Source organism: Ctenocephalides felis, unplaced genomic scaffold (assembly GCF_003426905.1).
Source record: "Ctenocephalides felis isolate EL2017-DRISC unplaced genomic scaffold, ASM342690v1 CF-g0.4_SCAFFOLD_03571, whole genome shotgun sequence".
Classification (NCBI taxonomy): domain Eukaryota; kingdom Metazoa; phylum Arthropoda; class Insecta; order Siphonaptera; family Pulicidae; genus Ctenocephalides; species Ctenocephalides felis.
This window is the reverse complement of record NW_020539725.1, coordinates 13,897,901-13,969,989: the sequence shown is the minus strand read 5'-3', so window position 1 is coordinate 13,969,989 and position 72,089 is coordinate 13,897,901. Positions and strand designations below refer to the sequence as shown.

Here is a 72,089-nt window from a genome sequence, read left to right as displayed (position 1 = left end):
ATATTACTACACGATTTTCAAAAATAGCCAATTTGAATATTCTGCTCAACGATTTATGGTTTAGGTGTCATATGGAATATTATAACATCAAATGGAAGTTTTTTAAGATTCATTTTTAGTAAACATTTTAACATACTGACAAATAATTTAAATATTTTTCATATAATTAAACTCTAGTTCTTCTAATCTAATTACATCGAGTGGCGTCAAAAATTTTCAAATCGGTCGAGCCGTTTTCTTTCTTTATCAATCATTCACGGAAAGAAATTGACTGACACACACATACGATCAAGCAAGTCGGATCTTTCGCAAAAACAAGCTTCTTTAGAAAATTAAAAAAAAACTTAATTTGTTTTGTTTTCTTAATAATAAATTATTGAGCTGTTTGATAATTTTTGGTTGCTTTTTTTAAAATTGGCCATCTAATAATCCAAAGTAAATGGCTGGAATTCGTATTGTGTCCATTATTACTCTGCATATTTTCGGCAGAATATTTTAAATACACATGACAATTATTATTTGTATGATTTGCTAATATTTTTACAGTTAATATGTAACTATAACAATCCAAATTAAATTAAAAGATTCAAATAATCTCGCTCATTAAACTTGTGTGAATAAAAAACATACAACATTCTGAATGTAAAATACATCGAACTGATTGTAAGTGAAATGCGTTGACAAATTTTGTGTTTAGGTTTTCATTTTTTAACTCGTTTTTCTAGTATGAAATTAAAAAGAATTTTACTATTTTGCAATGCATGAACTTTTAATGAAACTTTAGTAAGTACATTTTCTCAAAGAACGACTTTTTAAAGCCGATTGATTTTGAAAATTTTAAATTCATAGCTTAAGAAATAGTCCTAATTCTAAAAAAACAGAAGAAATTTTTTCATTATTTTTGAGTGTAGTTCTAGAAATATTATTAAAGGTCACGGTTCCATAGTTTAAATAAATAAAAATGATGAAAATGTCACAACTCATAACTTTCAAATCGCATCGAAAAAAATGTTTTCTAATTTTTTTCATGATGATTACAATCGATACAATCACCCCGTTTCGGCTTGACGTTGAGCTCTGGGACACTCTGTTTAAGAAAACATTGTCAAACTTGTGGTGAATGGCAATCTGCTAGAACTTTTCGTACCATAAAACTCAACTTTTTTTGAAATTCTTTGAAAATTTTGATTTTTTTCAAAGCAATTGTACTGCATGATTATTTTAGAGAGAAAATATCTAACGGATAAACATTGCTACGGATTCTATATAAATGTAAACAAAATTTATACTTATTATTAAAATTTCTATACAATATCTAATAATGTGATGTGCAGATGTCTGTTAATCATTTTCGACCGCCAAATAGCATTTTTTTACTTTTTCACTCGATCTCCGAAGCCATTAGACCTGCCTTCTTAAAGATTTAAACAGTTTTTTATTTTGTCAATACAAGTAAACTGCTGACACTTTTTGGTCCGTATATTCGAAACGGCTGGAATTACCTTTGTAAAAACTAATTAGCACGTCTTCTTATCAATAGGAATCAAATGTTTTTTAAATCATTCAAATCGGTTGATCCGTGAAATCGTCGACGAAAATTTGTATCCGAACATACACACACACATATACATCCATTTTGTCTAAGGTATGCTAAAATGCTCAGAAACGTTTCATTTTTTCGCGATTACTGTAACTTACCCTGCGGGAAGTTATTTAGAGTAATTTTTTCCATATCTAATGCACCCCTGTTTCCGCACACAAACTAACGCAATTCTAGTGCATTTTCTGAGGTATCTTAAAAATATTAGTCGTATTATCAAAAACTTTCACGAATTTCATAACGGTTTAACAATTCTTTTAGGGAAAATCGTTTCCTTCATGATCACAAATTTAAATTAAAAAACACTATTCTTAGTAAAATAATAAATATTAAATTACATTCGACAAGAATGGTAACTTTTTATAATAATGAATTCCGAGCTTTAAGAATAATTAACGGTACATTAGTCGAATTACCGGCGTACGCTATGAAGAAATACTTTTTTAGTGGAAAAGTTGGTGGGCGATCGGATTATAAAAATTTGACGGTTTGGGTAAATATAAAAAATAATTAAAGTCATATTAAAATAAATTACCTATATAGTTAATAGTTTATTCCGTGTAGAAAGACAGCCAAACAGATGATCCCATCAATGTATTTTTAATTGACCTGTGGATGGTTTTGTCAGAAATACTTGTTGTGAAGTAAGTATTTTATAAAATAATATCAATATTAGGCGTAGGTATAAAAGCTCCATCGTAATCTTTAAAAATAAATTCAACAATTAATTACGAAGAAACGGTGTGTCTGATCTTTACCAAAAACTGATCAGCACTAATCTTAAGTGATGTCTTTCGAACAGTTTTTGATTATTTTAATCGTTTTCAAAATGGATTTTCTGGTGAAAATATAAAATTATGCGAAAATTATAAAAACAAAAAAGAGTTTAAATATTAAATTAGTTTTTTAGCTTTGAAATAGTATTAAAATACTTCTGTTTTCAGTGTTTTCATCTTATTGTTAGTACCGAAATAAAACAAAACTCAAAATAATATATTCTTAACTTTATTTTTTAATTAAATTTTTTTTGTTTGAATAAAAAAACTAGTGTTGCGTGGCATCGTTCCTTAAGACAATATACTCGAACTTCTTGTACCAAAAATATTTTTTTAAAAAAGCTTTTTTAAAAATTTTTTCGAACACTAAGATTTTTAAGAATTCTGAAATTTTTGAACATTTTTGAGACTCCGTTCTCTTAAAATTGCTTTTGCCAAAAACTAATCAGCACGTCTCCCCATCAATACGAATCGAATGTTTTTTGAACCATTCAAATCGGATGATACGTGCTTTCGAAATAGTGGACAAAAAATTGTATCCAAAAATACACACATACATACTACATATACATACACATACCCACAAACAAACACACACATACATGTATTTTTTCTAAGGTTCAGAAACCTTTGAGACGCTAAGATATATTAAATTAAATTAGATTAAATTAATTAAATTAAATTTTCATTTTTGATTTTTTGCTATTACTATACGGATATAATTTACTATACGGAAAGTTAATAATTGGCTACATTTACATCATCATTTTTTACACAATTTAGTTATTAATGATAAATATTTCTATAAAGATTCAATATGAAAATTAATTTTGTAAAAACTTTAATAATGTAGATGATAAAGTCAATCCATATTGCAATGAGAATTTAGTAACTTTTAATTATTTTAGTGAAACTAATATTTTCATTGCATATATGTATATAAAATATGAAATATGATTATAAATATATGTCCCAAAAACTTGTTGATAACGTCGAAATTTTTATTGAAAATGTTTGAATAGTTTTTACTTGTTCAGAATAAATGCGCCTAAAAGTATCAAAAGAACGAAAGTTTGAATGCGAAAGTACTGGACAAGATTTTATTAATTTGTCGTGCTTTAACAATTAGAATAAAAAAATTATAATAATAGAAACCGAATGATGTAAATTTCAGAAATCAATCAACCCAGAATACATTTTTAATTTTGATGGTTAAGACTAAAAACCACAAAAAATAGCTGAAAAACTGTGGCACACATGCATATTTCCACATTATATTTTTTATTTATTTATAATATTTTTAATCAAATGAAAAAATCAAATGATGAATAAAATATAAAGTTTTTTATTGAAGTTTTTTTTAATATGCTGTGCTTTAACTAGTTGAATAATATTATGTATTTACTAAATACTAAAAATTTGAAAATTCAAGACAATAAGTCTAGATCAAAGAAACCATCTTATCGAATAAACAGTTTAAATTATTAACTTTTTAATAGAATTTGATGGAAAGTACTAACACCCCCTGTACAGAAATATTGATTTCATACTATTTTAAGCTTGCAATATCATATTTAATTCTTACTATATTTTATGAAATTGTGAAATTTTAGTTACACATACATGACGTATAATTCCGACTTATTGGATCAATGGAAATATACGGAACGAAAAATGATTTTTAGTGGAGATGTCTTTATGATCCCTTGGAGAGGCATTACTTATCCTGGTGCTAAAGTTCTAGTACCGGCCGTTCAAACATGGTATAATTTATTTTGTTCATACAAATTTCTTATCATGCATGAACTGAGAGAAAAATTAAAACAAAAATTGTATTTAAAATAAATTTGCTTTCCGGCTCATCTCTACGGAGCAGATTAATTTGAGCGATTTTATAAAGAGCAGACGTTGAAGCATAGAAGATATAAAAATTTAAAATCATCATTAATATAAATATGCACTTTAAATAGTAAAAACAGTAAAAATATTGTAATCAATATTTCAATAATTTGAAATTAATTTCACATCCGTAAAAGCATATATTTTTATCAAGATTTTTTTTTTATTTATTTATATAAATATACATTATTTTCATATCTCAGACAGGCAGAAGTGCCTGGTATGAGAGATTATGAAAACAGTTTTCATATTTTATATATACATTTAAGTAAGTTTATATTTTATATATACAAGTTAATTATTTTATATATATACATTTAAGTAAGTTTATAACGCCAAAGATTTCATGGAGCATCAAATACTAAATTTAAAATGATATTTTTGTCACAAAGACTTATGTTTCGTTCTTTCTTAAAAATATTTATTTCAGCTTGACTTAAATATGAAAAATATATCTACAGTCTTGAAAAAATATTGCTATCATTTTTTACAAATATGTCAACAATCATGAATTTGCATTCAGTAAATAATTAACAAATTCAAAATAAAATTTATTATACTGGTTTTACTTTAAATTAACTATGTGATAAGTCAATCCATTACATAAATTTTGAAGTATCTAATTTTCACAGGTATTCTCTGTACATCAAAAGACCGGTTCGTTTGGAAAATTCAAAATTTTATTTGGAAATAATGCCTGCTTTTGCATGGGTATATAATTTAACTATTATTGTATCAATAATGATAGCAGTTTGTATTTTTTATGCATTAAGGAAAAAAGTGTTATTGGACAAAAGATTTAAGCATATGTCTGATAGTTTGTTCCATATGGCAGTTGCTTTCACAAATCAAGGTAATTAGAAGAAAAATAATTTTATCAATTCTTGAAGTGCTCCTAATGGCCATAATTCTCCAATATCTTTAGTAAAAATTAGATATTTACTAATAGAGCAAGTTTTGGAACTATTTGAACAGAGTGTAGACTGAAAATTTTAGAGCTTGTAATACCATAAGTTATGGATTTTTTAGCACAAGTATGGTTACAATCTGAAAAAAACAGTCAGGTCGTAAAAAAGATCTTACGCCATAAATGTTGACAATTATCTTAAATTAGTTTATCAGTTCTTTGAGTTCAAGCCAAATCAACTTGTTCTCTTAAATTTGACTATAGACTTTCATGAACAAAGTTCTCAATGTTGCACCATCATTTAATATTACTTTTTCCTTTCCAGGTGTTACAAAAATTCCAACTGCTAGTTCTTTCCGAATCCTTACGTTATGTATATTAATTTTTGGCTTTTTAATTTGGGTATTTTATTCATCTGTACTAGTGGCCTATTTATCTGTAAGTTTAACACCAATGCCTTTCAAAAATTTGGAAGATGTACCAACCAAAAATACACATCAGATTTGCGTACCAGCATATACATTGGCTACAAAATTTATGGTCGTTTTTAATGAAAGCAGGGTAAGTGAAAATAACTCATTTTACCATATATATTTTGCATGAAGTAATGAGATGCAATAGAACTGATTAATTAGGTTAGATATATAAACAGTAACAGACAATTCATTGAGATTTACAGCTTAGATGTAAAATTCTAAAAGGATTTTGAAAAATTCAAACATCAGTGAAATTAGCACTGATTGTTCGTCCAAATTACTAGTAATAAACACTCTTTTCTATTGATCAACGAAATTATTTTCAATATCTGAAAGATAATGCAACTTAGCTTATAAACAGAAAGTTACTTACAGACTCAATGGCACAAACTGCATCCAAAGTGGCAAGGTCACGTTAATGGCACTGGTTGTCCTGATGTAGAGTCAGAATTTATGGAAGCTGCTTGCCACCACAAAGTTGTAGTTTTGGTCACTGAAAAGCATAAGGATCAAAGGTCAGATTTTTTTTTATTAAATTTATTGACGTAAATAGCATGGCATATGGATAGAAGAACAAAAAAATAATATGTGTGAGTAGAATAAATATATTGTGAAAGACAAATAGTGACATATAGAGATGGATATTGTAGAGAGTGTAATTAGAGACAATAAACGAGTAATGACAGATGAGGCGTGTTAATAAAGACAAACGAAGTTAGCACAATTATAAAATTAAAATTAAAAGTAGAAATTATATTATTAATACATATATTTGCAATATAATATTATTTTTTAACACGTTGAAGATTGCATGACATCGGTGAGTCAACAATATCTAGACCGATTATACATGAATGGAAATGGTTTATATTAAAATTACGTACAGCAATTTATTCGCTACTCATAAGCTTATTTTAAATTAAATTATTCTATTTTTTAAAATTATACAAAATTGATTTTAAAAAGTTGACGATTAGACTGATTAGAGCATATCGAAAATACTAAATAATATGTAAAAGATTACACAATTGTCATCACTATCATCATATTAAATACCATCAGCATCATATATAATTTTAATTTTAATTTTAATTTTAATAAGTGAGGGCATAACCGTATTCTATGTTAAATTACAATTCGAATTGAGTGTATTGTGTGAGAATTTTCGTTGCCATTTCACACCGCAGTGCGCTAATGGGTTGATTTCAATTGAAAACAAAGTTTTGAAATATAATTCTGATAAATAATTTTATTAATCACTACATTCACTAATTAATGCAATTTATAATTTTGTATAAAATAACTCATTATTCATTTTACTTTAGAAATTTTAGAAATAAAATAAGAAAACTAGTGTAGTGAATGGCATCGTGCTTTAAGACAAATTGCTGGAACTTGCCGTACCGTAATTAAATATCTTGGTACAAAATCCAAAAAAATTCAGACAAAATGTGCACACATTATTAAAATCTCTATAAAATATCCAATAATTTGATGTACATATGTCCAATAAACATTTTGACCGACAAATGGCATTTTTTTAACTTATTTTAATTGAGTGTCTATAACCGGTGGACCTGCCTTCACAGAAATTTAATCAGAGATTCATCTTGTCAATACAAGTAAAATGTTTTTTGAATTATTAAAATCGGACGCTCCGTTCTCTTAAAAACTGAGTTACCGTTTTCGGCACTTTTTGCCCCGTATCTTCGGAACGGCTAGACCGGTTTTAGCCAAAAACTAATCAGCACGTCTCCTTATCAATACGAATCGAATGTTTTTTGAATTATTTAAATCGGTTGATCGGTGTTCCCGAAATCGTCGACGAAAATTTGCATCCGCACACACACACACAAACACACATACACACACACACACAAACATCCATCTTTTCTAAGGTATACCAAAATATTCAGAAACCTTTGAAACGTAACGATATATAAAAATTTTCATTTTCGATTTTTTTGCGATTACTAACTTACCCTACGGGAAGTTAATAAAAAATTTTTTTCATAGATTTGGAAATTGTGAAGTAATTCCACTTCAAAGAAACATTCTTAAGGGCAATATAATTATGACGGTGGGAGTTAATTTTAAATATTTCAAAGAAATAAATAGCGCGTAAGTAAAACTGGTTTGTAAAATAAATCATTGATATTTTTATCTTAAACTAATTTATTTTTTATGGTAGGTTGATAAAGCTGTGGAATTTTGGAATAATTCGCTATTTACATTTGCAAACTTTCAAACCGTTAAGCCGATCAGAACCTGATTTAGTTCCACCAGTTTCACTGAACCACATTTCTGGATTGCTGACATTTTATGGCATTTGCATCCTTATATCTTGTTTGATAGTTTGCATAGAAATATGGATTAATCAGCATGATGTGAAAAAGATGGAAACATTGCCTTATATAAATTAAGACCGCTTGGAAAAACAATTTTTTAGATAGTTTGTGAAAACGATCACTAAGCATTCAAAAATTCTTTAAATTTTCAACAATATTTTGAACTAACATTTCAGGGAAGATATATAAAATGAATCATAAGAAATCATTAATCGTCAATTTCTATAAATTATTTATACATATCTTAATGTTTTTTCAAAATTGCTTATTCTTAAATTATGATAGTTTTGAGAAGTTTTCATATAATTCCATAATATGATTTTTTGAGCAAATTTGAAAATTTGATTCAAAATAATAAATATCAATTAATATTTTTTTGGTAATAATGAATAATATGTTAAACTTGAAAAACGTTATTTTATGGAACAGAATCCTAAATTGTATAAGAAATCAAAATTATAGAAATAATCAATCAATCGAGATCGTTAGTAAATAATATTTATACTAATTGTTATCATTCTAGGTGAAGATCTTCACAACTATAGTATTAGTTGTATGTTATTAAAATAGTCTTGTTGTATTTTATATAAAAATATACTCTATGGTATTGATCTCTAGAATATAGATTACTACTAGATTAGACAAAAAGAAAGTATTTACATTTTTAAACATGTATAAAATTTTATACTTGTTTAAAAATTTAAATTTTTTTCAAGCTTGAGCTTTATTTGAAAAAGTTGTTGGAGGTATAGATGTAAAATATCTTTTATTTCAATAAAAATTTGAATGTTGTCCTTATCAATGAATTTGATTTTCAATATTTTTAACTTGTTCGATTTCATTATAATCAATGTGATATCATCCATTTTCACTTGAAAATGAAGATCATAGCTAGAAATGGCATCTAATGAATTACATTCTAAAACAATGACGTAGTTGAAAAGAAGTATAATCACAGCAGCTTATAGAACTCTTCTTTTAGATTCTGCTTTTGATCTACCTGCCTATGTATCTACTTTTCTATCTGTTTACTTATTTACCTGTATGCTTATGTACCAGTTCACCTGCCTACCTCTTCATCCGTCTACTTGTTCATTTATCTATCTGTTCACCTTCCTACTTGTCTACGTGTTTACCGTTCTGTCTGTTTACCTGTCCACCTGTTTACCTGTATTTGTGTACCTTACCTGTCTACATATACCCGTATTTGTAAGATGACCATACGTCCTGATTTGGTCGGGACATTCCCGAATTTCCACCTAGTGTCCCGGATTTTTCTAAAAGCAATATTTGTCCCGGATTTAGATTTTTTGTCTCGGAATGCCCCGGTTTTTTGGAATACTAATAGGTAAATTTGAAAAGTTATGAAAATAAACAAACAAAAGCTATTTTTTTTCAAAATAATTCTTGAAGAAACAAGGCTCAAAAGCAAGTAAAACATGAATATAAGATTATTATATATAATTGAATAATAAAGTTCTTACTAAATGAAAAAAAAATGATTCATATTTATATTTAGTGTATCCTTAAATAGCATTTGTTATTTTAAAGCCAAATCTTCCCTGCCCCCAATTCCCCCAAGAATTCAATATCTTTTGAATCAATGTAATAAAATGCTTCGTTCTCACAAAAACTTGATTTCTATTTCTTGTACTCTATACCCCGTATATCCAAAAAATCTGGGCCTGTCTTTGCCAAAAACTATTCAGCACATCTCCCCTTTCACTTGTAATTATAATGCACCGTAAAAAGTCTTGAATTATGTATAATCATTCAGAATATGATCGATTTATTTACTATATAATGGAAATGCTGCCAGTAGGCAGCTCATTTTAGCACTTGCTATCAGAAAAGTTTTAAAGAACTTTGGAAAAGCATCCATAAACTCTTGTTATGAGCAAGTGACATTATATCAGAGTCCAATTAGGAAAATAATATCTAGGTACTAAGAAGGTGATCTAGCAGATAATAATTGATATTGCATCTCGTTCTGTGCCGTCGATTCACATTGAACGGATTTATCTTTGTCTAGCGTCGCGTGACTGTTTAGCCCCGGGCTGGTCGCTAGTCGCTATTACGGCAGAGACTAATCGCTACGACCAGGCCGAAGTTATGACGCTACTTAGGGCTTAAGGTGTGCACATTATGAGGCATATTATAGATCAAAAATATGTTATCAAGTGAAAATAGATGTTTTCGGCATCGCTTATAATGTGATCAGTATTAAATAAATTTTAACAATAAAAATCTATCTAATATAGACTTTGCTAAATTTATCTTGGGCAACCGTTGGGTTGCATTACAAAAGGCAAAGGAAGGTTTAGCTCAAAAGCTCATAGTACTGTTAAGTTCTGTTTACTGTTGAAAAAAAAATAGAAGATATACGAATTGGTATTGAACATTGAACAAAAAAATGTTAATTAGAACATCAGAAAAAGTGTAATATTATCGATCCAAATTGTAATATTTTTTAGTATGTACAACTAAAGTCAACCTATTGCAGAGATCTCAAAACAAACTCCTATTAACTAGTAGGTCCTATTAGGTAAAACTTACATCCAGAAAATATGTAATATTATTGGGACATTTCTCTTAAATGTAAAATTGGGTTTATAATGAAACTCTTGTTGACTTATTTGTTTCACTAATTTATTCACTTAAGCTTTAAATGGACATAACTTATTTTGTTCTAAATTTAACTGGTTTCGCGAGTTACGCGAGTACTTTCTTATTACCTTTCTTATTGACGCTCAAACTTGTACTGGAAATAATACCTAATATTTTTGGGTAAATGTGTTTTATTGCACTGTATGAAGCGAACAGCTTTGTGCTTGTGCGTTGTTGCATTTTTTGTAGATTGAAGCAGCAATTCGCTTCAATTATCGATCCAAATTGTTTATACTTTTAGTACAACCAATATATCCTTTCTGCGAAGGTCTCAAAAGAAACTCAATTTAACTATTATTATGGTTGGTCCTATTAATTAGAACTTACATCCAGAAAAGGTGTAATATTCGGCAAAAATCTTAAAAGACACTCCTTATAAGGTCTCTAAAGGCTCCCCTAAAAAATGTTCTATTAGATAGAACTTGCACCCAGAATGTAATAATTTTCTATTGCAACCAAAGTTCATCTTCTGCAGATATATCAAAAGAAACATCAATTAGCTAGTGCGTCCTATTAAAAAAAATCCTAAACCTATTAAATAAGTTCATACCTTAAGTATTCGAAAAACGAATGATAATTAGCAAATCTTCTTCTTATAACTGGTGATTCTTAGTATGCTAAGGACAAAAACTATCACCTGGCAGGTTTCAGTCCTGCACTTCATTATTCACCAGAAATTTTAAGATGCAAACAACGTCAAATTAATCTTGTTTCTGTAAGCTTCATATTTTTAAATGATTTTATTTATTAATTAAGATTAGATTTATTAATTAGATTCAAAAATTAAATTGCTAGGCGGTTTCAACCTGCACAAGTACCTGCCAGGCGATCCAAAAAGTTCACTTTAATGAGCAAGATGTATATGCATTAAATTACACTTTGTCTTTTAAGATTTTTTTCTAAAACAAAAGAGATGCGTTCAGGCATTCCAGTCTAGGCCTTTTGTCTGAATATGTCGCGTTCAGTATCGCCTCGGTACAATGCCGGCTTATCTCTTGCTTCTTATCCCCACGGAAACTGCCATTTCGCATTACTTTGCGGTGGGAAGATCTAGAATGCTACGATACTTTCTCTTAGTTATACTTGCTTTCAGCAATGTGAATATATCGTATTCTAATATTGTCTAGGCTTGTCTCCTAATCAGTGTCATTCGGTGTCCGAAGATCGTAAGTCTATTAAAAATTAGGTAAAAAATGAGTCTATGGTGCACTTTTGGATATCCCATAAAATTAGAATTTATATATGTGTTTGTCTGAGCGATTTTATAAGAAAACACCGGTATTCAAAAGGTTTAGTAGCTCTTGGTCTAAAGAAATTGTTTGCTTTATTTTGCTAATCTTAAAGAAGTTCTAGAACGCCAGACTATTGATATAAAGAATTTAATTATACAAATTGTTTGAACTTATCGATATAGTTTTCCAAAAATTTGAACTTCTCAAAGGTAAAGTAATTTGAAGTAGAAAAGAAGACACGCAGATTATTGGTAGACGATGGCAAATTTGTCTTTGTCTACTCTCTCTCTCTCTCTAGAAAACTAATTATAAGTAAGTTTAAACAATACTTATCTCTTATATCTTTTTCTACAGAAATCTATTTCTTTCATTTGCAAATCTTAAAAAAGTTATAGAATACCATACAATTGATATAAAGTATATACTTATAAATATTGTATGTACTTATCGATAGAGTTTTTCGAAATCTTAACTTTCACAGAAGATACGTAGATTATTGGCAAACTATTGCAAATTAAATTGTCTAGTCTTTCTCTAAAACATTATGTAAAGTTATTAACAATACTTATCTTCTATTATATATATAAAAATAAGTCGGGTTTTCCTTCCTGACGAAATAACTCGAGAACGCACGAACCGATTTCGACAATTTTGCATTCGTTGGAAAGGTCTCGGGCTCCGCAAGGTTTGTAGCTAAGAAAATTAGTTGTGCATGGCATCGTGCCTTAATGCAAGCTGCAGGAACTGCACGCACCGTAATTAAAAACTCGAGTAATGACATTAGTGAAAATTATCAAAATTATGCTTGGTTAACACTAATCATACCAAGACTTAATATATACCTAATTCTACCATAGCGGGTCAAATGACCCGACTCTATGTTTCATGCTTGAATGTATGAAATATGGATGTTAGGAAGAAAATAAAAATAAAAATTAAATTTATTATAATTAAACAAAAAAGTATGTTGAGCATTTCTATTACAAAAGCAAAAATAAAAAATTTTAATTCATAGTTAATCGTATCATTGTACATTTTCCGCAAACATATTTTTTACATTTAGAGCAAATTTTGTTGGTTTTATTTTCTTTACAGTATTCTATTTGACATCTTATACGTTTAACGATATTTTCGTATTTTTTTCTTGTTTTGGTTGTTCACGGACTTCTCGAAAATCGGCGTCAAGTTCTTCTGCTTGCTTGAGTAAAAAATCTTGTCGCGAGATATTTTCTCCTGTCGTTTGCTTGTACAAAATCCAGGCATTTATGCTAGCTAAATCAAGGATATTGAAAAAAACTAGGAGAGGCCATCTGCAAGACTTGGTTTTTGTAGTAAATTTTCTCGCCATTTGATCGGTCATGTCTACACCAAATTTGGTTTTATTGTAATATGAAACAGTTTCAGGTAAACGTTTATCATTGTTTTCTTCATCGTGGGTATCTGTTGAATCAAACTCATTTTCATTTTCAACCAGTATATCTTCATTTTCAGAAAATTCATCTTCACTAATTTCTGAAAACTCTTCGCCAATATTATTTATATCTTCTAAGAACTTGTAATGTCTTGTTTGCTTCGACATTTTTCCGGGTAAAAAATAACCTGTATTACTATAGCTATCAAAATAAAATATAAGCTAGGTACTTACCAAGACTTTCAATTTCTGTCACTTTTTCTAACAATAAAAAGCTATTTTCAATCTAAAATTTTTGATATTTTCTTGAAATTATTCTGAGCTATTTTCGTTGAACTACTTTACGCAACAGTGTTTAGAAGAATGTGCAACTTACTGACTACAAATATGACTCGACAATCTCATAAACCAAAAAATTCTCTCCGGGTCAAATGACCCATTGTGGTAGATATCGGTATACAAGAAGGATAACTCAGAATAAACAAAACAAAACAAGAAAAAAAAATTGTTTATAACTGTACTTTAATTACTTAAAAAAAGTCATGAAGTCAAATGTGCAAACGCAATGAAATTATACGTGCATTTAAATGCAAAAGTTCAAAATGGGTCATTTGACCCGTCATGGTATGTTTAGTGTTAAGTCAACGAGCAATTCTTACCGCAAAGAATAATAATGTACACGCACTGAATTTCACCATTCAATCAAAAATTGCTGGCGATTTGGTGACATACCAATGATTCCGACTGGTCTTCCGTTTGACTTCAAACGATTGCAATTTCCAGTTCGCCTTGCGTTTGCAATAACAAGTCGCAAGGCAAATCGCTTAGTTTTTGCGGGATAAATTTCAAATAGATTATTTAGAAAATCATTGTTTTCACCGGGGAGTTATACGTTGTCTGTTCGCGAGTTGGAAAACCATCCGCTTTGTTTGTGGTTTACCAAAGAGTGGTTTACCAAAGAGCACTTCAATGAAACGGATAATTTGCAGATTCACTTTCATTTACTTAGAGAAGTTCAACTAAAAAACACTTCATTTTTGTAATCGAAATAAATTCATTACTGTTGTGTAATAAAATCAATTTTTTTCTTTTCAAATGTAAAACAAACAAAAATTTTCTTCAACTTTCTCACGAAACCATCTGGTGGCAAAACGAAGTTCGTCGGGTTTGCTAGTATTTTATATAAAAATATTATCCGCAGCAAGGTTTATTTACCAAAACATAGTAAATAGAAAAAAATGTCCAACAAATTAGGAATTTTTGTTTTTGAAAATATAACAAATGGTAGCTAGAATTTCTAGCCTAGAAAAATAGTTTTTTGCCAGTGAAAAATGCAAAATGCCAAACCCAGAAAATATGTATCTATACAATAAATTTTCATAAGTTCTTCTAATTATCGTTCGCCAACGAGCCAACCTGTCATCAAGTCTTAGAAAACGATCTTGGGATGTTCTCCGGACTCCGGAGTCGATTGCAGTGCGTGTGAATGTAAACCTGTCCCATAAGATAAGCCGTCGAGAATCGAGATGGTTCTAGTCATCTAGTCGTACACTGAATACTACGTGTACATACTACACGTCGATCGGAAATAATAAATAAATAAAGCGAGTAGTGGTCCGGCCTCCGGTCTGGGAAAAGAGAACTACAACATCTCCGACGGAAGTCGAACGGACACAGGATATAGGTTTGCCCGTTTACCTTATACCACTACCGGGTTACTTCTCGCAGTTTACTGTAAAACGTTCGCACTTCTGCATCCGCACATGGACATGTGCATGTATGCAGGACGATTTGATACAAGATACAAGCACTAATTGGAGGAAGAAAAATACTCAAACTAGTGGTGCATGGCGTCGTGCCTTAGGAAAATTACTGAAACTTTCCCTACCAAAAATTAAAATTTTTAATAAAACTTTAAAATATTTTGAAAACTTTGAAGAATAATATGATTTTTGAGAAATTTGAAATTTTTGAAAAACTAGCTGTAAGTGGAATTCTGTCTTAAAGCAATTAAGGCATCGTGCCATAAGGCAAATTGCTGGAACTTCCCGTACCGCAATTCAAAATTCGAGTAATTAAAAATAACCAATAATAATCAATAAAAGTTGATCAATCGATTCGAAACTTTTAATAAAATTTCGAACCATATTAAATCATTCTATCTTAAATCATTTATTTTGAAATATTTTGGAAATTCTGAACTTTTTTTCAAAGCGATCGTACTGCTTTAACTGTACAGAGATGAAATATCGAAGCGTGTAAGCGCCGCGTCGCCGTCTAACGCGTAAACATTGGTACGGAACCCATAAAAATGTAAACAAAATTCATACTTATTGTTAAAATCTCTAATAAATATCTGATTATTTGATGTGCATATGTCTAATGATCATTTTTGATCGCAAAATGGCATTTTTTTACTTTTTTTACTAGACCTGCCTTCATAAAAATTTGATCAGTTCTTCATCTTGTCAATACAAGTAAAATGTTTTTTGAATTATTCAAATCGGACGCTCCGTTTTCTTAAAAACTGAGTTATTGTTTTTGGCACTTTTTGCCCCATATCTTCGGAACGGCTAGACCTGCCTTCACCAAAAAACAAATCGAAATGTTTTTTGAATTATTCAAATAGCTTCATCCGTGTTCCCGAAATCGTCGACGAAAATTTGTATCCGCACATACACGCACATACACACACACATACACACACACATACACACACACATACACACACACATACACACTATGCCAAAATGTTCAGAAACCTCTGAAACGTGAAGATATATAAAAAATTTCTTTTTCGATTTTTTTGCGATTACTATAACTTGCCCTACGGGAAGTTAAAAAAGATTTATTTAAGAAAATTTGGAGTTTTTTTTAGATTCTGAACTTTCACAAGATAATTGCGCTGTGTAGCTGTTTTTTTTTATTAACTTCCCGTAGGGTAAGTTATAGTAGTCGCAAAAAAAACAAAAATGGAAATTTTATATATCTTTACGTTTTAAGTTTCTGAACATTTTGGCATACCTTAGAAAAAATTGATGTATGTGTGTGTGTGCGGATACAAATTTTCGTCGACGATTTCGGGAACACCGATCAACCGATTTGAATAACTCAAACAACATTCGATTCGTATTAATAAAGAGACGTGCTGATTAGTTTTGGCGAAAGCAGGTTTAGCCGTTCCGAAGACACAAAAAAGTGCCAAAAACAGTAACTCAGTTTTTAAGAGAACAGAGTGTCCGATTTTAATTATTCAAAAAAGATTTTACTTGTATTAACAAGATGAAGAACTGATTAAATTTTTGGGAAGGCAGATCCAGCGGTTATGGACTCTAAATAAAAATAAGTTAAAAAAATGTCATTTTGCGGTCAAAAATGTTTATTGGACATGTGTTTATCAAATTATCAGATGTTTTATAGAGATTTTAATAATGTCTACAAATTTTGTGTAATTTTTATTTGGGTTCCGTACCAAGATTTATAATTACGGTACGGAAAGTTTCAGCAATTTGCCTTAAGGCACGATGCCATGCACCCCAATATAGTTTAGCATTATATTCATTACCATGTGTCAGTCAGACAGGGCTGCCTGGTATAAGAGTTAATGGATAAGTTTTAGAGACAAAATATCAAAGCGCGTAAGCGCCGCGACGTAGCTGACCAACGGATGAACATTAGTACGGAACATATAAAATATAAACAAAATTTTTATTGATTATTAAAATCTTTATAAAATACCTGACGTTTTATTGTGAATATATTATACTTAATTATCTATGAATATGTCTAATGATCATTTTTGACCACCGCCGAATGACATTTTTTTTACTTTTTTATGGGATCTCCAAAACCGCCAGAATTAGTTCTTCGTTTCGTCAATATAAATATAATGTTTTTTGAATCATTCAATACGGTTGCTCCATTGTCTCAATAGCTGAATTACCATTTTTGGCACTTTTTGCCCGTATCTTCGAAACGGCTGGACCTGGAGATTTTGTAGTTTTTTTTTATTATCCTGGATTTTAGCAGTTTGACGTCCATTTTGGGTTTATATTCTTTATAGCAGTAAGAAGTACATATATATAGTAAATAAATCAAATAATAAATAAATAATTAATAAAATAGCTAACAGTTAATTAAATTATATTAAATCTGCAAAATATTGACTTGGGCCTTATTATAATATTATTATACCGATGGCTTGTAAAATAAATAAATGAATAAATAAATAAATATGTTTCCTCGACATTATAATTGGAAACTTGTCGTGTATGGCATCGTGCCTTAAGGCAAATTGCTGGAACTTCCCGGACCGTAACGAAATGCTAAAGGAATATTAAATGTTTTCAAATAGATTATTATTAATATTGTAGCATTGTCTAATATTTATAAGAATTATATAAACTAAATTGCAAAGTTGAAATTATTTCTTTAAAGTATATTAAAATTAATGCATAGTTCTTATGCTAAGGCGTTGATTAAAAATCAGCTATAAACATCGAGAATACTGGAAGGTTCGTGCGAAATATGCCTGATTGATCTGAATGATATGTGATTTATTTGAGAGGTGCGATACCATTTATAAAATATAATACATAAAATATTTTTTAATTTCCCGTAGTTTAGTTCTATAAAATTTCGCCAGTAAATTCGTCTTGCTAATTATACGTTTTCTCGAATTTTCAAGTCACTATGAATCGTCTAACACCAAATTGGAAAAAAGTTGTGTATGTGTATATAAGATTTTTTTATTTTTCTTATTTGACTTAAATCTGTAATCTGATATTTCACAAACAAATAAGCCAAGAGTGCTTACAAATATATATATATATATATATATATATATATATATATATATATATATATATATTAGGTTGTCAAATATCTCCCTTCCGCTTTTTGCTCTTGGTTTATAATACAAAAAGGCGGAAGGGAGATATTTGACAACCTTAAAAAAAAAAAAGATTTTTATTTCATTTTATTATTCCAACTTTTCTTTGAAACGACTGCACCGTTTTGATTATTTGCTCATCAGGCAATCAATGACTGCACCTGAGGTGATTAGAATTTTTGTTCATGCTTTCCAAATCAAATGTTTCTTCACAATTAAATGTTAGAATTTCTTTTTTAATTTTTTTACGTTTTTAATAAAACTTAACACGTAACTATAAAGTTCGTGGTATAAAAGAACATACCAAAATATTATAATATTATAAAAAATTGTTGAAAAAAAATTAAAATAATGAAATGAATGTTCAGAATAATGAAGCATATGTTGGCGCACTTTATTCAAAACAATTGATAATATTATATTAATTAATTATTATAAATAATAATTAATATTACATGTTTGTTTCAAAGATTTCAGTTGAAAATCTTATTGACTAGTTTTTAATAAAAGCAAAAGTAATTCCTTTTCCTCCTACTATTTTATTAATTTGTCCTCCTACTGAGTAGCACGAACTCTATGCTACTTTTTTGGTAACAGTTGAAAACTTTATCGAACTAAATCTCAATACTTAATAAGTCGATTATTTACTCCGAGAAGTCCATGCATCTTGGTATTTTAAAAAAATTTCATTCAACTTCTGACTTTTTAATCCAGAATTTAGATGAAAAAATGAAAATTCGCAATGATAGAGCTTATGATCAAAGTGAACATCCTTAAAATAAAAAGACTCACAGAAAGTGATGATAAAAATTATTTATAATATGGAAAACACTATTTTTAATAGTACTTGGATAAATTTTATTAAAATCATTAATTATAAATTATCAGTAAACATTATATTTATAACAGATGTTTTTAGTTCTTATGAACTTATTAATTTTAATTATCACAATTCATTTTTTTACAGCAAATTTAAATACTTATGTAAAAATATAATAAAAAGATTTAATATTAAAATGTTTACATCAGATTTTTAAAAAATCTAAATATAAATATGAGCAGTAGTTTATAAAAAATTATAAATAAGTATAAATTAATTTCTGATATCTCAACAGAAATTTTATATAATAATCTCAATATGCAATGCAGTAGTATCAAATATTCACAAAATTGATACAACAATAAAATATATATTTTTTGAAGAATATAATGTACAATTTACTCACGAACTATTTTGATCTTCACTAAATTTTTTCCAAAACGAAATAAGTTTATTATTCATGCCTGAAATTGCTTCATGCAGTGCTGTTATTGCATCCATATTTCTTTGCCTCTCCTTTTTGACGAAGTCGAGTTTTTCTTTCCTTATTTTCATACAATTTTCTTTTAATTCTATCAATTGCATTTTAGATTCATTCATTTTTACTGTAAGCTCATTTAGCAATATTTTCTGAGCATTTAATTTATAATATCTATTTTCAACTTCTTTACTAGTACTTTCCAGTTCTTTTTGCTTTAATTCCAACCGTTGATATATTTCGGAAATATTTTCTTCTAAGGCATTTATGTTTTGCATCACTGACTGATCTTCCAGCAAAAGTGTTCTGGTTTCTTGTTTCATATTTTCAATAAAGTCTTTTCTTTGCTGCTTTTTGTTCAAATGATCTTTGTATGAGTCATCACTTTTTGATAATTCTTCTTGTAGTGCTTCAGAACATGTTTGCAAAATACTAATTTTTTCTAATAACGTTTGTTTAAGTTTTGTCAGATCATCAGTAACTTCAAGTGTTATTTGGAGAGATTCCTTATTAAAATCTAGATTAAGAAGTGTTAGATGCTCATATAACTTGCACATAAAAGATTTGTACGTAACCAAAACTTTATTCAACTCTGAATCCAATTGTAATAATTTTAAATCATATTCATAATTGTGTTCAGTATGTTTTTGCCGAAGTTCTTTATTATTATTTAGTTTTTCTATGTTTGCTACTACTTGAGATTTAATTATAGATTTTTGATGCTTGTTCATTGGTTGATCTCGTACTTGTGCTTGTAATGTTTTTTTCTCTTCAAGCAAGGTGTTATTTTTTTCAAGAATCTTATCTTTCTGTAATTTTAATTTTGCTAATTTATCAGACAATATCTGCCTTTTCTCTTCTAATTCAATAAGATGTTGATGTTGCTGCATAAAGGATTCTCTTCCTTTTCTTAAATCTTCATACTGTTGCCGCTTTTCATCCAGTATTGCTCTGAAGTTGTGAATTTGAGCTCTTTTTTGAACCAATTGTGCCTCCATATCATTTAAATTCTCGAGTAACGATGGACAACTAAGTTCAGTAACACATTTATCAACTAAAATCTCAACTTCGGAATCATTACCCTCATTAAAGAGCTCATACATTTTGTAAATATAATCCATTTTGCAGAGCATTTGCTGATTTTGCTGATCATTTGGTAAATAGCATGTGTTCGCTTCGAATAATTCTTCACATATTAATCTAAACCATGTTAGCAGTGCTAAAGCATGAGGCCACGAATGTCTGGTCATAGGTGCTAGTAAAATAGATTTCGATAATTGACCATTGTATTTGAATAATTTCATCATTTTCATCATTTCATCAATATAATTGGTCGGTGTGATTTTAATTCTATTTGCTGTCAGTAATGATGTGAAATGCTGAAGATAATTAACGAAATGAGAGATAGTCATTTGTCTTAATCCACCATTTGGCATAGGTAATTCATTGTCAACCAAGTATTTTTGCAAAGCAGTTGTTTGTTCACTAATTTTCAATGCCTTTTCCTGATTTGGACGAATTGTACTTGGTGGCCTAGATTGTGATGGATGACGTACTGGTGTACGACAGGGTGTAGAGCAAAGGCTCAGAGCACTACGACTCCTACGTAATGGAAATGCTGATTGCTGTGGAACTGGAAGCACAGGTACTGCTTTGATTTTTGTGCACGATTTTGGTTCAGTGGACATAGATCGTTTTCTATTTCCATCATTGACAGGTATTTTACTTCTCCTAGTTCACAAAAAATAAAATCAGGGCAATGTAGATACAGAAATTTACATTTATAAATACCTTGAATTCCGGGAGGAAGAGCCTTCATCGGTTCTCAGTTCAGACAGGCGTACAGGTATATTTGCCATGGCAGGACTTTCGACTAAATACAGTGCACATAATACAACTAATCACATATTCGAATGTGGACATTCGGCACAAAACATTCAAATAAATTACTTTAATGACAATATTAAGAGCACACGAAAAGATCGTTGAAAAGCGTTGAGCTTCTTGACAGTTGCATAGAGATAACTTCCTAACCTAAATAGACAGACACTACGAACGTTTTCTGCGCTCATACCACACTATTCATACAAATTAGCTAGATGGCGCACAGAATAACGTTACGAATGATGAATGAAATCATAGATAAGTAAACATAAAAGTATGAAATATCATATTAACGTTGTAAAAAATTCAAAATCCAAAATGAATTAAAATTCAAACTAGTTGGTTTGGTATTTAGCCTTGAGGCAAGTTACATGAACTTACCAATATGTGTAAATAATCGACTTAATTAAAAAAAATGTGTAAATAATATACTTCATCAATCCTACTTAAAAAAAAAACGATAATAATTTTAGCAAAGTTTGACGAATTTTTGAAATTAAACTACTTGTCGTAAGGCCGTAATATTACAGTAAGTTCTATAAGACCATGATGTATATCGCCAAAAAAAGTTCCATGAAAATCGGCTTAAATTTTTTTTTCAACAGTTAATTACAAGAAAACGGCTCGGTAGATTTTCACCTAAAATTAATCAGTACCATTCCCAACTAATATCTTTCGAACAGTTTTTGATTTTTTAAAATCGGTTCGGTAGGATGAGCTTAAATGTGGACGAAAATTTAACACTTTTTTTCAACAATTAATTACAAGAAAATGGCTCGGTAGATTTTCACCTAAAACTAATCAGTATTATTCCCAACTAATATCTTTCGAACAGTTTTTGATTTTTTAAAATCGGTTCGGTAGGATGAGCTTAAATGTGGACGAAAAGTTTAACACTTTTTTTCAAATTGCAAAGAAACGGCTTGGCAGTTATCGTAGGGCCGTAATATTTTAGTATGATATAGAAGACTATGGTATCTACCGTCAAAAAAATAATCATAAAAATCGTCGAAATTTTTTTTTAAAAAACTTTATTACAAGAAAACGGCCCGGCCGATCTCTACCAAAAACTAATCAGCACGATTCCCAACCAATATCTTTCGAACGATTTTTGAATTTTCAAAATCGATTCATAACTGCGGGCTAAAACATGGACGAAAGACTTTTCACTTCTCTGCTATTTACGAAGAAACGGTTTGGTCTGTCGTCGCACAAAACTGACAAACAATAGTCCTCATCGAGATACATCGAATGGCTTTTAAATTTTTGAAATCGGTCCAGCCGTTTTTGAGAAAACGGCGATTTACGGCAAAAAATCTGTTGGTGCACACGCACACACACACACATACTTTTTCCAAATTTGGTCTCATTCGATTCAGAATGGCTTGAAACGTCGAGAAAACATAAAATTAGCGAATCGGATTTTTTGATGAAAACATAAACTTCTCCTTCGGGAAGTTAATACTTTATATTGACGACATAAAATTATTAAAAAATATATAAATCTTTTATATTTTATACGTTGTTTAATATAATTGTTTTTATACAATTATTGTTTTTATTCGTCGTATCGAATTTTTAATTATGACTAATGTATATACTTATATACAAAATATAGATAAATTTTGATTTAATTTCATTTCATTTAATAAATATTTCCATATACAGTGCCGCCTTAAGCTTGCTCGTCGCTCTTGCAAAGCGAACTTATATGGGTTATCTTCAAAACATGTCGCACACCCAATACAGGCAACTTTTTTTATTTCGTTGACCTGTGTAATTTGTAATGATCTTTCAGACCACCTTATTTTATAAATGTAATCAATATCTCACGCCTTCGATACAAGTAAAAAGTTGGTTGAATCATTTGAATCGGATAAGAAAATTGGATTTAAAAAATTATCACCTGAGGATAGCTTAATTTAAAGCACCTTGTATTACAAATATATGAACTAGTTGTCCAAAAAATTTTATCTAAAAATAATCGAGTTGATCACAAAAGTGGAATTTTTTTAACTCGTCGTTATGACTGCTTGACCAACAGTTTTCATTCAATTATTCAAATCGATTTCCAAAAAAAAACATGTTAAATTTAGTTTCAATTTTCAGTGAAACGTGAATGAATAATTATGTTTGAAACTATTACGATTGCTCGCCAATTTTTTTAAAAGAGTAATATATTTTGGTTTCCAACTTCAAACAGATCTAGACGTTGAAATTAAAGATGACTTGGAAAAGATGGAATTATAAATTTACTATGAAAACATTATTAGTCACACTTTTCTCTAGATATAAACGAATTTTTATGTTGAATATTTTAAGAAAACCATTTTTTATATAATTCTTCAAAACTTTACTATTGCGAATTGTAATTGTAATTGTACAAAACATTCTTTACTCTAATTAAATAAACTAACTATTTTGAAAGATATAGTGTGTAATATTAAGTCTCACCTTCTTCAATATTATTTCCAATATTAGAATTTATTATTAACTATATATTTGTTACTTATCACTTTTTATATAAATTTGCTGTATATATGTATATACATATTTTTACATATAATATTTAGCATTAATATAACATAAATATAGTATAAAAAGAGTTATAGGATATAAAAGTTTCTGAATAAAATATATATATTAACATTATGGACGGAATTTCATCTTATTTTAGCTTATATATATACATGATACTACATTTAATAGACGAATACGTTGATTGTGGCATTTTTTATCATAAATAAGTTATTTATGACAAAAAATGCCACAATCAACGTATTCAATACTTTATTATAATGGTTATTTAAAATAACCATTATAAAAAAGTATTGAATATCAGAGGCAAATTAAAAAATAAAAATAAAATAATATTCTCTTATTCTTGTAGTTACAATGAGCTGCCTGATTGATAAACTTTTTCTTAAACTGATTGCAATATTATTTTTAAAGTTAAAAGCTAATATTGAATTAATGATATCATTGTCATATGATTCTGCATTACTGTTGATAAATAAATTCCACAATTAGAATAGCATTTTTCGAAAGTAATGTTATTGTTACCTCTGAAAAATATTTTTTTTGTGCGAAATTAAATAATTAAAACGTTAAAATTTCATAATTAAACGTAATTAAATAATCAAAACTAATTAAGAAACTTGTTTACAAGGAACATCACAAATAATAGAAGAATAGAGACCGTAAGTGTAGATGATTTATTACATCGATGATCCAGGAAACAAAAGCACCACGTTGTAGAATCATAATAGTTTCTGAGAAGAAAAATTAGTACATTAACGCATTAAAAATAAATTTATCATAGAAACTACATGAAGGTAAAATTAAAGAATTTTAAACAACCTATAGATGAAGTATAAAGAAATATTATCAAAATATTTAATTTATAATAAAAAAGCATGCAAAAAATATTCATAAAAAAAATTTAGATCATGGCACAAATTTCTAGTTGAAACCATGTAAAACAACCAGTCTGTGATATAGTAGAAATAAAAAATAATAAATATTTATGAATATAAAATATGACACACTTTGTTTTTTAGAAATCTACTAACCTTTTTATATCTAGTTCCTTAATAGAATTGTTGACATAATTTGCTAATTTTTCATCAATAACTGAAGGACGACAACCTTCATAATTATCTGCTGGAATATCTGTTCGGAATGCTTTTAAGGCACTGAGACAATCTCGGGTAATAGTCTCAGTAGCTAAAATAGAATAATCATTTATATATTAGTATTAATTATACACTTCAAATATTTATACATTATTTACCGATATATGTATATATGCATACATATATATATATATATATATATATATATATGTATATATAAGTAATATTTAATATTAAGGTATTATATAATATGTAATACTTTCATATATTAATTTACAGCTCTATTTAATTGCATTCATAAAAATGATTGATTCATGATAGTTTATTTATTTAATATTAATTTATTGACCATTTATAAATGTGAAATGTCTAGTCAGTTTTACTATCTCTTGCAAATTCAAATTTTGCATTGATTTATATATCCTACACATCAGTCGTGTTTTTGAGAAACTATATACATACAGTAAAACCACGCTAAGCCAGTTTCTTATGAATCCCACAAAAATCATGACTTAAGTGAGATATATATATATATATATAAATATATATATATATATATATAAACTATAAAAAACATATTCTACAGTCGACTTTATAAAAAAACTTGTCTCAATATATCTTGCTTACAGTGGTTTGATATTTTTGAATTTTGAAGCATTTTCTTGCAGAATATAAATAACAAAGAACCACGTAAGCACTAAAGTCATTTCTCAATAACGAAAACAGGTTGATAATTATTTTTCACAAAAAGATAATCAGTATCATACCTCCTTTTCTTTCAGTAAGTTTAACGCAAATATCATTATCCTCAGGACATTGTTGACCCAAGTAACCAATTCCTCGCCAATTAAATGGCGATCCACATCCTGGCGTAGCACTTGTGCAACGATAACAGTAAATAGCTAAGCCTTAATAGAAATTGTATATGTTAACGCCCAAATATTTTGAGGTTAGATATAGCAAACATAGTCAATATAAAATTTAATTCAATTTACCTTCTGAAAGTAAATTCAAAACAAGAAAACATAAAATCAATAATTTAATCATTGCAGAATTTATATACTTAATATTGTATGTATAAGTTTATTAAAATTAGTTTAATTATTTTTCAGATGTCACGAAGACGCACGAATTTAAAAACAATTATGAAGTTAGTTACTGAATCAGCAGGGTTACCCAAAATCAAAATTTTAATGAGAGGGGTCAAAGAGGTCATTGAAACATTGTGGCACACTGGGCAACACCATATTGGAATAAAGTTATTTAAATATGGCCTTAACATTCAAATAAAATTAATTAATCCATGCATGTCCTAGACAATATTAGAATATTATATATTCATGGCTATATTGTTCTATATTTTCAATAAGAAATGTTATTCCAAACATTTCCGACTAATTAAGAATTCCTAAATATAAAAATTATAATATGCATACAGGGCCGGACCTAGGATCCACAGCACCTGCATGCCATTTTTTTCTAGCGCTCCTCGCCTATTGTTTTAACTATTTTAACAGTTTATCATTAAAATTTATAAACATTTATGTTAATTTTTTCATATACTTTTTATAAGTGTGGATTTAGTATTCAAAAAATTAGATACATTAATGTATCTACATTTTACTTATTTATTTTGGAGATTTTATATAAAACCCATCGCATATGCAATTTATTCTATTGTGCAAATCATGCCAAAAGAGCAAAAAAATTTCTAGCAACCCGCGAATCGCCTCGATCTTCTAAATAAATACAAACTCAATGCATTTTATGCGATTTTAGATTATAATTATAAAATCTTTTCTTTAAAATTTACAGAAGTCTGCAAAACTTTTCGTCCAAGTTTTAGCCAAAAATCCTGAATCAATTTCAAACATTCAAAAACTGTTTGAAAGATATCAATTTGGAATCGATCTCGTTTTTGCTACATGTGTATACGGATGTGTTTACCTTTGCTTCAAGATTTATCACTCTGAGCTAAAATATTTAGAATTCTTATCTTTTATTGTAATTTCTAATTCATAGTAAGCGAAATTTTTATTTTTTTAACACATTTTTATTGACTATGATAGAAATATCTTAAAATATATCGTTGAGCAAACTATTTAGTAGTACAAATGAGCATAAAGCACTCCCGTAGCAAAAAGTTTACTTGTTAAAATTTTTATTTGACGATGTTGATGAAACTTTCTACGATAACAGTTTGCGGTCTTAAGACACGTCTCAAAATATTGTGAACCTAGGACAAGTAGTTTTATTGCAAAGATCCATCATAGTTTGATATATAGGGCTCGACAAAGTTTCAAAATTGTATTGTCAAAATTTTAAAAGTTGCTAAATCTCAACTCGTGTTATTTACGTCGATTATTTATGCATATCGAAAAGTTTTTGTAACTTAAGTTAAAACAATTGTTTTAAGGCAAAACGCTTTAGTAGTTTTAACAATTGGACTGAAGCTTGTATAAACTAACAAAACAAAACTAAACTGAAGTAAAACAACTATTAAACATAGCAGATTTATATTATATTTATTCACTTCATAATAATTTGAAAATATTTCACTAAATGCTTAATTGTAGTATAATTCATAGTGAAACAAACTATATTAGATATAGCTGTAAATATATTGTTCACACATTGTTTCAAATAAATAATATATTTATTTTAATAGATTTGTTATTACAAATTAACTAAACGACTGTACCGCTCTGCGTAGTCGTCGGACTGGGGTGCATTTGTGTTTGCAAATTCTGAAACATATAAATATAAATATTATATTAAATTATGGAAATATATAATACAGCAAAATTAAAAGACAGTTTTAAAATACAAATCAAAATTTCTTCTTTGATAAATCTATACTATAAAAACAAATTTCAAACAATTTAAATAGCACAGCATCACATTCAAAATACCCCAACTTACGAGTGACCTGATATACGAGTGTTTCGAAATACGAGCCGCTAAGAAGCGATTCGTTGCTACGACATACAAACAAAATTCGAGATACGAGTTTTGACCGAGTAACAAAAATGTTAATGAGCAAATGAAAATATGAAAAATTTAGTCACTTTTAAATGATTTTTCTCGCACATAAATATTTTGGCTGTTTTATTAAGATTAGTTTAACGTTTAAAATTTCAATTATACATTAATAGTGATGATACATTTATATACGTTGAGTTCACGATTTTTGCTTTTTGTACACTTACAAAATATAATGTACTTTTATAAATATGGATCTAAAGAAAAGACTCATGTCTCTTGAATTTAAGCGTAAAATTTTTGAAAAATATGAGGATTGTGAGGATGTACGAGCATAGCAAATTATAAATAAGTACATTTAATAAAGAATACAACTACAATGAAAGGCCTTATAATAATTTATAAGAAGCTTTTTTCTTAATTTAATGTAGGCACTTTCTGAGCTCCAAAAGTTTGTGGATAAAAATTCAAGCATGGGAGTTATTCAACAATCATGAATGAATAGCAAAACAATAATCAAATTAATAAATAGTAAATTTATTTTTAATATTCAAAAACCTATAAAATCCAGTGCTGAAACGGATTAATGAGATACGAGCGATTCGACTTACGAGCGATGTTACGGAAATAATTGAAATCGTATGTCGGGTTGCCACAAAAAGTAACTAAAAAATATGGCAAAAATACAACAATCATAAAATGTTTTGAACAATGATTGTTATGTGAAATATATATTTTTAATATTTACACAGTTCACAAAGATATGCTTGTTATTTGATTTGAAAAATATGATAATGATTTATAACTTATGTGAATTATTATACTAGAGCCTATTGCAACAATACTACTTTGACTTATAAATATATCAAAATGTTAGATTCTACAAATGTTAATTTATGTTATACTAACCGTGTAACCAGGTCGTGCCCAAGTATATACATAACCATCTTGGCAAGCAGTAAGAAAACAATCTTCTCTGAAGATTAGTGCGGTCAATCTTTCATGAGAAATTTTTTTACAAATTAGAGGCTCCAAAACAGGGCATTCATCAAACCTAGGACATGCGGCTGTACCTATCAAACGCATGGGATCATTAGGTCCTAAACTTGATTTGTTATATCGTGTCGAACTTAAAGCACTAGCACTATTATTGCCTAAAACATTATAATATCTATGAGGTTCTGAAGAATTTGAACCAACATTATTTTGTATGATCTTAGAAGATAAACTAAAATTTCTTTTATGCACTCCAGAATTATTTTCATTGTTACTTTTCCTATCACCAAAACTAAAGTTTGTCAATCGCTGAGTTAACGAGTTCATAGTCATTGACGCCCCTGATGAATTACCACTAGTTTCAGTTTTCTGAGTGGAGTTAGATTTACTCACATCATTACTTAACGGTAAACTAAAGTTTCCCACTGTTATGTTTAAAACATTATTCACATTTTTAGTATTTTTGTTATTAACTACATTACTACTAGATTTACTATTGCTAGACACTTCAAATGTTTTTAGACTAGTGTTTGTTGTTTGTTTTGATATATGTGAATTACCAACTGCATTTAAACTGTCTTTATTAGAAGAAGGTCCAGGAGTCACTTTTTTATTATCACCATCACAATTCATATCACCATTCCCTGTATGCATCATTTCATTACTACTTAAACGATTTCTTATTCCTACGGGTTGTCGTAAGACATCTTCTGTAATGTCCCACAAACATAACTGGGTATCTTGACTAACAGATCCTAATCTATAACAAGTAGCTTGTTTTGCATCATTGCTCAAGCTATTTGCACATGAATTTCTCCCACTGCTTCCAGAGTTTCTCCGATTTGAATTACATCCCTCCGGCCCAGTGGCGTCTTGGTAATGGTTACTATTTTCATTCTGTGCTTCATCATCAGAAAAATCAGGCCCATCCCATTGTGAATATGATGTGGTGTAAGGGTCAAAAGCTACCACTGAAACCCACGACCTGTGGCCTTGGCCTCTTGCTACAACCCTTTGTTCTTGTACTGACCAAATTGTTACTAAATCATCTTCGCCACCTACAACTATATATTTTCCATCAGGTGACCAACAAACACAAAGAAAACCGCCAAAATAAGATCTTGCTATCCCGATAAGTTCCATAGTATCATAATGGAACACACGTAGAAAACCATCTTGAGACACTACAGCTAAATTTGTACCACAGGGAGAGAAGCAAAATTCATTCACACAACATGGCTCAGTTCCTATCGTCCATCGATAGATTGGATTTCTTGTGGATTTTGTTTTGCACGTATGTATAGTATAGCCTTCTCCGCTTTTAAATGTTTGATAATGGGGGGCAGATGGGGAACATGATAATTCTTCATTATAAAGGTACAAATAACCAGACGCATGAGCTGCTAGAAAAAGACTCGGAGATCCTGGTACCCAGCGTAAACAAGTAACTTTTGTTTTATCAATTAACCTCTGCAATAAAAAAAAATCTGTTAATATAAAAAGTATTATTTATTATCAAATAATTTTTTATTTTCTGGCTATATCATATAAATAATCCTTCATTTATAATTAAATTCAATATTTTAAATTGATTCAAATATAACACATTTTATAGAATACAATTAGACCAAAAATGAAGAAAAAAAAACACTCATAGTTACAAAAATTATCAAATGTGTGTAGTAAACACGCTCATCGATTATTACTGAATATTGTATTTTACTGACCTCTTCATTATATAATCTGCCTGGTTCTCTTCGTCCAGGTTGAACAAGTTGAATTTGCCCAGTACTAAAACCTACTAAAAGTGGAGCACCTTCAGGTGCAGCGACAGCAGTATTGAAATCATGACAGCTTGGACTTGTTCCTTTATATAATTTTTTATCTACAGGTTTGTGTAAATCTGATGCCTGAAATTAAAATTAAAATTATATTTTAATTTTAATACACTAATTAATTTCAAGAAATTAAAATTAAAAATAATTAAATATTCTAAAGGTCCATTTATGCATTAATGTATAATATTTTTAACACTTATTTTTATATAAAAGTAAATAAAGCAAATAGTAAACAAACAACAATTCAAACAAACATTCAATATTTTTCTACATTACTTTCTCATTTTAATTAGCCTTTTATCAGCCTAAACATGTACTCTACTTATACTAGATATTTTATTTATCAAATATATTATATAAAATTATTAATAAATTAATATATTACCCAAATTTCTGTACTAAAAATAACACTTTAGAAGTTATGACTTCAATACAAATATATTAGAAACAATATATCTTAATTTATTTTGTGAACTAAAATGTTTGCATCATAAAAATCGAATTTGAAACGAATTCTGTCTTGAATATTAAATTAATTTATGACAAATGTTATTTAGTTGTTAATGTTTTGACGTACCTTTTTGACACCTTTGTAGGGGTAGACATACAATTCTTTACCAAAATTAAAACAAATTCTGTCACCGCCATTTATCGTATCACTGCCAGTGGGCTCCTGTGGTAATGACACTAAAGAAACTTTAACTTGAGATGATCCTTGATTATTACTATAACCGACACGATTTGGCCTGGAATATTCTGCAGAAGTCATAACACGATATGTTCCTTCGCGTGTTGCAAATTGTGTTTTTAAATCATCTTTCCCATTAGAGTCTAATTGCACAGCCATTTCTAGAGGTTTATTATTATTATTAAATTTCCACACTCAAGGAGGGACTAGTTACATGAATTATAACTTTAAATTAGTTCCCAGTGTTGCCCCCATTGTCAATGTTAACCTAAAACTTTAATCTCCATGTCTAACATCTCACTAATCAATTACTGAATGATAATTATGATTAATTACACTAATATGATTATAATTGGTCAACATTTTACCGCGCTTTTAAAAAAATCAGATTAAATCAAATATTCGAAGTTAGCACTACTTTATAGTTCACGAAACCATTTCGCAACTTTTTGTGATTGACGTACATGGTTGCCACCATAAGCGAAGGTAATCAGATTTACGATAAATAAATGTTAATGGCGCCAAAGTTAAACTTTTTGAGTGTGATATGCGAACAGAATAACTAACCAAAATATAATTAATTTTGATCAAAATACATAATTTTATTTGCTTTACTTTGGTGTATGAATCATCACATATTTTAATAGTAAAACCATGTATATATTTTTTTAATCAAACTAATTCGGCATTCTAATAGAACTTATCATTGGAAGTTAGCTAAACATATATAAACTTTAAAAAAGAACCATATATATATATATATATATATATATATATATATATATATATATATAAGATTTAGACTTTTTTGTTTGACTTTGAGACATATATACAGTAGTACCTCATTTATCCCGCCCGCGATTTTAAGGAAGTTTTAACTTCTTGAAAAACATTTTTGTTGATATCTTTGTATGTATTTGCAATATTTAATGAATACACAGCATTATTTTTCATACATTTGATTATCCAGATTTTTGATTATCCAAATGCCTATTGACAACAATTAGTCCGGTTAATCGAGGCTCTACAGTATATATATATATATATATATATATATATATATATATATATATATATATATATATATATATATATATGAGTGAGTTCTTGAGGGCGATACATCAAACAAAGAAACTAGAAATATATATATATATATATATATATATATAAAATAAGAGGCTTTAATTTCAATTTAATTAAGTGTTAATTTCAATACTTAAGTAATACTACCATTTCTACTTTCTACTTTCAATACTAACATTTCTGAAAAGAACACATCTCATGTTTACACTTTGCTTAGATTGTAAAAATGAGTAATTAAATAATTTTTCGAAAATCGAATAAATTTCTTCTTTTTACCAAACTTATTATTACTTACATCTATTAAATCACATGCAATGGTACAATAGAAATGGTATTACTAGAGAAAACCAAGGATACACCAGAAATTTCATAGAAAGCTTTGGAAAACCAATGTGAAAAATATAAATATTCATAAATAAAGCTAAAAAAAATAATTAGATGTTTAATGTGTGTATGTGTATGTATTTCAAAAGTAAAATAAACAATAACTCTAAATGTGATATTTTGAATCATCGTAGGGTAAATTTATAATATCCGGCATATGTATATATTTATAAACTTATTATATTTAATAATTAAAATTCTGATGTATTGATTATAATAATATTTATTTAAAAAGTAATAATTTTATTTCTAAACATATTTTCTTATCTCATAATATGTTTTTACATTAGTAATGCATATTATCAATCACAGTTTTTTAATTACCTTCTTAATAGAATATACTGCAACTAAAGGCAAAAATGTATAAATCGTATATTTGAACCAATTTCGTTTTGGTTTATGTACTTTTGTATCGCTACTTATAAACAAAACAGGTTCTTCTGTTGCTGCTGTTACCTGAAAGAAAAAAAATACACAGAGGCTTACAAATATTTTAATTGTAAAATTCTCATGCTTTAACAGGGATTCATATTCTATTATTTGTAAATGATGAATATTCACGGTATTAAAAGTTTCATTGAAACAAGTGTATTTAATATAAGTTTTATAGCATCTTGAAATGAAACAAGTTTCACAGGCTGGATTTTCGGTTACTATCCGGTGTTCGGCATATTCGGCACCTTTTTTGATATTTGGCCGTATATCAAATAGTTAAAACGAAAGGCGCCGCTCAGCGAAAGTACTGCTTAGATTTTAGAACAATATAACACACTTTATTTAATAATTACAGAAGTTTCGAGACCATGGTATGCCTTATCTTCAGTGTAATTTCAAAACAGTAAAAATTATATACCAATACATTATTTAATATTATATTTCTTCATTTAATTACACCAAAATATACAATGGAAGTATTCAGTATTTGGTCGAATAGTGTAAATGGTGCCTAATATCCCAAACAGCAAAAAGTAACAAAGATTTGCAAGCCAAGACATAAAACTTTAATAAGCATGTAGTGCGTTAGTAATAGAACAACCGCGGATAGTGATCAAAATAAACCTGTCGAATATTTAGTATTTGGTATTTTGCCGATTATAGTATTCGTTGCAAGCCTATTATTCAACTATTCAAAAACACCATTCATAAATGAAAAAAAAACTTATATTTGATAACAATATAATTATTTTATATTGTTAACAAAATTCAAAAAAAAAAAGTTCACTATAAATATTATAATGAATGACTTAATATATTACCTTACTTAATACATCCTGAACAATTTTTAATTGTCTCTTCAAATCCATTAGACTTGCTTGACATTTTTCAATTGCTTTAGCCACTTGCAATTTATTACTTTCATATGTTCCTTTCTCAAATTTACTATTTTCATTTAATGCTTTAAGTGATACATTAATGAGTGCAATATGTTTATAGTGAGCTGTTATTTGGATCAAGAAATTGAAAATACTGCAACAGAAATCACATTGTTATTTAATAATTCAATACATTTATTACTTGAAATAGACTTACTCAAAATCCTCGCCTGGAATAGGTCTCATTATGGAATTTTTGAGCCAAGGTTTTATATGAAATAATTTCAAATTCTGCATTATAATCTAAATTAAATATTGAAAACTTTTATTTATTACAAAATTCATTTCCCATAATAATAATATAGACCATACCCTTCTTTCATAAGGTAGTAAGAATTTTAATTCTTTTAACTTTTGCTCATTAAGTAGAAGAAATTCTGATAAAGAAATTCTTTTGTGAATTATGTCTGGCACATGATGTTCCAACTCCATGCCAGTAAGGATTGCATCCAAATCAGCATAATAAGGTGGCCTACAAAATCAAATAGACTATATTCTTCTGTAATTTTTCAATATTGCATTATATACAAGAAGTATCAAATTCTAATTGTTCAATGAGATTAGAAGTTGTCTAACATATTAAAGTAAAACGTCTCATATAATTGCATTTTATATTATTAATACAAATAAATGATTACTAACTCTTCTGCTCCACACCATTTAACGCCTGGTACCAAATTCTTCCATCCTACATTTTCAATCAAATTTCTAGCTTCTACCCAGTATGGATTTGGTTTTCTACCTCCAGCACAACTATCTAGTAGATCCATGATCTCTACAAGACCTTTCGAAGATGCTAGTTGATAACATGTAGTACCTCTAATGTCCTCAGCATTGACATCACAATTTTTTTCAATAAGCAAAGAACAAACTTGGTAGTGGTTTTCGTTAATAGCCCAGAATAAAGCCTGTGTAGCAAGCAGATCTTTTTTAGCTGGTGAATTGTTTTTACGTATACGAATGTCCAACCAAAACAGATTTTGAAACAAATTTTGTAAAACATAAAATAAGTTTTTGTGAATATCTTTTATCATTCATAAAATAAAGGGCTCATATATCAAAATAAAACAAAGGGGTAAATAAATAAAAACAAGGAACTTACATGATTAAAAAAAATATGATATTGTCTTTAAATATAATATAAAATTCTGAAATTAGCAACATAATATTACTGTAACAAATTAATCTCAAGATATAAAATTAATTTTAATTATCACAGACTATAACTTTACTTTTAATTAAATTTATAAAAACTTCAATTCAAAATGTAGTTTTTTGCAGGATCTTTTATTTGAAAACAAGAAAAAATAAGTGAATCTAAAAAAACGCAAAGGATAATTTTTTTATCAACAAACCGCAATCAAGAAATAATATACAGTATAATTTAACAAGTTTTTCTAAAATATGAAAATATAAGAAAAATCATCTTACATTATGTCCTTGATTATCTGCTTGATTAACTTTTATTTTATGTGTAAGTAATTCCTCAACCACAGAAACATAACCCACTTGGCTTGCTAACATTAAGGCCGTAACTCCATGTGCATCAGTAAAATTAATATTAGCTCCATTTTCTATTAATAATTTAACCAAAGCTAAAACATTCTCTTCAGTATTATTTGTTGTTGAGCAGGCTGCCATTAATGGAGTGAATAATGCTGAAAGATAATTATATTTAGAGCATTACTGTAACAAACAATAATATATAAAAAACTATATATAAAATTTATGTAGAAAAACAATAATTATTGAGAAAAAAATTCTGTATGTTCTGATTATTTCTATTCCCAATTTATATGTTTGAAATAATTTATAATTTTGTAAGAAAGCTAAAAATTTAAAACTTTACGAGGTTAAATTTTAAATGTGAAGAAATTAAATTTTCATCCATTGAAATTTTACAATTAAAATCACATATTTTGGCAATATTAGTCTCAAAGCTGGTAAAATAAGTAATGAGGATAATAAATCAGTCTCAAAACTAATAAAATTTTCTAGAATGGAAGTCCCGTATTAAATTGAAATTTCATTTTTAAAATATACACTCATCTTCAAGACAAAACCAGGACACACACATATACATACTTCTTTCAATTCTTGAGTTAAATGTTTCGGAATTACATAAAAAGTTAAAAAAAAAAACAATATCAAGAAATTTTTTTTTCCGCTAAAATAAACTTTTCTTCACAAAATTTTCATTGCTAGTTTTTGATACATATGCTCAAGCTGGACGACATTGTACAGAACACAATTGGTTTCAAAAGCTAAGAACAAAACATGAATAACAAGAGAAACAAAAGTACCAACAACTTACATTCTAAGACTTATCTATATTCTAAAATGATTTTTGAAAGCATTATAGTATACCAATATGAGAATTAACAGAAACTCCTTTCTGAATCAGAAATTTGACAACGGGAATATTAACATCACTACAGGCATGCATCATTGCTGTCCAGTTTCCCTGTAGGGGAGTCTCCAATGTGACACCTAAATCTGGAATAAAAAATATGATCAATATCTCAGTAATTTGTTTTTAAATGTTGATGAAAAATTTACCATTATTTAAAGACTTCTGAATAGCACACAAATCACCATCTTTAACAGCAGCATATAATTCATTAATTAGCGTCGTGTGAGGATCCACCGGAGGTGGTTCATAATATGAATGTTGCCTTGGCTACCATAAAAATAAAAGTATTGAAGCATTGGCAACTTTTAGTAGAAATCGAAGCTATTTAATATATATGTATATATATATATATATATATATATATATATTAAATTAATAATATTAAATAACCTTCAGCATAACAATGCTTTCCAAAAATCGAGTATATTACATTTTGAAACCAATATATTTAAAAGCAAATTTAGTGAATGTTGTCTTATATTGTTAAACAATAAAGCAATCAACAAGAGACTTGACAGCTATTGGATCTGTAATGACTACAAGATATTCCTCGACCGTTTTTCAAACAATATTATTACTGAATAAAGCATGTCCCTTTTCTACTACTTTTCCAAACATTTTTTAAAAAATCTTTGTAAACACAATTCATTCAGCGCTTAGACTTCAACAACTATGTACAAAAATTTAGTTTTTCAACTAAGTACTGATAGCTTGGTGTTACAATTGTGTTAATTAGTGTAGTGTAGTGTTAAATTGTTTTTGTATGTAAGTTCTTATCTTTTTAGTTTTCCACTGAATGACGGTCTCGATGAAGACTGAAACGTATGGATTAATAAAGCTGATTCCCTAATTGCTTTAGTTTTTTTTTATTTGGTGATATTGCCTGACTCAACACACTCGTTTTAATATATAACACCAAATTTACATACTCCAACATATAAATATATATATATATATATATATATTAGAAAATTATTTAATATATATTTGTCAGTGTTATGTCAGTTATTGAATTATATTGTTTTTAGCTTTATATAATAGAGCTTTCTCTATTCAAAGAAGTTTTGGACTATCATAGACAAGTTGAAAATATTTTATCTATTATACAAAACAATGGGCCGGCCATTTATACTTGTTTATCTATGGGGCCGGCCATAATAAAGTAATATATTTTAAATTAATTATTTTTTAAATTATCCGTTACCAATGAGGATCCAAAGCTGAAACCTTCATCGCTTTCTTCATCATCACTCATACCAGCTGCGGCAATCATATTGTTACGTTTTCTAAATAGATTATTTATATATAAAAGTACGGTTTACTTGACCGCTTATCAAAACGTTGAAGTTTATAAACATTTGCACGTGCCGAAAAACGCCAGCGTCAAGTTTATTAGTATTGCCATGCGGCCATGCGATCGTATTTCTTAAGGATATTATTCTTGTGTTGGTAGAAATGTAAATTCCTCTACGACATTCACGTCGACGTTCTAGTTAATCGTCCATTTTATCCTCTCCTCCGTTGCAGAGTGCGTGCATTGGCTGTACAATCGCCAAATTGTGGTTGATATAAGAAGAATTACAATTCTTCGCCATGACGTAAGTTCTAATTTATTATTATTAATATCAGGAACAAGAATCGACTTTCCTACATATATATGAAATATAGTTCGAAATAGTAATTTTTAGCACACGTGGTTTTACGGATCTGTTATTTTGTGTTCTGTCTTCTTGATTGTTTTAGTGCAATATTCCAACAAACGAATATATTATTTTTAATCATAAACTTTGTAATTTATATTGCTAAAATATTTTATTTCTCTTAACCTCAAAATATGTTCTTAGGTCGAAGGTTTCCCGTGACACTCTATACGAGTGTGTCAATGCTGTATTGGATTATTCAAAGGAAAAGAAAAAGAAGTTCTTGGAAACTGTTGAAATCCAAATCGGTTTGAAGAACTACGATCCCCAGAAGGACAAGCGTTTCAGCGGCACCGTAAAGTATGTTTACCTGACATGAATTTAATTTGAGGTTTTTAAAGTCAAGTTATACTGGTAACCTCAAGTTTTATTCTGATAAATCAGGAAGCCAAAGTTATCTTTGGCGGACCTGCACCCAGGGTCTTAAATAAATTGGGGAGGCATTTGCCGAACCTTTTAGCTTTCTATTCAAAGTCGACTACTTGCTGCCATGAACTACTTAGTAGTAGGTAAGCCAAGTAACAGTCATAATTTAGAAAGTAAAGCAATGAGGCAAATGCCTTTTGAACCTGGCGGGAATTAAGTTTCACCGATATAAATATGAACTATCAATTTAACTTTCCTTTGTTTGTTAGATTGAAGCACATTCCACGACCAAAAATGCAAGTATGTATTTTGGGAGATCAACAGCATTGTGATGAAGCTAAGGCCAACAATGTCCCATGGATGGATGCCGAAGCTCTGAAAAAACTTAACAAGAACAAAAAGCTTGTGAAGAAACTAGCTAAAAAATATGATGCTTTCTTAGCTTCTGAATCTTTAATCAAGCAGGTAAATTGGATTGGATTTTCTATTACATTTAATTCAATTTTAATAGCTATACTAAGTTTATTTGCTTGAAAATTGTTATACTTTTTTCTCAGTACTTAGAATGCATTTTCAAGCCAGCTTAATAGCTTTATATGTTATTGCAGCACGGAAGACAAATGCAAAACTAAATCGCTCTAATGCTTTTATACTTTTATATATTTTATGTAAAGGTCAAAGTATATGTGCACAATTCATACTAATTTAAATAAATTAGTTTATATGATAAAGGTTTATGGAGTTTTACATTATTACTGTATTTTTAGATCCCCCGTTTGTTGGGTCCAGGTTTGAACAAGGCAGGTAAATTCCCTGGTCTCTTGTCTCATCAGGAATCCATGGTGCAGAAGATTGATGAAGTTAAAGGAACTATCAAATTCCAGATGAAGAAGGTAATACTAAAAACATTCTCAATTTTTGCAAAATCAAGCCAGCTGTGTAACTTTATTTTGTTTCTTCAGCACGGAAGATTTTTGCTATAGAAACTGATTGTATAACTCCCACTTCATTCATGTTGGTGCTGTGGTTGTAAAACTCTCATACACAATATTAATTTAATACAATTATTTATATCATTTCATTATAAATAAGTCGAATAAATTAAAATACTTATAAATTTTATTTTCTTTTTTCAGGTGTTGTGTTTATCTGTAGCTGTTGGTCATGTTGATATGTCTCCTGACGAGTTGGTCCAAAACGTTCACTTGTCAATTAACTTCTTGGTGTCACTTTTGAAGAAGCATTGGCAGAATGTTAGGTCTCTACATGTTAAGTCTACTATGGGACCACCACAAAGATTATATTAATACAATAATAATGTATATTGTATAATACATAATTTAATACAAACAATATTCTTTCAATAAATTTTAACTGTTTCATAAAAATTATTAGAAATATATGAATATTTCTGTGATATAACCATACATGAATAAGTATAAATATACCTTATTCATATAAGTACACCATTTTTAATTAACTAAAATTGAAACAAAAATATTTACATAATGCTTAACATGCAAAGTAAAAAATATTTAATATAATAGTAATAATTAAGAGGATTATAACTTTATTTCAACTACAGTTATGAATTATAAGTTGCTACTCTGGGCACTATGTGGGTGGGTGGGTACTGGGTAGTAGTGGCCTAGACAATATAATAATAGTAATAAATGTGAGTAGTGGCTCACATAATGTTTTGTTGGTGATTTGATGTAATAAATAACTAATTTAATATAAATTATTTTGCTGTAGATTTAAAATATAAATAACGTAAAAGTAATTAATTATCTATAATCTCTAATATTGAAGTTTTCAAATAAACTTTCTTCAAATACTTTTTATTTTATGTTGGTAGGAATGTACAGATATGTTGTTTATAACTTTGTTCAGTTCAAATTTTACTCATGCAGAAGTTGAATTTTAAAATCGTGTCCTCAAGGGTGAATCAGTGAATCAAGTTATATACATCATTCGGTGTCAGGATGTAATGTCGCAAACGAATTATATATATTTCACGCTTTAGAAATCGATTTAACACCTCATTAGGTTACGCTTACGCGTGTGGAATCCACCTGCATTGGTTCACAAAATTAACTCTTACTTCTTGACAAAATAAATTTATGGTTTATAAAAAATGAGTGGTGATACCGGTCAATATAATCAAGACACAGGTCTGGCATCCCCAGAAAGTGAAGCATCTAGCAGGACTACAAGTAGAAGGCCGACACAATCTGGATCAAATTTGACTTCTGATAAGCCCAGGCCTCCATGGAAAAACACTACTCCAACCCCAAAACTGCTGGAAGCGACAAGAAAAGTTTTGAAGGTAATGGTTGATGGAACTATTCAGTTAATTAAGAGAATATATAGTTTTAGGCTCTTTTTAACTACCATAATATACTATGTTACAGTCGACTGTAAAACATGATCAAGTTTTGTCAAATTTTCATAATGATACAAAGTTAATTGCAATGGCAATGAACTACATAAGTAGAAATTTTTAGCTTAGTTATGACCAATTCATAGAACAGAGCTCATGTCTAGTTTAGGTGCTTGTGCAATATTGTCATTATTAAAAATGATCTTGAGCAGGCATTTCTGCTTTTATACTACCCAATTGACAAGTGATTAATTTGGTTTAAAATGATAATGAGCAATCATATATACATCTATAAAATAGCTAATATATTTTCAAAATTATAATACAGGCATCAAAAAAAGGAAAAACCAATTCCCTCAGCACACAAACAGAACCTGAACCCTGTAGAAGAGTGAAGGATGTTTGCGTTCAGACTTATGGGGTAATTAAACTTTTATTATTGCATGATAACAACATTTCTTTTGCATATATTAAGCTGTAACAAATTGCCACGATAAATCAAATATTTATAGTTTTTAATGAACTGTCTCTTGTCCTCTTCCTTGACTGCAATGATGAATTCCAGTATAACTCTACTTCAATCTAGATTTATACTTACGATGTTAATTAGTTCCTTGACATTGATATTAGCCTTTAGCATAGTTTATAAACAATAATAATGAATATAAACAAAGAGAATTTATTTTGGTCTTTTATTGTCCAACAATCGTTTTCGAATAGAATAGAATGTCTAATATGTTACTCAATACCGTGGAATTCATTCAGATTTTAATACTTAATTATCTATCAAGTGATTTGTTGGACTGAATGAACATTTGAAGTACTTTTTCTTTTATTATATAAACTATATTATATTCATAAATGTTCTTTAATGTTTATTGAAGTTATAGCAGGGATAAAAAATCATATATAAATCATTTAATTTCTTATTGCTTATGATTACTATATTCATATTCATATTATGATTATTATATTCATATTTATGCTCAAGTTTATTATTACCCAGTTTTATTACTTCATACTAATATTATGTTATAATTTTTAGATGCCACCAATTGTGAGAAAACTTATACAGCCAAAATACTACCGAAAACAAATTTATCCAGTATATTATGATGTCAATTATGAATTTGACACAAGGACTCAAAATATCATTTGTGATCTTTTAAAAGAAGTAACAGATCTTTTGAAAAGTTTTGATAAAGTTGCAACAATGTTTTATCATTCATCTAAAGATGATTGTATTTCTGAAACAAATTGTAGTATTTCAACACCGATAAATTTGGAAGAAAAGCTTATGGAGTCTTGTAGACAATTAAGCGAGTGTATTAAGAGATCCGAAACAGCTTCAGAAATTTGAAGAAAATGTTTATTGGTTACAAAGTAAGCCCTTTTTATTTTATTTTATCTAAATGTTAAGGACTTTTTTTTTCTAAATAGCTTTAGGTGCAATTCTCTTTGCTGTTACCTAGATTGCAAAAATCATGTTTTAGTAATAATATCCTAAGATCAATGAGTCAAACTCAAGCGATGAAATAATTTTTAGAGCAATATACCATGGTAAATTAAAATTGCACAAGAAAAATATTATTGCAATATTATATAAATATTATTGCAAAAAAGTTACTTCATTAGAAATGGAAAAAAGAAATAAAAATTGTGCTTCATTAATTCATTATGATCATTAATTAGATGGCATTTAGAACATTTTTTGAAATGTTTCATGACACAATTAATATAAAATGACAGCACAAATATGTATTTGTTACGTAATGTAAAATTAGGATCAGATTGTTTAAATCATATCTCTATCAAGTATTAGAGAACAGCGTTTAAAACTATATACCTTAAATTGTAAAAAATGTATATTCATAACAAAAGCAATAAAAGCCCATATCTAATATATTAATAATTTATTATATATATTATCCACACAAACATAACACTGATCGAGTTCTATGAAAGTTAAATAAAATACAATGATCATTTAAAAATTAATACTATATTTTTTAATTCGAACAATAAATACTTTTTGAAAATAATATATTTAATACAATAATATCATGTAAATGTTTTGTAGATGATTATAAATATCAATTATCCAAATATCTTAATTAAATAAATTAAATGTATTTTGTTTAGACTTTTGTGCAAAAATATTAAAATATAAATAATTTAGATGTCATATGTAAAATAAATTAAGACACGGCCTTCAAATTCTGACAATTCATATCATTGTAAAAAAACTGGTATTCACACGGTACAAAAAATATATTTTGAAATATTTATCATAAACAAATTTCCTTGGTTTTTGAATCTATTAGACATTATGCTTTCATCATTAGGCCAGTTCTACACAACTTATTGAATTTAATAAAAAAACATGAGATGATTTACAAATTGTCAAATTTTGAACAACGCATTAATACACAAATGTTAAATTAAAAATTTAATGGTGAGCTATGGGGATCATCTTTTCTCCTGCAGCTAAGGCTGGTAAAGGTGTGTCAACAGTAAGGACTCCGTCTTTGCTGAGGGAGCTCTTGATGGCTTCGGGGTTAGTGCCTTTTGGTAATAAGAATTCACGGTTGTACTCGCGGTATACGCTCTTGGTGTCAGATTTTTCTTCGTGTTTGGCATGGACCTGCAAATGAATTAAAATTAAAAATATCTTTTTACTATCTACATATATTATATTTAAATATATATAAACTTTTCGATGATGTTAATAATGGACAGTAAGATAATATCATCAATGGACATAATATTTGAAAAAATATGAATTAAATGCATATGTTTGCTATGATGCCAAAAACAGTAAACTTTTAATATTTGTTATAGTGGCTGACCAAGTTTTAAATTTTGAAATAAAAATTAAGATGCAAATTATCATTGCGCAACTATTTCGAAGACAAAATATATGCTAAAGCACGGAAAAGTATTGATTATCATATTTTTAATTTAAAGAATAAGGCCTTGCATCACTTTATATAATGCAAGAGGCAATTGATATCTTACCAATAGTTTATTGTCGACTGTCTTGACAACAATTTCTTCTGGTGCATATTGACTAACATCAAACCTCAATTTCAGAACTTTGCCATCGGCGTCCTCACGGATCAATGGTGAATTGAGGTCGTCCAACCACGTGCTGACTTGTCTGCCTGGTGCGCCCAAGTTTGAGCTGGACAGCCTTTGGTCAGTGGAAGTTTGTTGTGTTGTGCTGAAAAATAAATGGAAATAAGGTTAGTAACATAGCTAACATTTACGGGGAAAAACATATAAACTATTGCTGTAAAAATAATGTATCGTGTTGCATTAATAGCGGCATTTATTATTTACATATACAAACTATGTATAATTGTCTGAGCGGAAATCTAGTTACTTAAATCTATCTCTCATTCTTGCTATATATCAAATATCATGCATTTTCTAAAATCAAGTTCAGGAATAATTTCCATATCAAACATAACATTGAAAATTGACTAAAACTAAACTAGACTAAGAATTATGCTAAACTATAATTTTGAAACTTTACAATAAGTTAATGTATCGCACATAAAACCTAATTCTAAAAATAAAATTGTTAGTCACGTTAATCCAATGAACCATTGTTATAAAATGCTGTATAAAACGCGGAAACCTTGACGCTATGAATGACACCAGCTTGATTAATACTTTTATTTTAATTCGCTAAAGGTGTTTTTTCTTTGATTAAATCTCGAGATTTGATTTATCTTTGATATTTATAGAAAACATTTACGAAGTGTTGTGTGGAATAAAATTATTGGTGTACTCAGCTTTATAAATATATTAACTTCCCAAAGGAGAAGGAGACTATCATGTTTTCTCGGCGTTTTGAAATAAGTAGGTGTGTACGTGAGCGAATTTTTGACCTTCCTTGGACGTTTTCTCAAACTTGCTGAACCGATTTTAAAAATTTAAAAGCAGCTCGACGTAACTCGACCAGGACTTGGGTTTGTCAATTTGGTGTGACGATCTGCTAAGCCATTTCTTTGTAATAAGTAGAAAAGTTTAAAAAATTATTTTGACCACTTTACTAAAATATTATAAGCCTACGATAAGCATTTGAATTATAAAAATTCACGAAAATTTGCAATTGTGTCCAGCGGATAAGCGCTTCTAATCAGAATCTATGCCTTTCGTGCTATATGTAGGTTTCCTGTTTCGTACATAGCTACTGATTACAGTTGGCGTTATCTGAAGATCTCAATTTCTTTATCTTTCAATCATTGTATGACATAATAGCAAGAAAGTGTTATGGTATAAATCTGCTATTATATTATTATATTATTATAAATATGGTATTATATTTTCTAGGGTATAAATGATACAAAATATACAAAAATATTTAGGGACATAATTTAGTTAGAAACTTTTTTTAATGATATACGTATGTCAGAACTTAGCTGACTTTTTAAACGACGTGGCTTTAGAAATGGCAACCCAAACGGTTCTCCTATCTCTATGTGATGAATTTATTACTACAAATTCTGTAATACTGATGAACTTTTAATGATGCTGGGTCTATTTTCACTTGGAAACATATTGCTGCTAGAACCTTTTTAAGAACTAGAAAAAACTAGATTTTTATATCACAACTAGCAGCTGTTGTCTATTTTTAGAAAGGGCAAATTGTTTTACACTAAATTTACGACAATGTTTATCTACAGTTTCCTCCTATTAACAAAAATAATAAATCCATCGTGTTTCGTTTCTTTTTTTCCTCGTACGGTTGTACGAATGTTCTGTTCTATTTTTGAAACCAACTGCTTGGTAACATCCTATCCTCGTGGGGTAATTTTAGTGAGTGTCAAATGTCTCGTAAGACACGTAAAATAAAAATTCTGGAACAAGGGAAGGAAACGATGTCACAGAAATAACATACGAGATTCAAACTGTGGCATTAAAATGAGATAAAAATAGATGTAATATTAATATGACCGATCTTTTTATCGTAAACGTATGTTTAAATGTTAATTACGTTGCTTCAGATTGGGTATATGCATGCGGACAATTCAGGAGTAGTTTTTTTGAATAAGATTTCATATCACGTGTTCGTCTAAAAAATTCGTTAAACCATTGAATTTTCCTTGGTACTTTATTTTTAGATAGTGGAATATGAGTAGTCTTCCGGTAATGCTTTCATCGGAATGCAGTCCTGATTACGTCTTCTCTTTGGCCGAACACAATTTATTTATAGCTCTACTTTGCGAGTAGTCTTTCGAGTTGATGATACTTCTTTGATAGTATTTGCTAGTACAACTGCTCTAGTCTTTAGCTACAGTATTGAAAATCTGAGAGATCTGGCTTTTAAAAAGTATTTTGGTAACGGAGTATATATGTGTCATCAAATAATAAACATTTAGCACCGCATTCATGTAAATGATTATTTTCCGCTCATTTCAACAAAATCTATTTTCTAAGAGTTTTTTTTCTCTCTCTTTATATTTATTAAGTATCTTAGAAGTTTATGTTTTTGCCAGAAAATTTAACTTGCTAATTTTATGTTTCCTCGACGTCTCAAGTCAATCTTAATCGTTTGGAACCAAGATTGCAAAAAGTATTTGCATCTGCTGTCGAGTTCTTTAGCTTTTGCAGAAAAGTGCAAAATTTTTCGTGCACGAAAAATCCCTGAATTGATTTTGGAAATTTAAAAACCGCCCGAAAGATCGGTTTGGAATCTTTTGTTCTTAAAAAGGTTTGGATTTGTGCGTATTAGTTTTTGGCAATGATCGAATCTTCCTAATTAAAGTTAAAATATCTTGCTGCGTTTTTAATGAAATTTACAATGCCGATACAGAGGTAATGGTAAAATTGGTTCATCATGGATTTACTTAAAATATTATAGCCTTACGAAAAGTACTTGAATAATATAAAAATTCATTAAAGTTTTGTATAATGGGCATCGCTTTTAGGATATGCAGGTTTATTTTTGTGCACTATAATTAATTTAATTACTGATGTTTCAAATTTGTATGAAACATATCAAATGGAAATCGCATTGATTCGTTTTCAAAACAGCTAAAATTTTATCTAAATTAGCTAAATCATTTCTTATTGAGCCTTAGGGCAAAATGCAACTCACACCTAGTTCATTTAATCTCTAACTTGTAATGAAATAAAGGTTTATTTTATGAGCTATTAGATTTTATACCATTTCTCTTTATCATATCCCGTTTATGCACTACAAAAATGGTAGTGAATATTTATATTAATATTAAATTTAATTATTAAAATGCATGCAAGAATTACCTATTTAACTTACCTGTTACAGTTTTGTTAATAAAGTTAATTAACCTTATTTCACTAATTGAAATGTTAGCTAATTAGCAACTAAAATGCAAAAGCAATTTAGTTTTGATTAGCACAAGGCATGCAGACACGTGGGATAAAGTATAATCGTGTTCGATAATGATATATGTTAATTCTCGATTGTACATTTATCGTCGGTTCATGGTGAATTAATCGAATTCGTAAACCATATGTGGTGTGATATTATTACACACTCGTTATTTATGGAAACGTGTTTTCAATTAATTTTATTTTACAGAAAGTAATAATGAATAATGAAATATGCTCTTTTCTTAATACAGGATTTTTTTTACCATCTATAAATCGTAATTTGTTTTTATAACTTGATCAAAAAATATTTAAGCCTGTAATCAACCTTTAAAAATATTAGTTGGAAGCTAGGTAAACGTATTAATATCGAATATTCTATTATACTCGCAAATCTAAAAATGCTTTCGAATTCAAGGTGTTGAATCCCAATTCACAATGGTTTATTTTTTTTGACGATTTTTGAGATTTATTTCTTTTTCATGAACTGCATAATATCTAGATTCACTTTATCACAGAAAACATAAAGATAAGATTTATTTCAACGTGTGACATAATTTTTCTACATTTATAAACAAGAGATAACTTTAAGGTGCCCGTGAAACTGATAATTGAGTTGTTGTGTAATTATTAATCAATTAATAATCAGAATATTGCTGATGGTACAAATCATGCAATTGAGTTCAAGCGACTAATTTATTAACAATAGTAAATTGGGAATGATCACAAATCGTTTTGAAATAGATGTTCATGCCAGATTAGTATCAAGGATCAATTTAAAATTTGATCATTAAAGGTAAACAAATAGGTAATTGTTTTTATTATAAAATATTACATAGATAGATGAGCAATAAATCAATGTTGTTTGTGCTACTTAAGATATATTTGATTAATTTTAATAACATTCTTCAAAGTTTTTGTAATCTTAACGAAAATTGAAAATGTTCTTTCACTTTTTTACTAATTGGATCTAATATTAGCGTTTATCAACACGTGGCAGTGTCTATCATAATCAAGTGATTTATTTTTAATTGGAAGCTTTATGATATTTTCGTGGCTTCATTAATTAGATCCAAAAATTTAGCAACAAATTTCACGCTTACACAATTAGGTCATTCGGAAAATCATTTTTTAATTTCAGTCTTCAATCTTTTATTTTTAAAATTGGCGTTTCATTTAATTTATTATTTGGAGTGAAAAGTTCTTTGTGCTTTTGTATTTATTTTTTCCACTTCTATGTGTCTAATAAAATGTGTTTGGAGAGCTTGCTTCATAGAAACAGATTTTGTTAATACATTTCTTTTCCACTTATTGGAACTTAGAGGTTTTTTTGTCGTATACGAGTATTTAATTGGTAGAATCAATTTAGTATGGATTGTGTATTAAAATTATATAAATTTTATTCAGAGTAAGGTACAAACAATTACTGGAATATTGGACTTGTATCCGTACAGATAGTCTAGATTAAATTTATTCGGAGGTACAGCTTTAATGAAATTTCTTCCCGAATAACCTAATACCATTTGCATACTCTTTGAACTTGTGGAAGCTCCCAGTGTAGGTAGAATTTAATAATGAAACACATATTGCTGTGCACAAACATATAAATGCGTACACGAATTTCGACCTGATGTCGATTAGCCCCAACATCGACCTAATTAAGCACAAAAACATAAAAAAGAACATTTATAATAAGCATCTATAGTTTTGGCCGCTCGTGCTTTTGTGTGGGTGTACACAAAGTTACCCAAAAATATCTGACCTGGTTTTAGTGATTGTTTTAGTCGAATGACTGCAACAAATTAGACGGTTCCGTATCAGATGAAGTTCACAACACCATCAAATTCACATCAATAGCGCAAAGGCATGAAATGGCAGAATCAATTCAAAGAAAGGATTATTAGTAAATATTATAGAGGATTAATAAGTAATTAATATAATTTCAAAGCTATCCAGCAAAGCTATTATGATAAGTTCTAATACAAGTCATCATAGTACATTTAGTATATTACTCCGAAATGAATAAAAATACATAACAATAGCATAAATATAAATATCAAATATTATATACTTTGAGTATTAGAAAATATTTTACTCATTCACAAGTGCAGGTGTTGTCTTTAAATATTTTAAGGTGAAGTCCTAAAAATCATTTGCTTTTGTCAAACATGTTCATACTTGCACATTGCACAAATATTTGCACAATTCATTAATTGTATTTTTTTGTTAAATTAATTAATTAATGAAATAAAGTCTAGTAAATCACACTTTTCGTACGATTCTAACTAGATTTATAGTGGTCATATTATTTATTATTACAAATAGTTAAAAATTTACACATATGCACTTGCGTTAGTAAAATATTAAAAAATATTTTTATTTATATACATATTAAATATTTTACATAAATTTATTAAACTTACAGCAATTTACTATTTACTTCTGAACATTCACACATATTGTTTAATTAAAATATTACTTAAATTTACTTCTGCAATAAAGTTATAATATTCTATTACTTAATTCCGGTTAAATGTAAAAAATAAATTTTATTTATATCAGTTCATAATCATACAATGCTATATTTTTTGTTTTCACACAATCATAAAATCGTATATTCAAGTTTGTAAAATATTTAAGGAGGAATACTATCAATGGTCATTTTGGAGTATCAAGAAATTGTTAAAGTGATAGGCACATTATATTTTAATTAGTGGTAAAATATAGGCAAGGACCATTTGAATTCAATATTGTGACATTGGAATTGTATGTATTTACTTCTAGATTTTAGTTTATTATTAGTTTTGCATTTTTGCCAAATGTCATACAATGGCCAACGATGTGTCTAATGAAGGTGATGCGTTAAAATTTGATGTTTACAATAATGCTTGGAGTATAATTTAATTTATATAACTTAATTATTTCGATAACAAATGCTATATTACGTTAGGCCAAATAGTATAGCTAAAATGATTTATTTTTCTGTAGGATTCGGTAATTTTTATAGCATTATTGGCTAATTTAATAACAGCTCATGATAGTCTATAAATATAATTATAATTATGAAGTTTTTGACACGACCTTGTCAGCTGTTGAAATTTTGAAAAGCGTTCAATTTTGCGAACAACAATTACTTCCATGGCGAACTTCCATATCGGATATGCGCAATTTTCTGGTTCAATTATTTTTCATGTAGCAGTTAATTCTTAAAATATGTTGAAGTTTATCTAGAAATTTCGTATTTGGAACTAAGAAAGAAAGAAATTTAACTCCAAAGAGTTACTTTCAGAGAATATCCTTTTCTTAAAATCAACATCTAGTCTAATGGCATGATTGTATACTAACACCTGATTAAATATCCATTAACGTTCAATATATATGTTTTGATATTAAAGATAGTTTTTTTTTTATATTGAAATTTAAGAAATTTAAGAGAAGTTCAAGCCACAAAACTCAATTACATATTTATAACCATTATTTAAGCCTTAATATTCATAACCATTATATTTAACCAGCATTATTCATAATCATTATTCGTACCAATGGGGCTCCTTCAAAAACAATATTCTCAAAAAATTAAATTATAATTAATAATATAATAAATATTGTGAAACTGCATATCATATCATATTGTGTTACCACTTTTCCCAATACTCTTAGGAATAAAATAAAAATAGGTAAAGGATGGCTAAAGGATAAATTTTAATTGATGATTCAATGACTATTATTTTTAAGCAATTAAATTTAAATTACATCAATTAAATATTCATTAATCCTCGAAAATTTTCCTTATATGATCTCTATACCGAAGATATTATTTCACCATACAATGACCAGCATTTCCTTAACTCGATTACCTTTAATTAGATCTTTGACATAGCGTGATAGTAATTTTATTTTAGGCCATATCGAAATTGAAATTAAGTGGTAAAAATATGTAGTCATGTGTTATGACTATTAAGTGGGTATAAAATATGATCTAAGTCAAAATATATCTATTGCTGATCAGTGATGACGCCTACTTCTGAGAACATGACATTTCAGACAATTTGATTAAGATCCCAAAATATACTGAATTAATTTGAATTATAATGTTGTCGATGAGACCACAACGGTTTTTATCGAATTATTTTTTGTTATCATCGTGTATTCAACACGTTTTTACATATATTTGCCATATGCCATCATTTATCAAGATTTTGTCTTACATTTATCAAGAAATGTTTTTGTGTAAAGGATGAAAATAGAAAATATTATTGATTGAAATGAAATAGTTAAAGAGAAGGTTCAAAGAACAGAGATCGTAAGCATTTTAGAACATTAATAGAAAGATATCTGCACCTTTAGTGTGGGCGAGAAACTCCTAAAATAATGTGCTGATTTTGCCGTACAACAGATCAATGTTATGGCAAGGCCATGTTACGCTCTTACTTCTATACATTATGCTACTGAATCATACTGAATACTGTCAAAATGTCATGTATTTGCTGTGCATTCAGGCGTTTTACACATAAACTGCAATGTCACTTGTATGTTATGAAGCTGAGTCAGAAAAACCCTGTTACCTAAGATTGTTTTTTGACATATGTGCGGTTTCTAAGTTAAGGTTCTATTTGACAACCTGAAAAAAACGCTTGACTGCACAGCAACCACATGGATTTTGTCAATATTTGGAACGAATTAGTATGGAAAGTTGTTCATACCATGGCCTTGCAATAACATTGATCTGTTGTGCGGCAGAATCGGTCCATAAGCTTATGAAATTCACAAGAACAGGGCTTGGTAAAAACAAAAAAACAATGAGTTTATTTTCTACTAATGCCGTTTCCTTGTAAACGATTCAAATTGAACAGTTTTGCATTAGTCTCAAGGATTTATTATACAAAGATTTGCATAACATTTAAAATTGGCTCGACGCCCGCCAGACTTTGGTATGACGACTGAATATTATTACTGCACATTCGAGAATGTTATGTGTACATTGTAACATGAGTGACTGACTATTTATAACCGATTGCTTAAACAATCCTACGCGCCAAATGCAAAACTTGTTTTCTGAATTCGCTAAATAATATCGTAAATGAACTTTATTCGCCGACGATATATGTTGAGTCAATAATACTTTTATTTGGTTGGGTAGATGGAGTGATATATATGAAACGATAAAGTCGTAGGCAGGTGAATGGACAAGGAGTCCATAAATTATTGTTTCAGACATGATATACATCAAAGATAAAAATTAGCCATTAGTCTAACAGTTATTGACTAATTCTTCTAAAAACTGATAAATTGAGATTGAGATTGTAGAGGGTGTCTCAGAACTCAACGTGAAGCCGAAACGGGGTGATAGTATTGATCGTAACTACTGAAATTTATCACATGCAGATTGAAAATTATGAGCTTTTATAAGTGCAACCTAGAGCTTTTAGTGAAAATGTGACCATTTTTGTTTATTGTAGTTAATTTTTATCAATATTGGCCATTTAAGCTTTGGATCCGTAATTGTAAATAACATTTCAAGGATCACACTCAAAAATAATGACACATTTACCATAAATTTTCTAGAATTAAGACTATTTGTTAAACTATGAATTTGGAATTTTCAAAATTGGTCGACTTTGAAAGGCCCTACTTTAAAAAAGTGTTCTAAAGTGTGTTGGCAAGTTCTATTAAAAGTTTGCACACTTTGATAAAAGATAGATAGATTACTTGAAACATTCAGGAAAACATGATCTATGTTGCTCGTTTCAGCGATACATTTTCTGTCGTTTCTACTAATATTTGCCTATAATATATTTTTTAAAAAGCAAAGCTCTTGATAGGGATCACTTTTATTAATTAGATATTGAGTGGACTGTAAATTATAAATATCCCATCACCATATGAAAGGTGAGTAAAACAACGATTTAGTTTACGATATATATTGATCTTCACTCTACAACTTTCTTCTCTCATTGCTTTTGCTAGTCCCTTAGTTATTATAACTTACAGAATTTTTTATATTCATACATTTAAACCCCCTACCCCGAAGGTTCCCGGATTAAATAGAAAAGGCCCTGGTCAAATCTTGACCAGCCCTTAAAGCTTAGTATTTATTTAATGCATTGAAATTATTTAAAATAATTTTGAATGCTTGAGCCTTTATCAAGGCTAAATAAATAAATCAGAATATTTCGTTCTAATAACATGAAAAATATTTTGATAAGAACGCACGTACGAGTATGTCACATAGTCCGGCTATGCGGAAATAAATTACATTATAAATATTACCAGTATCAAATTACCTTATACGCATTCCGCATTTAATCAATTAGCAATTGTTCTCTCTGAGACCAACATACAAACAAACAACTGTGAGAAACGGAATTTCTATTGTTGACTTTTATTATATAAGACAGATAATGTTTAGTTTAATTTAAATCTATGCAGTTATTTACTAAACAAATGGGAATATATATAACTAGAAATAACTGAGACTATTTAATATCATAATTGTAATTAATTTTAATTAATTGACGAATTTAAATATTGGACCATTATTTAAATTTATGAAAATTGAACTTTTTATTTTCAAGTTAGCAGTAACTTTTTGAGAACGTTTTTATATGGAAGCACAGGATTTTTTGAGGAAAGTGACCAAAATATGAGAAATTATAATAATATCAGAGTTAATAAATGAATTAAGGGACATCGTTTTTTATATCAGGATAATGATGCTATTATGGAAGGATGAAGGAGTATGTTGGAAGGATTTTCTAGAATTCCTTTTTTCTTTATTTTCATAAGTCAGTAGTACATAAATTTCACTTCTATTGCATCAATATTAATACAGTATTGTATTATGCATATGAAGTAAAAAATATGTTCCTACATCCTTAAAGTGCAATTTCACAGAGAAAATGAAAGTTAAAACATTATGGTATTCTATTTCCGAATTTTACGTTTTTGATATCAGGATGTGTAACAAGTTGCTCAAAAATAATGATGTTACTATGGAAAGATGAAGATGTAAGGATTTTTTAGAATTTCTCTATTCTCTATTTTTCATAAATCAGTAGTACATAAATTTCAATTTTATTGCATCAATATTGAATTATCCATATAAATTGATGTTGTTACACTTACACCCTTAAAGTGCAATTTCACAGAGAAAATAAAAGTTAAAAACATTATGGCATTCTATTTCCGAATTTTACAAAGATTGACCACAGAGACATATTTCCCTTTGTGCACAATTAAAGTCCACCCTAATCAGTAAACGTTAATTAAAGATTATATCTGCTCAATATATTACTGAGACCTTAGGGATGTGGCATTCCATTGTCGCAAATGTCATATGGATAGAGGGTAGAATTTTATTTCTGAATGGAACATTTATTTGCAAGTGATATGAAATATCAGCATTGTAGAAAATATTGGAAATATAAATTAATATATAGCAGAATCAACTTTTATCAAAACGATTCAAAAAAAAAAAAAACAAATTCAAAAACAGGCTCAGACATTTTACAGCACTATTCTTAAAAATTTTTAATTAATAACTTTATCAAACAAGATTAACGGGCATAAATATAAAACAAAAGGATTATGGAAATTCATAATTTTAAAAATCCTTCGTACTATCACTATGGATTTTTCATCATATTTTCAAATTTGAATGTACAATTTGACTGATTGACTTTTAGTGAAATTGGAACAAATGTTAATTTCAAAGGTAACAAGTGAATTCTTTCAATTTTAATATATTTAAAACGTGTTTTTTAATAGTTCTGGAATAAATCGACATCCCATATCTTCGAAACGTAGAATAAAATAAACAAAATATTAAATAAATATTTTTTTTGGGGTTTCAAGGAGACTTTTAGTCATAGAATTAGGATCAATATATTTAAAATTTTTACTTATCACTATACATTGGTGAGATTTTATTATATTTATATGTAGGTTTAAGTAGTCGGATAAAATACCAACTTATTGATAATGAACTTAATTATGATTCATTGTCACTTCAAATATTTTATTTATTGCCACAAAAAAAATATATTTATGTTCGAATTTCCATTTCTACGCTTAACAATGTAACATAATAGCATGCCTGACATAGCATCCCTCACAAGAGGGTGGTTCATTACACAATTGCTTGGAATGTTTATTGCGTTTCGGTCTCGACGGACTAAATTGGTATTTGTATATTTATTCGCCTCATAACATTGTAGTGCGTGAAACACATTTTAAACAGATAGTAAAAACTGTTTTTATGACTTCTGAGAATGAAATGCCATAATGTTGATATTTATTTTCAATTTTATCTTTGTAATTCATCTCTAGAAAAGTTTAAATGACTGCTGTCAATTTGGAAACAACTGTTATTGCAATAACTTTCCCATAACCCTATATGGGGTATGGCGGGGAATAAAGGTCCAATTTCAATTTAAGAAATTATATTGCGAATATATGACAACAAATAAAGAATATAAAACAAACTATTTGGCTATTCAGCAAAACTCCCAGGTAAATCATCATTGTAGAAATGTGCTTTTTTCCTATTTTTTAAAAAAATGTCACCTGGTCCTTATTTTTATCCAAATTTATTGGGCCAAACAGGTCCAATGTCTAATTTTTAATTTTAAATGGATTTTACGAAATAATAGCTACATTATAATAATTTTCTGAGTACTTTTTTTACAGAGATAACATTATATACATATAACGTCGATCTGGTCTGGTACTTCGTCAGAATTATTCATCAGCAGAGTTGAAATAACTATCTATAAAATTTATCTCTTGTATAGTTGCTTTTTTAACTTAATTTACTTTTTTATTTACTATATTTCATTCTTTACACCTTCGCCACGGTAAAGATTCAGTTGTTCTTTTTTATCCCGTAAGCTTTTATATAAAAGAAACTATAATCTAACTTGAAATTAACAGTACACATAAAAAATAATTAAACAACGTAGATTTAGAAATTATATTAAGATCTCGTAAACTAAATAACAGTGCGTGATCAAAAAAAGCTAACAACGAAAGAAAATACTTTTGTTATGAATTTTTAAAATCCGTCTATATCCCGAAAGCGAAGTTGTAAGAATCAAGGTGATTACTGGTTATACATCTTTTTACCTCATATTTCAAATATTATTGATAAAAATTTCTTAACTTTACTTGTTTTTGAGATATCGGTGGTTGACCTTTACCATCTTTTGCCCGTGGATTTAAATTTGGCATGAACTGAAATATCGATGATTGTGTTTTTATTAATATTATAATTGAATCTAAAGCGTCATCTTTCACAGAAATTTTGATTACATATTATATTTCTCAATTTGCAGGTCGATTCTTAAAAATGGCTAACAATTGCCTCATTCAAAGACATCGCACGTCATCATTATGTTCCTAGTATATCTGTCGAAAGCTACGTAACAGGTATGTTTTGTATGACTAATCATATATTGAATTACCATGATCTAATACATGATATAATAATTCTTTTTTAAACGAACATAAATAAATAATAATAAAATCTGATATGTGATATAACAATTATATCTTAAGCGTAAATAATAAAATATCACACGTGGATATTTTCACATATATACAATTACTATTTGCCCAAAAATTCAGCATAATTGAGAAACGAATTTACGACCTTTTGGGAACAAAATTTTGTTTAAAAATATTTGCAATCGTTTCCTATAATATGCAGCAAATTATCTAATTATTTTTGTCATTTTTAAAATGCTCGATTATAATTGTTTTTAATATGCATTGGCGATTTTTTTCTTTGATACGGAACTGTTGATACGTGTCTGGCAACCTGAATACAAACTGTACACATATATGGTCGTGAGTTCATTCACAAAATAATAGAAAAAGGAATTTTTCAACATCCGCTCCGACACGCTGGTCGACAAACTTAAATGCTTTTGATAAAGTGTTTCTGAGGCTCATACAAACAACATTTTTGAACATCATAATATAGAGAAACAATGTTGACTTAATTTTTTTTTTTTTATTATCTCTTTTATTTACAACTGTCCAGTATGGGACATTCAATAAATTTGATGAATTTACAATAGCCGGCCGAAAAGGGACATTCTATACTGCAAGGGCATGTTGGAAAAAACAACTCAGTAATTGGCTTAAATTTAACCGTTAAAAATGTGTTCAAATAAAAAACAAACTGATCACTCAATTAATAATCGATTCATTATTAAATCATTAATTCTCTTTAGAATATTGGTTATTAATATTTAAAATTATATGGAAATAGACGCTTGTTCGATCTGCATATTTTATAATACCACTTTTTAAATATTATGCACCTGAGATAACTAAAGCTATGCCTATTAGTCCAGTCATTATAGTAAGTTCACCTCGAAATTCGAGATACCCGGCTGTAAATCTGTAAATACTTGTATATTGACACCCTAAAGTTGTCTCAAAACCTACATATGGTATTGACACCCTACCATATGTAGGTTTTGAGACAACTTTAGGGCGTCAATATACAAGTATTTACAGACTTACAGCTGAGTATCTCGAATTCCGAGATTCTTTTCCTAATTCATGCTTAAATGGCTGGACTATATGTAGCAAAAAATGCAATATGGTAAACTTTTAAATTTTAAAGGCTATTTAATAAGTAGAGTAGAGCGGGACTTAAAGGTACGCGGGTAAAAAGGTTCACGACCATTATCTCAAAATCAATTAAAGTATAGATTTTTTAACGATACTATTTTAAATTATCACTATTATTTAAAGTAAATACAAAGGATGAGCAATGAGACATCATCTTAATTCTTACAACATTGCTACCAGAAGACAAATTACCATATAAATATTTAAACAATAGTATTTTGCTTCGTCGATAGATTTTTTTTGGTTTTGAGCTCTTTTAATTAGTTTTTACGTAAACGTTATTTAATTATTTTATAAAACGTATAGTTATTTTTAAGTTAGATAACAGCTTTTTTTGTATGGCCAACACCTTTTCTGGCCTCTATAAAAGCTTGCATGTGGGTGGGGTACTTCACTGGCAAAGGTATAAACTAATAAGAAAATAGTAAATAAAAAACTATATAAAGTTAACAAAAAATTAAAAAATATATTTCTTGTTCATTGATTAAATTGATACATCTTTACTTCATCTCTGCTTATGCATTTTTCTCACGAAATACCAGATCATGGTTATATGACCTGGTATTTCACCGTATATTTCCATCGTTATATACGGTGTAATCATTGTAAAAACTGAAAAAATTATATTTCGCATTGGTTGGATATTTTAGCTATTATTTTGTAACATTTTTTTAAATTTAAAGTAAGAAATTGTATCTGCTTGGCCGATGACTGACACTTTTTAATCAGCCTATTGGGTTAAAAAAGGGGAAGGTGGCACATATTAAGAAAATAGCTAAAAACATATTTTTATATTAAGATTTGCTTGGAAATTTTACTGAACATAGTTTGATAGTTGTTTGACTATATCACAACAAATAACACGTATTAAACAATTTGATTTAGACAGTATAATTAATGAAATTCAAATTCGACCTGTGCGTCCGCCCTACTTTATATATACTATTCGATTCAATGAATATATTGAGAATTTACATATAATATATTATTAAATATCTCTGACTTTATAGTATATATTAAACACATGGTTGGACGATTAGATATATAATTTGGATAGAGAGAAAAGTAAATATATTTTAAACAACAAATTGCAATTATAGATTACTAAACACAATGTAGGTTTACATTACTCTTATTTGCCTGAACAGATTTTGCAATAAGATATTATCTATACTTTTTTTTCTTATAACGCGTTCAAATGATAAATGATCAAATTTATATGTTGATTTAATCACACCTTTTTTTTAAATTCCATGATAAAGTGATATCGACGAATGGATTGAAATGTTCAAAATGTAGTCACCGATATTTCCAGATATGAAGTCATATCTCTAATTTTGACCTACATTAACTTTAAATATAGATATTTTCCGAAACAGTAAATACGTTACTTCCATAATATTTACTTTATCAATTTAAAGCTTCTGTTTAAATAGTCTAATAATAATACTATTATACAAATGACCTTTTGCATTCAATTTGAACCAATAACTCTTTTGGTGGTATCGAGCGCAGCCTGTTTGAAAATATTAAAATATTAATAAAACCTTTATTTATCGACAGCAATAGTATGAATTCAAAACAAAATGAAGTTTATTGCATGTAATTTCATATTCGATAATACTATTAGGGGTTTATATCGCAAATGTTTGTGTTTGTTGAAGTGTTATATACGAGTAGCAAGCCATAACTCAAAATTTATGCTCAATAAAATGTCCATTGAAATATATATTAAAAGTTTATAACATTTTCGCGGCCAAAACGAACCAATAAATATCGTAATGGTAAGATGAAGATTAGCATTATACGAATGAAATCTTAAATATAATATTGATTGGTAATGAAAATTTCAATCAATTTCTTTAATACTTATAAATATTATTGGTGATGAAATGGACTGAAAATTATATAAAGTTTTTTTTTGCATAAGCATTTTTACTGTTCGAAATTTAAATTATTTCCTTAACGAATAATAGTATAGCGTTTCTAATTAATCATTATTTGATTCATTAAATCCATTTAAAATCCGTTAAAGTAGCAGATAATCATATGTAAAAACTCAATCACATTTCCAAAATTTGGAAAATTTCAGTAGATTAATTTGCATTTTTTTGTTATAGGTAGAAAAGAGTAATGTAAATGGTAATGAGTAATGTTAAATTGTCCTTAATTTGAGTTCTATTCGATCTATTTGTATAAATGTTGTACATAAATCTTCACGCACATACTTTGGTAAACAATACGTGATCTTTACGAAATTGCAGTTCATTTATTTTTTATTATATATTTTTATTATTATATTTTATGAACTGCAAATACATTAATTTCATATGCACCAAATTTGCATACGTATAAATTTCTATACTAAAAACATGTAACACCTGCGAGACATACTCAAGGTATTAACAAGACGCTAATAGACATGACGTCATGTCGAGCAAATTTTAACAAAAAAACTATATATTCAGATTTTTAATTTATTTTTTAATAATCACATATTTTCAGTGGATAATGATTCGATAAATTAACTCACTTTTGAAATTTAAAATGAAATATTTTCTAAAAAAAGTGCTCATATACACTTTTTTACTAAATCTAAATATAGCATTGTACGATGAATAAACAACCCGGCTGAAATTGATACATTCTCACAAACACCCACACAATGAATAGTTTCTAAAATAGAATTTTGAATAAAACCGAACTTTTTGAAGAGTTTAAATACCAATACTTAATGAATAATTTTTTAATATTATTTCATTAAACAATGAATTTCTTATGATGCTCAAGAAAGATTGCATTAAATATTTCACATCAGTTCAAATTTTGTCATCATCATATGACAGAGTAACATATGTTATTTATATGCAGCTGCTCAAACAACTACCCCTATTCTGCTGCCCTTGTGGCTTTTAGTTGTTAAAGTAAAATATATACTATCAATATGAATTAAATACATTATTTTAAGTTGAATCTTGAAGAAAAGTTGAGTTCATGGTGAATTCAAGTAAATATTGAAAGATAATCGGATAAACATTAGCCCAGTAATCTATGATTTTGCTACAGAATAACTTATTTTTCTTAATAAAGTTAATTGTATAAAATAATAATCTTTATTATTATAGAGAAATGCAATATATAAACAGTATCGGTAAAGCTTAAAATAAGCCGTTTAAAAATCTTATTGAAAAATTATATAGAATATTTAAAAAATTAAATTATTTTAGTGTTAATTTTCTTTGGACCTTTGGACCGAATTTCTTTTTTATTTGATAAATGAAATGACAAAATTTGAATAGATATAAAGAATTTTAAATATTTCTTTCTTTAGCTATCTTTTGTATGTTTTTTACATAAAAAAATCCACAGAAAAAATAATTATTTTTGAAAATCAAAAACATCTGTCAAAAAAGCAACTGTCAAAATTAGGGTTGTTTATGACCCAGTAGCAGCATTTTAATAACTTTGATATACGATTGGAAATATACGACTTCTTTTAATAAAAAAATATAGAGAACAAGCTCACCATAGTAAAATAGCTTAATTATTTTTGAATGAAATAATATTAAAGTTTTATTTCTCTGCATATGTCAAAATTTACCAAAGAATCTACTTTTAGGAATATTTTGACAATTGTACAATTTGACAGATGGCAAAAGATCAATAAAAATAATATGTTTAACTCAAATATAATGCTGTTCATTATTTAATTACTGAATAAAAGAAGATAAATTATTATTGATAGAGTAATGATAATAAAATTATAAATTAAAACCCACACTCTATAAATGTTATATTTTTATAAGTCATGTAAAAACCATGCTTTTTAGATTTATTTTATATATTTAATATTGTTATTAAGTTGTTACCTGCTTGTGCTTTTGAAGAAGTTGTTACTTTCTCTATTCATAAGCTCGGATCTGAATTTAGACATTTCCTCTTCCATTTTCTTCATTTCGGCATCAAATCTTTCCCTGATGCTGCTGAATTCTGTATCAATTACACTGAAATCTCCAAGCTTGATTGGGATATCGCGTTTAAGTCCACTATCAGCCATTTTTATAAAAATTTATTTAAAATTACACAACACACAAAAATAATTAATTGGATAAATTAGAGTATCACTAAACACTTAGCGATTTTTGTACTAATCGGTGGTGCCACGACACTTGGTAATGATAAGACACTAAAGTTGAATTAGGTACACTAATTACGATTTAGGTAATTATAAAAGTTGTATGATTTTTTTTGATAGTTTGCTTGATGTTCCTCGTTTGAATCTTATATAGCAAATGGCTGCCGAAGCGTTTAGACCGGCGTATATGTGTAGAGAGAGGTACAGTGAGATAGTCGCAGACAGTGGATAGATGTCTACCCACTCGAGCCTTTATTTGGTAAAACTGTATAATTAGGAAATACATTTGTTTTTCTAGAATACTTCGCAAATGAAACATACCTCAATTAGTCATATTTCTAGAAACAAACTTTTTTTCAGAACATGTTACATATTTAGTAACTTTTATCTTAATTTAATACTTACATTATTAGGGTTTGATATTTTAGTTTGATATAATACTCACATTAATACTTTCTTCACTATTTTTATATTAAAAATTTGTTATTTAATATTATATCATAAATTACAACTTATTATAGTGACTTAAAAAGTCTATAAAATTAAAATATCTAGGAGCTTTTATATATTTATAAACAATAAATTGCTATAGTATGTAGTAGTATAGCAACAGTAAAACAGAGTATGTGGAAGTTACTATAATATAATAGAGTAATTAAGGAATTTTATTATGATTATATGCTTTATAGTACTTTTCAAATATCAATCAGGAGTTTGTTATTTAATAGTTGATGTTCTAAAAGAAAATTATTTTAAAAAAGCAATTTTCAATTTTCACAAAACTCGTTTTTATTATTAATTTATTTTTCTTGTATTTTCTTTATTGCACATATGTTTATAATATTTTTTTTTTAATTTTTACTGATATTTTCTTGAGAAATTTGAAAATCAACTAATGTGATTATTCTTTTCATTTATGATCAACTAATTACTTATGATTTCAATCGCACATGATTTCAATTAAATACAGTTTTTATGAATTCATGAATACTTTTGGAAATAAGTAAAGAACGGTAAAAAACAAATCAAGACATATACAAAACTTGGTAAAACAGTAAAAAAATAACTTTATTATCTGAACATTTAATAATATTACATTCTTGCTACATGATGATTCAGTTAATATATGTCATCTATAAATGATATATTAAATATGTTTTTTAAAACCGTCAGTTGTAATGAACTATGATTAAATGAAGGATAATTTTTACCTATAATCAGATGTAAAAATGTAGATAAACTTTCGTTTATTAATATTTCATTAACTAAAATTATTAAGTCTGAAGAATGGTTTCAATTATTCTACAAATCAATAAAATTTTAAATACGAGTGATATGTTGATGCTAGTATGGACGCATCTCGCTTGTATCAGGAAACTAGAATCTTCTCATGATTCCCAAACTATTTTTTCGTTTTAATTCCTGAAATATTTGGTTACTAAATAAATTATTTTAACAAATGGACATATATATATATAATTATTTGTCTAAACAATAGTATTTAATATATTACATTATATGATGATTTTTAAATAATACGAGTTCTAACTATAAGATGTTTATAATATAACTTATAATAAACTTTATATACACCAATCGATAACTTAATGTTAAAATTCCCTATTATTTCTGATAAAAATCAAACACAATCGAATTAGTCATGCTATACTGGTAATAATCGAGGAATAATCAATGTCTTGCAGCAAAATATGCATAATAAATTAAATTAAATCAAGATCTTTAATTAAACTACTTTTGTAAGATATTTTCGAGGAAAGTATGAAAATGAAATATCTTTTGCCTTTCCTTGGGTATTGTTTTTTTACGGATAATCGTAAAATATTAATGATAATCTATAATATTATTATAGAAAATGCCCTATTGTTTCTGATGAAAATTCAAGACAAAATAAGAATTGGTCATGCTAAACTGGTAAGAATCGAGGAATAATCAATGTCTTTCAGCAAAATATGCATAATAATTTAAATAAAATCAAAAATTTTAATTAAACTACTTTTGTAAGATATTTTCGAGGACGGTCTACGAACTATTATGAATGAAATGTATTTTGCCTTTTTTGTATATAGTTTTTTATGGGAGGTTTGTAGCTTTTATTTCAAATTTTATCACATAGTGAAAAACCCTTTTTTTCCAACAAGGGTTTGATACCGTTTCCTTTTCTTTTCACAATTGCTTGATGAACCAACCAGTGGCGTCGCTATCGTTGCATCGATTGGATCAATGACATTTTATAATTATAATTTATATAATTAAAATATATCTTTCTAATTTTGATTATGGTACACTACGTTTTTGATTTTAACCCAGTTCTTTGTTATATATTCAAAAAAAAAAAATTTAAAGAAACATATACAATACTTGGCCAAGTTGTTCTATTGTTCAATGGGTGAAATTTGTGATAGTTATTGATGAAGTACTAGTAATGAATTAAATATTAAGTCTGTACTTAAGTATGATATTATGTTTAAAAATTATTTTTAGCCGTATTTATTTATTATTATATTAAACAATAAATCGAACAAGAAGGTAGTCTGAAAGCATTTGATTAGTTATCCGTTCAAATGATTTCAGACTACCTTCTTGTTTGACTTTATTGTGTGAAATAATAATATAATAAATAAGACCAAAAATAATTACTTGTCTTTGAATAAAACGTATATCACTGTCAATATATTATATTTAATATTATCTTTAGTATCTCTATATTTATTTATTTTTCTAATACGTCTTTCTGGAATGCATATTTCATACTTAACACCGCCCACTGATAATTATAATTTGAATCAAAATGAGTAATTTTGTTATAATTATTTGTTATGACTCAAATTTTGTGACTATATTTGTTTATTAAAATAGTCAGTGCATCTGTGCATTGTGCATATTCAATTAGTTTACGATACGTATCACAGACGATTCATAAGTCTATTTTTATGAAGCAGTTCATAATCTCGAAGCAACCAGATCAATGAGTCGCCTTGTAATTTTGAGTGGAGGCTGAGTTTATTTTGTTTTTTTCTTCAGAATTATAATTCTAATTCAAATCATTATAGATGCCTATATTTGTAAACATAATTACGAAACGATTCGTCTCGTTTCCTAATAAAAATAGAGTTCTTGTTTTAGTCTTCTTTCTAAGAAGTTTGAAGGGTTTGAGCAATGATACTTGAGCATAAATAAAACGAAATAATAATAGTAGTTATTTATCATAATAACATGAATGTATTTTGATCTAGTCAAATTTGTATGGTTTCTTTGATTTAGCATATTCTAAAAAGAAAACCTCAAGTAATAATTACTTATACTTTATATTTTACTAAATTTGTGGAAAACGACTAAATATGAGGACTAAAAATATTTTACAACTCTGCAACAATCTTTATCGCGATTACGAGTATAACGCAAAACTTGCTCAATGTGGACTCTGGTTGTCTTAAATCAGTGGTCGGGGAACCGGGGTAAATTACCCCAAATGGGGTAAAAGTGGAATTTTTGGGGGTAAAAAGTATATATTTGCAAAGCACTAAATCAGCTTCAGTAAAACCTACTATCGGAAAGAATTTCTGCATTAGCAGAAAATGTGAAGGAATAAGTAGTTTTCGCACTAAAACAAGTTAAATATCTTGCTTGGTTTAAATCAGCTTTAGTAAAACCTACTACCGAAATGAATCTCTTCATTAGCAAAAAATGTGAAGTTTTTGCATTAAAACAAACTAAATATTTTGCTATTCAGCTTGAGACAACGGATTTCAGTAGTAATTCACAACTGGTGTATGTTTGCTATAAAGGTGCAGATAATTTTGAAAAGAAATTGCTGTTTTGTTTTCTTCTCGAGTTCAGATGTCGTGAAATTGATATTTATAATAAAGTAAACGAATACTTCAAAGCGCAAAGATTAAAATGGGGAAATTGCAGTTTGGTGTCTTTGGATTAAGCTCCATCTATGATGGGTCATATTTATGGTTTTTCAGCTTTTGTAAGGGAAAATAACCCACACTAATGATGTTATCAAGATTATAAATTTTATCAAGGGACATGCACTAAATACGCGGCTATTTTGTGAATTATGTCAGGATGGTGAAGCTGAGACTTACCTTCTTTATTATACAGAAGTAAGGTGGCTTTCTCGCGGAAATATTTTAAATTGAGTATGGACTCTTAAAAATGAAGCTGAAATCTCTATGGTTTCTCAAAAAAATATTCTTGCTGAAAATTTTAAGAACTTTTCCTGGGTTGCACATCTCGCGTATTTAACAGACATGAAATTTTGAAGAAATTGTGCAACGCCAATTTGCAACGCCATACCTCAGAAAAAATGGATGTGTGTTTGTGTGTTGTTTGTGTGTCCACATTTTTTCGTTCACGTTTTCGAGCGCACAGATGAACCGATTTGAATGATTCATTCAACATTCGGTTCTTATTGATAAGGAGATATGCTGATTAGTATTTGGCAAAGGCAGGTCCATCCGTTACGGAGATACAGAGTAAAGAGTGCAGAAAATAGAAATCGAATTTTTAAGATAAACGGAGTATCCCATATGAATGATCCAAAAAACATTCAATTTGTAATGATTGGGAGAAGTAGTGATTAGGTTTTGGCAAAGGCATGTCCAGCCATTTCGAAGATACAGAGCTAAATGTACAAAAATGGCAGTTTTTGAGAGAACTAAGCATCCGATTTGAATGATTAAAAAAACTTGCTGTTTGTGTTGACAAAACAATTACTTTTGGGAAAGAAAAATATTTCAATTTTTTTTTTTCAAAAAATTTTTCTTTGTATATCGAAAATAATTCAGATTTCAATTTTAATTCTGGCTAAAGTTCTAAAGCTCACTTATATTCCTCGAATAAATAATTTTTTTTTAATTTTGTAATTCAGCTTATATATATCTTATGAATATTATACAATGTTTCAGTATTTATAATAATCTAATTGGAAACATTTAAAATTCTTCGAAAATTTCGTCACGGTGCGGAAAGTTCCAGCAATTTGCCTTAACGCATGATACCATACACCACTAGTTTATTCATGTATTAGTAGGATTTTCATGAAACATATATTTATTCATAATGAATATAGTTTTTACTTATTGTTTCCTTCAAACCATTTATTTCAGCCTTTTTCAAAGTTTAGAAGTAACAAACAATGTTATGGCAGGTTATACAGAAATATGTTGCAAACAGATTCCAATTATAGGCTCTTTTAGTTAATTTTTTTTTTGTGGGGTAATGAGAGGTTGCGCAAAAATATTTTGGGGTAACGGTTCCAAAAGTTCCCCGACCACTGTCTTAAATGAATAAATATAAGTATGTAAAAATAAATGTTTTATTACCCTATTGGGTAGGGCGGGACACAGAGGTCCAATTTGACTTTCAGTAATTATACTGTCTAAATAAAAGAACTAAATTACAACAAATAACACGTATAAATAAAGAACTATCAAACTATGCTTATTAAAACTCAGCTAATTTACTATTGTAGAAATAGGTTTTTTTATCGCTTTTATAAAATTTGTCGTCTGTCCCTTTTTACCCTATAAGGAGTATAAAAAATATATTCAGCTCTCATGAATTGAATAAAAGAGCTCAAAACCAAAAAAAAACTACCAACGAAAGAAAGTACTTTTGTTGTGAATGTTGATTCATGACCGTTTGTTTTCTGATAATAGCTATTCTAAGAAATAAGATGATTGTTGGTTATACTCGTTTTTTCTTCTACTTAAAATAGTATCGTTAAATACTTCTATACTTTACTGGTTTTTGAGATAATGGTGGCGGACGTTTTGAAAAGACGATGAATAAAATTGATTAATCCAAAAATTTTTGCTATAATTTTTTTTGCGTTAGCCCTGGTTTTAATACGAGTAATATAATAATGGTTTTGTATGCGCCTAGTAAACTTCTCTCGACGTCAGCTAATTATAGTTCAAAAGTCTTACTAATGCCAACAGCAGACTTTCTTCTTCTTGATTTATTCTGCAATAAGATTATCACTGGATGCCAAAGTTCGATATTAGCTGTATTCTTTTAGGAATTCGTTTTGATTCTTGTGCCAAAACTAGTTGCTTATGATGCATTTTTATTTACTGGCATAGAGACATTCAACGTTAAGAATATTTTTTTAATGTTTTTGTTATTGAAAGCTTGACATCTTATTGGCGAAAGTTCAACATTTAAATTTTTCATTCATTTATCATTTTTATATTAAACTTTATTTTACAAAGTAAAATTTTAGAAGTTGAATAAGATAGGCTGAAACGATCTTGCACTTACAGACCAAAAAATGTGAAAATTCAAAATAAATAATATATTGATAGAAATAGATGTGTTAGCTTCGTGAAGAAGATTCTGATACGCGTTTTGCTCATGTTGAAACTAGTCGACGTTTTAAGTCATTCTAAACCGTTTGACACCTAAATTAGAAAAATTTGTGTACCACGTGTGTATGTGAGACATATGTGGTTAAAAATATGCTTTTTCCTTGATGTTGTCTGCGAAACAGCTGCATCGATTTCAAAAACTTAAAAGCTATCTGATGAAATTCGATAATGACTCGTGTTGATTTGTTCATTTGCTCACATGGTTATTGATGATATGAACATTATTAGTGATTTCTTGCATTTAAAATATGACTGATTTAAAATGCATTTATTTATTGAAATAATCTTAATCTTAATTCAGTAGCGTAGTTGTTTTGTGCAGATAGGGCATAAAAATCGTTTATAGACATGTAGGTCTTCATATAATGGAGAAATTAGCAATACGCGAGTTATGTGAGAATTTGAACTTATCAGATTTTTCTACTGTTTGAGACTTTTTACTATTGTTTAAAGCTACGTGATTTATTGTTTAACTGGTTTTAGTTATTTCCACTTAAAATGTATAAATAATTTATTAAAAATTTATCTAATTTGTAGGTTTATTAAATCATTTAATATTCCTTCGTTGTGAAATAATATTTCGATATATTTGTTTTTAAATAGAGAAAATGCAGATGCGTCTCTAAAGCTCAAGTTTCAAAAGTATTTGTATAGAATGTACTAAGAATTTCTGAACCCGGAATTCTTCATATATTAAGTATAAAATGGATTTAAGTAAAATGTACATTAAATAAAAAATAGTATACAATGTTCCTTTACGGCTGACTATTGTAAATTCCCCAAATTTACTAAATGTCCTTAACTGGACAGCTGTAAATAAATTAGAAAATAAGAAAAAAATAGATTAAAAATCTTTAAACTTTGCAGAAATTTTTAATAATCACAATTTCAAGTATTAATTAAATTAACAATATGAATTATTATATTTTTGTAAGATTGTAGTTTAATGTTTAGTATCTTTTAGATGTGCCCCCAGTACCATTCGACGCGATAACCAAAAAATTACTATATTTTTAATATTATTTATTAGTGACGTAAAGAAGACTTAAAAACAATAAGTGAATAAATACCAACTATAATAAAATCAATTACTTATGACTATTATTAAATCCAAAAATACGTCATTCAGTGCGTTGTAGAAGATTCTAGGTTTAACTTTGTTATAAACATTACTAGTCATGACCAAATATAGAGTTAAAGTAATGAGGACAAACTACATACACTTATTGCATAATTATACGCAACTTATTGACAATTCTTGTTGTCTTGAGTTTATTTGAGCATCAATTTGAATCAGCAAATAATGTTGTCATTGCATATTTATAATCGTCGTTTACGAATACATGCTATAATTGGTAGAAGATTGAACGTAGGAAAGCTGTAGTTGAACTTAATTTTTCTAGTTTCTTGAGATGAAATTGTATGATATGAATTGTATCGATTTCTGAAAGTCCGACTCACAAACAAGAAGGAAACTGGGTCAGCACATAGTCTGTCAAGTATCGTTTTATGCGTGGGCAGTGGGAGGATTCTCAAGGATAACAGACTTCTTGTAAGTCTTTTTGCAGATATACCCTATATTTGCGTGTTTGGTTAAATGTAGGGTGGCGCGGGATTAAATGTCCGCGGGTAAAAAGGTTCATCACTGACATCTAAAAAAAACCAGTAAAGTTAATCTTTTTTTTTAACAACAATATTTGCAAGTAGAGGGAAAAAGATGTATAACCAGCCATCTCACCTTGAATCTTATGACGTCCCCATTGGTGGATAAACTGTAATGTTTGAAAATCCATAACAAAAGTACTTTCTCAACTCAACATAGTTGTTTTGGTTGTGAGCGCTGTTGTTTAGTTTACGAGACCTTAATATAATTTTCAAGCATACGTTATTTAATTGTTTTATAAGATGCATTGTTAATGCTAAGTTAGATACAATAGTTTTGTATAACTTCTAAAAAAATGCTAATAAAAGCTTACACCTGGGTGAGATAACAATGATCAACTGAACCTTTACCGTGACAAAGGTGTAAAAAATAAAAAATATCAAATAGAAAAGTAAATTAATTAAAAACAGCTATTTTCCAACTTTGTCAATTAATATTTCTGACAAAATACTAGATCAAGGTTATTTACTGAGTTATCTCTGTAAAAAATGCAGGCAAAAAATTAAATTTTGCATGGGTTCTGTTTGCGCCAAATCAAATCATGCTATATATTGATACAAAAAAAATAGAATAAATCCAAAATCATCATAAAATGAAATCAATCAATACAATAAAATAAAACATTGAAATTATTGTAAATACAATTATAATTTGTAATTAATATAAAATAAATACATAAAGTTATAATTAAAGTATTTTAAAACAAATTGGTCCTTCAAAATTCAATCAAACAATCATTGAAAAAAACAGGTTCATTTATATAGATATTATTTTATAAAATCCTTTTGAAATTAATATAATATATTTAATCTTTTTGTCATCTGGCCATCCCAATTTACCCCGTCTATGGGGTAAAAAGGACCTTGTTACAACTTTTTAAAACAGCATATAAAACACGTTTTTTACAATGATGAATTAGCTGGGAGTTTTACTAAGCATAGTCAGATAGTTGTTCGTTTGATATGTGTTATTCGTTGTGAAATTATTGGTTTGGTTTTCACAATATTTTTGCTCAAATTCAAATTGGACTTTTGTGCCCCGTCCTACCCTACATAAAACAGTAGTATCTACTTTTTCAATTAGCTTCATGTGAAAAGGTTTTTAAAGCTGCAAAACAAGTTCTTCAAACTGCATGTTCAATAAGTAAAGTTTCTTGTGATTAAATTGAATAAAAGGTTTTATCAAATTAGTTTTTATTCTTAGAGCTGATCAAAATAAAAAAATTATTTATTACAAAGAAACTGTTGATGTTTACGCAGAATGCGATCCATAAATAAGACATAATTTTGACTTCTAGAGTTAGTAAAACCAGCCTACGATTTTTGGAGAAAGTCAAACATTGATATTTTATAAGGAATTAGACGGAATGATATAGCCAATAGCCTAATTATTTTTCAACTGATCGTTTTCAAATAAATTTAGGAATCTCTTATTTAGTTGAGTAGCTGTTGAAAATTTTGGTTTAACCTAAACGTAAAGAAATTTTGGTTCAACTTAAACAAAAGTATTATATGTGAAACCGAATTAAAATTTTTTAAATGATTCTTAAAATAAAAAATCTTCCACAATTTTGTGATTGCGAAGAAACAGATTGGCATATCTACAACAAAAACTAATAGTAGTAATTTTTGATCATATAGAGTCTGTGTATTTTTTGTT

The 72,089-nt window shown here is 28.3% G+C and overlaps 7 protein-coding genes across 7 annotated transcripts; 2 read left to right on the top strand and 5 right to left on the bottom strand.

Annotated features, from left to right (window-relative positions):
* Positions 1 to 19,409: 19,409 nt before the first annotated feature.
* LOC113384953 (probable kinetochore protein NDC80) lies at positions 19,410 to 21,554 on the bottom strand. The gene is made up of 2 exons (XM_026622733.1): positions 21,297 to 21,554; positions 19,410 to 21,236 (listed from the first exon to the last, which is right to left on the bottom strand). Exons 1-2 carry the CDS (start codon positions 21,362 to 21,364, stop codon positions 19,430 to 19,432), a joined length of 1,875 nt encoding a protein of 624 aa, XP_026478518.1. The 5' UTR covers positions 21,365 to 21,554; the 3' UTR covers positions 19,410 to 19,429.
* Positions 21,555 to 24,519: 2,965 nt separating this feature from the next.
* Positions 24,520 to 26,143, bottom strand: LOC113385436. The gene is made up of 4 exons (XM_026623282.1): positions 26,020 to 26,143; positions 25,792 to 25,932; positions 24,962 to 25,115; positions 24,520 to 24,661 (listed from the first exon to the last, which is right to left on the bottom strand). The coding sequence occupies exons 1-4, from the start codon at positions 26,069 to 26,071 to the stop codon at positions 24,535 to 24,537; spliced, it is 474 nt and encodes a 157-aa protein (XP_026479067.1). The 5' UTR covers positions 26,072 to 26,143; the 3' UTR covers positions 24,520 to 24,534.
* A 1,506-nt stretch (positions 26,144 to 27,649) lies between these two features.
* On the bottom strand, positions 27,650 to 31,932 carry LOC113384666 (WD repeat-containing protein 20). The gene is made up of 4 exons (XM_026622417.1): positions 31,418 to 31,932; positions 30,730 to 30,912; positions 28,916 to 30,472; positions 27,650 to 27,771 (listed from the first exon to the last, which is right to left on the bottom strand). The coding sequence occupies exons 1-4, from the start codon at positions 31,685 to 31,687 to the stop codon at positions 27,712 to 27,714; spliced, it is 2,070 nt and encodes a 689-aa protein (XP_026478202.1). The 5' UTR covers positions 31,688 to 31,932; the 3' UTR covers positions 27,650 to 27,711.
* A 1,369-nt stretch (positions 31,933 to 33,301) lies between these two features.
* Positions 33,302 to 38,166, bottom strand: LOC113385660 (ankyrin repeat, SAM and basic leucine zipper domain-containing protein 1-like). The gene is made up of 9 exons (XM_026623507.1): positions 37,986 to 38,166; positions 36,928 to 37,048; positions 36,736 to 36,864; positions 35,800 to 36,026; positions 35,011 to 35,276; positions 34,681 to 34,840; positions 34,526 to 34,611; positions 34,252 to 34,462; positions 33,302 to 33,451 (listed from the first exon to the last, which is right to left on the bottom strand). Exons 1-9 carry the CDS (start codon positions 38,052 to 38,054, stop codon positions 33,302 to 33,304), a joined length of 1,419 nt encoding a protein of 472 aa, XP_026479292.1. The 5' UTR covers positions 38,055 to 38,166.
* Positions 38,167 to 38,224: 58 nt separating this feature from the next.
* LOC113387067 (60S ribosomal protein L10a) lies at positions 38,225 to 40,197 on the top strand. Its single transcript, XM_026624825.1, has 5 exons — positions 38,225 to 38,379; positions 38,626 to 38,781; positions 39,117 to 39,312; positions 39,615 to 39,740; positions 39,984 to 40,197. Exons 1-5 carry the CDS (start codon positions 38,375 to 38,377, stop codon positions 40,152 to 40,154), a joined length of 654 nt encoding a protein of 217 aa, XP_026480610.1. The 5' UTR covers positions 38,225 to 38,374; the 3' UTR covers positions 40,155 to 40,197.
* Positions 40,198 to 40,783: 586 nt separating this feature from the next.
* Positions 40,784 to 42,699, top strand: LOC113386250. The gene is made up of 3 exons (XM_026624040.1): positions 40,784 to 41,176; positions 41,559 to 41,651; positions 42,276 to 42,699. The coding sequence occupies exons 1-3, from the start codon at positions 40,985 to 40,987 to the stop codon at positions 42,588 to 42,590; spliced, it is 600 nt and encodes a 199-aa protein (XP_026479825.1). The 5' UTR covers positions 40,784 to 40,984; the 3' UTR covers positions 42,591 to 42,699.
* Positions 42,700 to 43,382: 683 nt separating this feature from the next.
* On the bottom strand, positions 43,383 to 62,508 carry LOC113386937 (heat shock protein beta-1). The gene is made up of 3 exons (XM_026624695.1): positions 62,104 to 62,508; positions 44,249 to 44,453; positions 43,383 to 43,874 (listed from the first exon to the last, which is right to left on the bottom strand). The coding sequence occupies exons 1-3, from the start codon at positions 62,289 to 62,291 to the stop codon at positions 43,680 to 43,682; spliced, it is 588 nt and encodes a 195-aa protein (XP_026480480.1). The 5' UTR covers positions 62,292 to 62,508; the 3' UTR covers positions 43,383 to 43,679.
* Positions 62,509 to 72,089: the final 9,581 nt, after the last annotated feature.

Bases quoted from the DNA above. Each gene is read 5' to 3' on its own strand.
- LOC113385436 (XM_026623282.1), bottom strand. From the start codon at position 26,071: ATGATTAAATTATTGATTTTATGTTTTCTTGTTTTGAATTTACTTTCA. The intron at 25,116-25,791 runs GTATGATACTGA...ATTCTATTTTAG, and splicing joins ACTTACTGAAAGAAAAGGAG to CTACTGAGACTATTACCCGA. The intron at 24,662-24,961 runs GTTAGTAGATTT...TTTTCTTCTCAG, and splicing joins AAGGAACTAGATATAAAAAG to AAACTATTATGATTCTACAA.
- LOC113386250 (XM_026624040.1), top strand. From the start codon at position 40,985: ATGAGTGGTGATACCGGTCAATATAATCAAGACACAGGTCTGGCATCC. The intron at 41,177-41,558 runs GTAATGGTTGAT...ATTATAATACAG, and splicing joins CGACAAGAAAAGTTTTGAAG to GCATCAAAAAAAGGAAAAAC. The intron at 41,652-42,275 runs GTAATTAAACTT...TATAATTTTTAG, and splicing joins TTTGCGTTCAGACTTATGGG to ATGCCACCAATTGTGAGAAA.
- LOC113385660 (XM_026623507.1), bottom strand. From the start codon at position 38,054: ATGATTGCCGCAGCTGGTATGAGTGATGATGAAGAAAGCGATGAAGGT. The intron at 36,865-36,927 runs GTAAATTTTTCA...TTTTTATTCCAG, and splicing joins TCAGAAGTCTTTAAATAATG to ATTTAGGTGTCACATTGGAG. The intron at 36,027-36,735 runs GTATACTATAAT...ATTATCTTTCAG, and splicing joins TTCTGTTAATTCTCATATTG to CATTATTCACTCCATTAATG.
- LOC113387067 (XM_026624825.1), top strand. The intron at 39,313-39,614 runs GTAAATTGGATT...CTGTATTTTTAG, and splicing joins CTGAATCTTTAATCAAGCAG to ATCCCCCGTTTGTTGGGTCC. The intron at 39,741-39,983 runs GTAATACTAAAA...TTCTTTTTTCAG, and splicing joins TCAAATTCCAGATGAAGAAG to GTGTTGTGTTTATCTGTAGC.
- LOC113386937 (XM_026624695.1), bottom strand. From the start codon at position 62,291: ATGGCTGATAGTGGACTTAAACGCGATATCCCAATCAAGCTTGGAGAT. The intron at 44,454-62,103 runs GTAACAACTTAA...TTTATTTTTCAG, and splicing joins TTCTTCAAAAGCACAAGCAG to CACAACACAACAAACTTCCA. The intron at 43,875-44,248 runs GTAAGATATCAA...ATTCATTTGCAG, and splicing joins CAGTCGACAATAAACTATTG to GTCCATGCCAAACACGAAGA.
- LOC113384666 (XM_026622417.1), bottom strand. From the start codon at position 31,687: ATGGCTGTGCAATTAGACTCTAATGGGAAAGATGATTTAAAAACACAA. The intron at 30,913-31,417 runs GTACGTCAAAAC...TTTTAATTTCAG, and splicing joins CCTACAAAGGTGTCAAAAAG to GCATCAGATTTACACAAACC. The intron at 30,473-30,729 runs GTCAGTAAAATA...TTTTTATTGCAG, and splicing joins GCAGATTATATAATGAAGAG to AGGTTAATTGATAAAACAAA.
- LOC113384953 (XM_026622733.1), bottom strand. From the start codon at position 21,364: ATGGCAAATATACCTGTACGCCTGTCTGAACTGAGAACCGATGAAGGC. The intron at 21,237-21,296 runs GTATTTATAAAT...TTTGTGAACTAG, and splicing joins TCTTCCTCCCGGAATTCAAG to GAGAAGTAAAATACCTGTCA.